General features: G+C 53.6%; 1 protein-coding gene across 1 annotated transcript; it reads left to right on the forward strand.

Moving 5' to 3' along the window:
* The first annotated feature begins 5,827 nt into the window (after positions 1 to 5,827).
* On the forward strand, positions 5,828 to 56,292 carry LOC130024595 (CAP-Gly domain-containing linker protein 1-like). Its single transcript, XM_056115304.1, is given in 14 exon segments — positions 5,828 to 5,912; positions 6,649 to 7,190; positions 8,120 to 8,244; positions 9,371 to 9,593; positions 13,099 to 13,273; positions 13,276 to 13,295; positions 13,650 to 13,753; positions 14,873 to 14,930; positions 15,331 to 15,987; positions 18,249 to 18,464; positions 21,143 to 21,250; positions 25,612 to 25,764; positions 51,723 to 51,838; positions 56,166 to 56,292. Coding segments are annotated over 14 exon segments (2,709 nt in total).
* Positions 56,293 to 66,018: the final 9,726 nt, after the last annotated feature.

The raw sequence follows: 66,018 nt of genomic DNA on the forward strand, positions 1-66,018 counted from the left end.
GGCATGAACTCCACCTTACATTTTTTTCCATAATTTTCTTTCTTTCTTTCTTTCTTTCTTTCTTTCTTTCTTTCTCTCTTTCTTTTTTCTTCTTATATTTATTTATTGAATCATTGTGGGAAAAGTTACAAAGCTTTCAGATTTAAGTCTCGGTCATACAATGATCAAACACCGTCTTCTTCACCCTTCACCAGTACTCATTTTTCACCACCAAGAACCCCAATATACCCCACCTCCCACCCACCCAATGCCTATGAGGCAAATGATTTCTAACTAACTCTTCTCTACATTGATTACATTCATTATTTCGACAAAAGATGCAGCATGATTGCTTAGAATTTACCCCCCAACAATCAGAATGGCTGAAATGGCATTGTGAAATACATTGTTTTCTATATAAGGTTCGGAGTTCCGGGGCTGGAGAGATAGCACAGCGGGTAGGGCGTTTGCCTTTCAGGTGGCCAACCCGGGTTCGAGTCCCAGCATCCATATGGTCCCCTGAGCAATGCCAGGAGTAACTCCTGAGTGCAGAGCCAGGAGTAACCCCTGTGAGTGCAGAGCCAGGAATAACCCTTGTGCATCGCCAGGTGTGACCCAAAAAGCAAAAAAAAAAAAAAAAAGTTTGGAGTTCCTCCCCTCCAAGTTTCGCTCAGCAAGCAGAAGGAAAGCAAAGAGCTTGGGCCCAGTGGTTGATGCAGATTGCTGGGCCAGGCCGTCGATCAAGGGAGATTTGGGGATCTCTGGGACCCATCCTCGGGCCCAGTGCTCTACGGGGCCCCTAGCTTGGTCGTGTCCTACGAGTTGGGTGCGAGCCTGGCCTTTGGGCTCGCGTTGTGTTTGGACGGGCAGGTGGGTTGTTCAGGGCCCAGCTGCTGACACCTGATCCCGCCCTGGCCAGGTGGGAGGACGGAGATTGGCGGCTGGCCCCTGAGATGCCCAAGATAACCAGACAAGGAGATAACCAGAGTCAATCCCAGTCGAGTTGGGTGATAGGCTGAGATGACGCACCGAGCCGCTGAGGCAGATCCTGTCTGGAGACACTCGGGCACCTTGATCGCAGGCAGGCCTGACCTGGCGGGGGGCGGGGGCGAGTGGGCACCAACCTCGGTGTTTCCGTGGCTCAGAGCTTCCGTGCCCTTCGGCTTGCTCTGCTGTAGTTTTGTTTTTGGGTCACACCTGGACGTGCTCCGGGGTCACTCTTGGCTCTGCACTCAGGACTTACTCCTGGAGGTGCTCGGGGGTCCCTATGGGATGCCGGGATTGAACCCGGGTCAGTTGTGTGCAAGGCAAATGCCCTCCCCGCTGTACTAGACTTCTGGCCCCAAGGCCCAAAACTTAAAGAAAAATCCTTGCTGGGGTTTCCCCGTCCCTGGCGTCCTGTCAGCCTCGTGGGTCTGCACACGGCTTGTGCGACTGCCTCGAGTGGCCAGTGACTTGGGCGCCTGCGTGTCCTCCTGCTCCCCAGGGCTGCTCTCTTCCCGGTGCTCCCGGCCCTGCAGCCCTCAACTCCTGCCCTGTGTTCACTCCTCCTTTCTGTGGTGTCCCCCTCCTCTCTCGGTGGCCCTCCCCCTGGGGTCACCCCCCTTCCTGCGTGGTGCTGGGACAGCAGAGCTGCCGGGTTTGTGCCGGCTTTGTGCCAGGTGCACGGTTGACCCCGGGGGCTTGGATTCAGGACCTCCTGCTTGTGAGGCAGTGCTCAAAACCCCCTCTTGTACATTCCTCCCCTCCAAGCTGAAGGAACGGACTTGACCCACGTTCAGGCTCACACTTCTGCTTCCTGCCGAATCACTGCCGGCCGCTAGCAGGCCAGGACCCGTGTGCCACGCCTGTGTGAAGCAGGGACGTTCCAGGGCGTGAGCCTGCTAGCGTCTTTGTCATGGACACAGGTGGTCCCATCACAGGATTTAGGGTCAGGGTCCAAACACAGGAGCATGGGGGTGGGGGTGTGGGGGCTTGTTCAGGCCGGAGACTCTACTAGGCTCACACACAGCATTGAGTGCTCAAGTCTCAGGGAGACAGTGAGGCTAAAACACATTTTCTTTTGCGCTGTTTTTTTCTTTTTTTTTTTTTGGCCTTTTGGGTCACACTCAGTGATGCTCAGTGTTGCCTACTGACCAAGTAAAAGAATGCTTGATTTTTCATTCCCCCTTTGTCCTGCTCAAAGCTGGGCAACTTCCCAGTACAGGAGGTTTCAGTTTGGGGAAAATGCACCCTCGTAAATGATTTGTAAATGGTGTATGAGGAACAGCACAATCTTTGCAGTTATGTCAAAGCTATATCAAAGCAGGTCGTTCTGACCAATAGCATTATGCCGAAAGGGTCACCAGGTGGCTGACCAACAGTGCATGGCTCTGCTCATTGTCCCATCCACTTTCCCACGTCCCATCCCCTTTCCTTCTATTAGGTGGGCTGTGGAAACATACTTAAGTCTGTACTTATGCTCTGAATAAACGCAGGCATTCATGCCATCTCCTAAATGACGAACCCTGTGGGACTCGAGTGCTGATTTCACCCTGAGGGCCCTCCCCTGGCTCTGCCCCGCAGCGCCGGACGTGGCACTCAGGAATTACTCCTGGCAGTGCTCAGGACTGGTGATCGAATCTTGGTCAGCCGTGAGCAAGGCAAACCCCTCCCCACTGTGCTCTCACTCCAGACCCTCCTTTTGCATCTTTTTGTGTTATTTTCAGAATTGATTGATTTCCAAGTAGCGTTTGCTGGCCCTGATGTTCTCTGCAGAGTCCCTTGTTGCACACTGTGTTTCATGGGCACCTTGACATGAAGACTTGGCGCTTGCCTGGTGCATGGCTGACCCCATAGGTCCCCTGAGCACCGCCAGGAGTGATTCCCGAGTGCAGACCCAGGAGTAACCCTGAGCACTGCCGAGTGTCCCAAAAAACAAAAGGAAAGAAAGAAAATACGTATCCTTGCCCGGAAGGGTAGCCCAGGGCCAAAGAGCCTGCCTTGCCTGTGGTTGACCCCACCCCACCCTGTACGTCCCTTCCCACCCAGGTCCTGCCAGGATGAGCTCCCATGACTGGATCAGAGTCAGCCCTGAGCACTGTCAGATGTCCCGTCCTCAGCCCCCAGGTTAGGTCACTCCGCCCTCCCCACCTCCCCCCCACTCCCCGGTTCCCGCTCACTCATCCTCGAGGGGACCCGCACTCATTCAGCTTGTGCTCCCATCCGGAGCAGGCCAGGCCATACTCCTCTGTACAGCTCTCCGGCCTTAGTGGGATGGGCTACTCCCTGGCCACGGTGTGGCCGGTGTTGCTCACAGCACTGGGGTCACAGAGAGCAGGGCTGTCAGGGTCGAGCTCAGGGCCTTTGCCCTGTCGCTCTGGCCCCCCGCCCCCCCCCCCCCCCCCCGGCTCACAGATTTCCTGGCCCGGCTCCTGAGGAGGGCCCTGGGCAGGGTCACTGGGTCCAGGTCCCACTCGGGGGATGCTGAATGACCTCAGTTGGAGATCTGTAACTGACAAACATTTGTCAAAAGTTTTCTGAAACCACTTTCACAGGGCCCGGGGATCCAGAACTGGGCCCCGCAGGGACCAGAGGCTCGTTGGCCATGTAGTGCTGACTTCTGCAAGGGCAGCCCTCCGGAGCCTCAGTCAGACACTGACATCACGAAGGGTGGCGCCTGCCCCTTTAAGAATGGCCCATGATGCCCTCCTCCTTGCTGAATTCTAGTTCTACCTCAGAACATTCTAGACTCCAACTGCCATTTTCAGTCTCTCCACGAGACTGGCACGAGCCTGTTTGGCAGAGCTCAGTACTGAAGCTGCGAGTGCAGTGTGACACAGGTGAATCTGAGTCTCTGGGCTTTCTGCCCGCGTGCGCGTGGCTTTTTTCTCTAACAGTTCTTTAGTGTATGATAGTTTTTAATCTTTAGTTAGTTTAAGTTTTTTTACTAGGTATATATATATATATATATTTGGGTGGTGTGGGGGCGGGGTGGGGTGGGGTGGCCATACCTGGCTGTGCCCAGGGGTGACCCTGGCCGGCTAACGTCCCTGTGCTGACGGAGATCAAGCCCAGGACAACTGGATATAAGGCAAGTGCCCTCCCCACTGTCCTGCCTCTCTGCCCCTTGTGGACTTCTCTATTGAAATATGGAAAGACTCTGAAGTCAGTGGGCCCTCATTGGGGGCTGATGAGAAGCAGAGGAGAAGATATCACTCCCCCGGGACTGGCTGGAGCGCTGGCACTGCTGAGTGCGATGAGCCCCGCCAGCCCCACGACGCCCACTAGGCCTTCCCGGGGTCTTGGGCCAGAGTGAGGGGTTGCCCTTTTCAGGGAAAGGGAGTCGATCCTCGACCTCCTCAGGCCCCTGGGCCTTTGTCCTCCTCGCAGAAAAGCATTTCAGGAGATGAGCATGAAGCAGAAACATTTTATTTGGAGGCCTTTAGGAAGGGGAAGGAGGGAGGGAGTAACACGCTCGAGAGAGAGTGCAGCTTCTCCAGAGGTGCAGAAAGCCACTGAACATGTTATGTTGCTAGGTTGCATTCGGTCTGAAAGTCCACACCTCAGGAGGGGAGAAGCCCGTCACATGACCGACCTCATAGGCAAGAGCAGTACCTGGGCTCGGGCACACATGAGCGCCCTCCCTTTGTTCAAGGTGGCTAATCTAGGGATTTCCCCAGGCTGCCCCTGGTGGGAGTTTCTAGCTACCTAGAGTCTGTTGCTAGGGTGGTTGCCAAGGGGGTAGAGTTGAGTGGTCCATGGTCCTCTTAGAAATTTCTTTCCTGGGCTTTGTTCCTATTCCCTCGGGGGGTCCAGCCTGATCTGGGCCTCCTAATGTGGGTTAATTTTGACCAGACTTTGGGTTCCGTGCCCTCAGGTGGTCTTTTGGTGGCCATGAAGCTTTTGTTGACTTCCTCGGAGTTCCATTGCCATGGGGACGCTTCCCCCATCTACCTGTCTGCCTCAGTCCTGTGGGTTAAGAAATGGAGTTAATACTGCCTTGTGGTTATCCAACTTGGGCAGCATCACAAGGAACGTAGGAAACGCCGAAAACTCCTTCGCTCCCCTTTGGCGCAATTTTTTTTTCTTTTTGGGTCACACCTGGTGATGCACAGGGTTTACTCCTTGGTCTGCACTCGGGAATCACTCCTGGCAGTGCTTAGAGGACCATATGGGATGCTGGGAATCGAACCTGGGTCGGCCGCGTGCAAGGCAAGTGCCCTTCCCACTGTGCTATCGCTCTCCAGCCCCCCATGGCGCAGTCTTGCTGGGCCCTTTTCCCTGGCAGTTCTCAGCCCATAGAAAAAAGTGTGCCTGTTGCTTGCCTTAGCTTCTACGTGTAACCCCGGGCCTCTCGCACATACACATACGCACACACGCACACAGAAGACCAGCCATCACTGCTGAGTCGCCTGCCGGCTCGTCAGTGTCTGGACGGGGAAGTGGTCAGTGACACTCGCGGTGCTCAGGGATGATTTCTGGCTCCTGAATGTGTTTGGTGGTGGGAGTGATGGCAGGGAGGGCGTGATGGTCAGCTGCCCGCAGGGCAAGTACCTGTCCCCTCTGCTCTCTGGCCCTGAATCGGCAGTTGTTTGTTTGTCTGTTTTGGGTTGAGTTTTTGCGCAGAAATGACACTTGGTGGGCTCAGGGGGCTGTGCGGGAGACTGGGGGTCGCACTCGGGGTGGCGAGAGCCAGACTGGCAGCTCTCTGGGCTCCGGAAGCTGCTGTGGTCGCTCCCCTGAGACAGACTCTCTCCTCTGCTCTTCAGAGATTTAGTCCTGAGAACGAGTGTGCCTCAGAAGGCCCCACAGTGGGCTCGATGGTCGGGGCCTGGTAGTGGCCGCGGCAGCGTCTGACCGCCTGACCATGAGTCTGCTGAGGCCCAGCGGGCTGAAGTCCCCCACCAAGATCCTCAAGCATGGGAGCTGGGCCCTGAAGGCACCCTCGGCCGGTAAGTGCGCTCAGTCCAGGCCAAGGGAGACTCATTCCCACCCGGGAACCCCATCCCGAGTCCTCGCCCGGGAAGGGCTCCCTGAGCTGTAGACAAGTCCATGGTTCTGGGGACAGCTCTCACACACGAGTGTCACGTTCTGTGAGTTTAGTGTCACGGCAACTGGTGACAGCTGAGGCGACCAACACGCTCCCTTCTAACTGGTAGCTCCCTTGCCCAGGCTTGGGGACAGGCTTAGGGAGGTGGACTCACCTGGACTAGAGGGCCTCATTGCCGGCCAAAGCCACAGTACAGTGGGGAGGGCAACTGGCACCCCATGTGACTCTCCACCCTCAACCTCACCATGAGTAACACTGAACGGAGAACCAGAAATAGGCCCTGAGCACTGGCTGGGGTGCTCCCCCCCAAAAATAAAAAGAAGATGGGCCAGTGGACACAGCAGAAATAAGACACTGGGTTCGAGCTTTCACCTGGCTTGGTCCGTAGTATCAGGGGGTGTATCCAAAGATTTCCCCTGAGCTGCCCAAAGTATGACTGTGGCCTGGGATGCTGCGGTAGGTGAGCATGTCCGCTTCACGGCAGGCCCAGCCAGGCTTTGCCACAAGCAGCCCCCGTCATTGGCTGGGAGTAATCCCGAGCACTGCTGGGTTTCCCTCCCCCCCAACCACACTTTAACTGGACCTGCACAGGCCCTTCCTGTCCCTTCTGACCCTTCTGACCCTTTCTGCTGTTCCAGCTGCTGCTCCCGTTGAGAAGACCATGCCTGGGGAGAAAACCCCCATCGCCCCCTCCTCGGAGATGCAGGAGGAGTTTGTGGGCGACTTCCAGGTCGGGGAACGAGTCTGGGTGAACGGGAACAAGCCTGGATTCATCCAGTTCCTCGGGGAGACCCAGTTTGCCCCTGGTCAGTGGGCCGGGATTGTCTTGAACGAGCCCATCGGCAAGAACGACGGCTCGGTGGCGGATGTGCGCTACTTCCAGTGCGAGCCGCTGAAGGGCATCTTCACCCGGCCGTCCAAGCTGAGTAGGAGCTTCCAGGCCGATGATGAGACCAACTGCCGGCAGCCAGCGCCTGCCGCCTGGGCCACACCGCCCCTGTCGGCCTCCCCGGCCCCTGCCGGCACCGCGAAGGTGCCCCAGTCCCCCGCGAAGGAGTCACCGGCCACCCCTCACATCAGCAGCCTGACCAGGACGGCCAGAGAGTCCATCTCCAACCTCTCTGAGACCGGCTCCCTCAAGAAAGGGGAGCGGGAGAGGAAGCTCGGGGACCAGGTGCTGGTGAGTGCCGAGGGCAGCGGTCGCGGGTGGCTGTCCATTCGCCTGTCTGGTCCATCAGTTCCTCCAGACTCGCGGTTTGGGTGGAAGCAGGAGCAGCCGGGACGCCTGGTCCTGCAGTTTCCAGCGTGATGGATGCGTGCGGGGATGCTGCCAGTTTTACCAGTTTAGCCAAAACAGGGTGGAGGGGTCATGCCGTGGGGAGGGGTCATGCTTGGCACGCCTCTGACCCGGGGTTTAAGTCTTGGTCCCATGTACAGTCCCCCAAGCACATCCCGGAGGGATCCCTGAGCACCAAGCCAAGAGTAAGCCCTGAGCACTCTGACTGTGACTCAAAAACAAACCAATGAACAAAGTTGGATATCGGTTCTATTTCTCTGGTTTTCTATGTTTTTGTTTGGGGCGTCACAGGGTGGTCGCACACAAAGCCAGTGCCCTTCCCCCTGGAAGGGCACTGTCCAGCGCTTTGATTCTGTTTTGCTCTGTGTCCCGGGAGCCAAGCGTCAAGCCAAGGCATAGTGAAGGAGAACTGGAATATCGAACTCTGCTAAGATACGAGCATAGTCACTTTCCTTTAGCTGGTTTCTGGCTTAATTGTTCTCCAGCGGTGGGGTTGCCACTGCTCCGCTCCCACACCCACGGGGCAGCGACCCCCTCGCCACACCAGGTGGCTGGCCTGGGTCAGAGATTCCCGGGGGTGTGGTCAGCCAGGCCACCAGTGACAGCGAGTGGGTGTGAATGCCGCTGCCTTGCCTGGACACTGAGCAGCAGTGTCTGCTCACCCTGTAGGGGTTACGGGGGGAAATGGCACCTTGACCTTTGGGGTTTCTTCAGGAAATCCCGACTCTGAAGCCAGAATGTTCGTTTGCGGGGGTGGGGGCGCTGTGCGCAGTCCAGGGTGCCTGACCCACGTCCCTCCATCCCTCCGGCAGGTGGGAGGCATGGAGGCCGGTGTGGTGCGCTTCCTCGGGGAGACGGACTTCGCCAAGGGGGATTGGTGCGGCGTAGAGCTGGACAAGCCACTGGGCAAGAACGATGGTGCCGTGGCCGGAACGAGGTGGGTCCCCCTGCCCCCCCAGACAGCCTGGGGCCATGCAGGGTGCCCGGGAGGCGCTGAGGGGACTGCAGGCCACTTCACTTGGTTCTTAGGCGGGACCACTTCCGTTGGCACTCGTGGACCCTGCAGGGATGTGGGGACAGCCTGGGGCCCCCACATGCAGCTGTGCTCGGGCCGCAGGAACCCCCCGGGCGTGCTGTCGCCCTTCAGATGCCAGGGAGGCTGCTTGGAATCGCCCTTGGTTTGCGTGGTGGGGGTGGGCAGCGTGCGAGAGAGTGTGGGTGTCAATGTATGAGGGAGTGTGTATGTGAGCGTGTGAGTGTGGGGCTGTGAGAGTGTTGGTGGGGGCGTGGGCATGAGAGTGTTTGTGGGGGTGTGAGCGTGTTTGTGGGGGAGTGAGAGCGTGTCAGTGTTGGTTTGAGAGCGTGCAAGTGTTGGTTGGGGTGTGCATGTGTGTTACTGTGGGGCTGTGGGTGTGTGGGAGTGTTGGTTGGGGTGTGAGTGTGTGTGGGTGTGGGAGTGTCGGTGCGGTGTGAGTGTGAGTGTGTGTTGGTTTGGGTGTGAGTATGTGTGTTTCTGGGGAGTGAGTGTGTGTGAGTGTGGGGCTGTGGACATGTGGGAGTGTCTTTTGGGGTGTGAGTGTGTGTGTTTGATGGGGTGGGAGTGTGAGAGTATGGGAGTGTTGGTTGGGGTGTGAGTGTGTTTGTTGGGCTGTGAGAGTGTGGAAGTGTGGGAGTGTTGGTTGGGGTGTGAGTGTAAGTGTGTGTTGGTTGTGGTGTTTATGTGTGGGAGTGTTGGTTGGGGTGTGTGTGTGTTTGTTGGGTTGTGAGTGTGTGTGAGTGTGGGCTGGTGGAGGGTATGATGCTTGTTGGGGAGTGAGTGTGAGTGTGTTTGTTGCGGTGTGAGTGTGAGTGTGTTTGTTGGGGTGGGAGTGTGAGAGTGTGGGAGTGTTGTTTGGGGTGCGTGTGTGAGTGTGTTTGTCGGGGTGTGAGTGGGTGGGCATGTGGGGCTGTGGGAGCGTGTTCGTTTGTGGGGGTGTGAGACTGTGGGACTCAGTGGACTTCTGGGTCGGCGCTTGTGTCTCTTGCCGAAGGTGTTTTTGTCCCCCCCTCCTCGTTGTCCGCAGGTACTTCCAGTGTCAGCCCAAGTATGGCTTGTTTGCTCCCATTCACAAAGTCACCAAGATCGGCTTCCCGTCCACGACGCCGGCCAAGGGCAAGGTGGCCGCTGTGAGGCGTGTGATGGCCACCACCCCCGCCAGCCTGAAGCGCAGCCCTTCGGCCTCCTCGCTCAGCTCCGTCAGCTCCGGGGCCTCATCCGTGAGCAGCAGGCCCGGCCGCACAGGACTAGTAAGAAGCCCCCCACCACTGCGGGGTGCTCGGGCCCCCACAGACTCCCACAGCCCCAGGGGCAAGAGGCGGAGCAGGAGCACGTGGGCTGAGCAGCCTCGGGTGGCAGGCGAGTGGCTTCCCAGCCACCACCGGTGACAGGAGCAGGGATGGGCCTTTCCTGGGGTGCTCAGGGCTCCTCTCTGGCCTCAGGCCACCTTAGGGATGAAGTGGGGTAGCTGAAGGGGGTGCCTGAGGGTCAGAGCAGGGCCCAGAGACTCTGGGGAACGCTTGGCCCTTCATCTTGCTTCTTTGCTCTCTCCGTCTCTCCCTGCTCCCTCCTGTCCCTCTGCACCGCTGTCCACATGCAGAGTGGCCTCGACTTCTGTCCATTGCGGTGCCTCAATTCAAAGCTGGGGCCTCGTGGCTTCTCCCCTCACGTCTATCTGAGTCATAAACACTAAAGTGTGTCTGAATATGCAAGGGTGCCCTGAGATATTGTCCACAGGGAAACGGGCCCACGATGGAGAGTGTGTCCCGGGGGGCTGAATTTGCTGGGGGCTGCGCTTCCTGCCACTGCCTCTGCTCAGTGCATTGACTCTCGATGCGGAAGAGGAGGGAGTGAGTGTGTGTGCAACGGAAGATACAAAACAGATGACACGGGAACGGGAGCCAGGAGGCCACGCGCCGTGGGCACAGGCCTGGGGCCAGTCCTGTCTTGCTCGACCACCACCAGGTTTCCCTGCCCCACCTGCATCCTCACGTCCGACTCCTCCTTCCCTTCGCCTCACCATTTAGGAGGGGAGCAGACTCAGAAGCCCCTCTCCTTCCCTCGCGAGCCAGCCCATTTGTGGAATTTGGTTTTGTTTTTCTGCTTGACTGTGGACCACACCCTATAGTGCTTCGAGGGTCCGTTTGCAGTGCTGAGGTTGTGCCGGGGCCTCCCACCTCCAAGCAAGAGCCCTACGCCTGAGACGTATCTCCAGCCTCCCCCCGCTATCTTGTTTTGTTCTGTTTTGGGGTCACACTTGGCAGAGCTCAGGGCTTTCTCCCACCTCTGTGCTCGGGATTATTCCTGGCGGGCCTCCGGGATTGAGCCTGGGCAGCGCTGGGGCTTTGCTCTCCAGCTCTTTGGCCCCTGCCTTGCATATCTTTATGCAGGGTGGAGCTCACTCCTAAACTGAACATCACCGTTAGCGTCTATGACAGGAATATAGAAAGATTCTGTGTGGCTTCACGGAAGTATACCTCGACAACATAATTCCATAAGTGCACACACAAGCGTTCATACACACAGTCACTCATACATGTACACGTAGTGCATACCGTATATACACAGGCTTATGGGTATACACACACAGGCACATACATGCATAAACACAACGTGCGCATGCACACAGGTGCGTGTAGATATGCCCACCAGAACATACATGCATGCATACATACATACACACGGGTCCGTGCGTGCCCTGTGGAGGCCTCCCTGTTCGTCTGTTGGCTGAGTTGCTCTTCTGAGGTACCAGGCTCCCACAGAAGGCCTGGCCTTGCTGGGATGGAGCCTGGGGCCTCACAAACCACGCGCAGGGCAGAGGCTTTGGCATCAGCATCCTGAGTTCAGCTCTTGCCCCGACCTTGCCCAGCCCCTCAGCACGCGCCTCCCCCCATGCTAGGGGTGCTGCTTTCTCCCTGCTCCGGCGCCTGAACCTCACAGTCTCGTCTCCATAGTTGGCTGAAAGAAGCCCATCGCTCCTGTGCTGGTTTCCTCAGGGAGCTGTCTCAGGCCCAGGAAGCGTGTGCGTCTGGCCTGCCCCACCCGCTCAGGCCAGGAGGCTCAGGGAACACCGCCACCCGCCTTTCTTAGTTTTTATTTTTGCTCTTTGGGGTTCACCTGGCAGTGCTCAGGGACTCCAGGCATGGTGCTTGGGGGCTGCTCCCGGTGGAGGGGGGGTTGAGCCCGGGTCTTGGTGTTAGACCCCCAAGGCTGGCAAGCTCTTCCCAGCCACCCCTTGAAATCCGAGTTGACTGCAGTTCCCGGGAGCACTGCACATGGCTGGCCCGAGAGCTCGTGTGCTCCTAGAAATTTTAGTTATTATTTGGTTTGGGGGGCCACACCCAGGGGTGCTCAGGGCTTATTCCTGGCTCTCTGCTTGGGGGGTGGGGTCACTCCTGATGGTGCTGGATCTTGAACCTCTGCAAGCACCTTCCCCCACCCCCCCCAACAGACTCTTTGGCCCTGGGGAGGGCATTTAATCGGACCAGATATACTTTAAGTGTATCGGGAAATCACGGCCAGGTCCTTACGCACAGGCAAGGATGATCCCGCTCTCCGGACAGAACCAGGTGGCTCGAGAGCTCCCAGCAGGCAAAGCAGCATTGTACAGCCTGGGCCATGCTGGGCCAGTCGGTCAGGAGGCGTTTGGCAGCAGCTCAGATGATGCGGGGAAGCGGCAAGAGAACCTGCGGCTGGACCGCAGCAGGGCGATGGAACAGGGATGGCCGGGCAGAAGGAGCGGAAGTCCTGGCCATCGCCGCTGCAGCCCCCGCCACCCTGTGCCCGAAGAATGAAGATCAGGTCCCGCCTTGTCCCCTCCTGCAGGGGCCGTTATGCAGAGAGGGATCTGGGTCTGCAGAGCGACCATGAGCGACCACGAGCCCAGGATAGAACGGACAGGACCCCCGGTCCCCGCAGAGCTTCAGCCCACTCCCCTCCCCTCCTCACTGTCTTTGCCTCTTCTCTCCTTCCCTTTGTGCTTGGTCTTTCCCTGAGCTGCCCTTGCTGTCCTGCTCGCTGGGCGTGAGCCCTCACACATTCGAACCACTTTTTCCTTTTTTTCCCCTGGACTTTGGCCATGCCCCAGCAATACTCAGGACTTACTCTGGACTCTGCACTCAGGAGTCACTCCTGGTGGGCTCGGGACCCTATGGGGTGGGTACCTGTTATCCAGCTCGGGTCAGCGGCGTGCAAGGTCAGCGTCTTTCCCGCAACTTTATCATTCTAGCCTCTCATCTCCCATTTTCGAAAGCAGATGGCACAGGGGTCTTTTATAGGGTCACACCCAGTGACCCCCGGGGGCACGGGGCCATTCCCAGAGACAAGAGTCTCTGGTTACTGCTATTCAGGCATGGGGCGGGTGCCCGGGAGAGCGAGGTGAGCTGGAAGGAAGAGGAAGAGAGAAGGGACAGGCTTCCCAGGGAGACCCTGACGGACCTGCAAGGCTGAAGATGCTGGAGCTGGCCTCAAGCTCAAGCCAAGGGCTCATCCTTAAGGAAGCTCAGGCCAGAGCGGGCTGTGGAGGGGGCTGCCTCCGGCTCTGCAGAAGAGTCTCTGGATTCCCACGACGCCCGAGGTCAGTGGAGCGGCAGGTCCCGTCCAAGGATCTTTGGGAAGGTTTCATGACGTTTCTGCTGAGAGTCGCTGGCCCATATGCAAGGATGCAGCACTGCTCCATGTGCTTTGCCGAGGATCACCGCGAGCATGCCCGTGTCGGCCGGCCCCATCCCCTTCACGTCTCTTTTTCCTTTGCAGTTGCCGGAAACCTCCTCCCGCTACGCCCACAAGATCTCTGGCACCACCGCCCTCCAGGAGGCGCTGAAGGAGAAGCAGCAGCACATTGAGAAGCTGCTGGCCGAGCGGGACCTAGAGCGGGCGGAGGTGGCCAAGGCCACGAGCCACATGGGGGAGATAGAGCAGGAGCTGGCCCTGGCCGGAACGGGCACGACCAGGTGACGTCTGTGCAGACAGCAGTGCCGGGGCCGAGAGACACCTGCGGTAGAGGCTGGGCACGAGTTTGGTGCAGGCGGTGCAGGCAGAGGCCGTGGGTCCCCGTCTGCCGTCGTTGCGGTGGCGTCCGGCGCGTGGTTTGATCGCATGCGCCTTCTGCTCGCCCTGTGGGGGTTTAGGGAGTGCCGAGTTGTCCGCGCCGGTGCTTGCGTGGTGTGGTTCCCCTCTGGCCTTCCAGAACTGCCGTAGCTTAGGTGGGAGATGCATTCAGCTTGCCGTGGTGACAGGTGGCGATGCCAGCCCACAGAGGGCTGTTGGGGGCGGGCGAGGCCACTCACGCGCCGTTGCCTCTACAGCACGTCCTGGAGCTGGAGACCAAGAACGACGAGCTGCGGGCCATGCTGGAAGCGACCGACTGGGAGAAGGTGGAGCTGCTGAACCAGCTGGAGGAGGAGAAGAGGTGAGGCCGTGCCCGGAGCTGGGGGCTCCCTCGGGTGGGGCACTCCTGGCCTTCCAGGGCCGTGAGAACCAGAAACCAACGGGTGCCCAGTCCTGAGCGCGGCCTCAGCGGGAGGGCTGGGAGGGGGGGGAGCTCAGTGGAGCCAAGCCACCCCCGGCCCTCCCTGCTGTGTCCACCTGGCCTGGTATTCAGGAGGCCTGTGCTGGGTGGCAAGGAACTGTCCTAACCCAGTGGGGCCCTGTGGGAGTCCCTGTGGTTAAGTCCCAGGCGGGAGGAAACCCACAGTACTCATGGGGCACGACAGCAGACAGACAGGGCTCAGGCTAGGCTGCAGACAGACGGACGTGGTGCTCAGGCCGGGGTGCAGACAGACAGACATGGGGCTCAGGCCAGGCTGCAGACAGACGGACGCGGGGCTGAGGCCTGGCTGCAGACAGATGGACACGGGGTGCTGGCCGAGACCGCCTTTTCAGATGGGCTCCCGGCAGTGTGGTGCCCAGGGTCACTGCCAGTGCCTGGCTCAGCCCCTCAGCTCCACATGCTGACTCGACAGTCACTGGGAGCCCCTCTCCCCCGCCCCTCCCCTCCCCGCCCCCGAGTTGTTGGCTGCTTCTCCCCCAGGGGCTCAGTTGTTGTCCCAATGTGGAGACAGGCGCTGGCTGGGAGGGACTGGCAGGCGCCGCGGGTCAGTTTTTAACCACCTCTGTTAGCTGCGAGGCAGAAAGGGTTGATATGACACTGCACCTGGCGTTGGCTTGGCCTAGCTTCCTCCTGTAGCCTGCGGGTCCCACCCAGTGCTCGAAGCTGAGGGGACTCGCTGACTTTCTTTTTTTTCTTTTTGGGTCAACCCAGCGATGCTCACGGGTTACTCCTGCCTCGGCACTCAGGAATTACTCCAGGCATTGCTCCGGGGTCCACAGTGGTATGCTGGGAATTGAACCCGGGTCGGCCACGTGCAAGACAAACGCCCTGCCTGCTGTACTCTCGCTCTGGCCCTCCCCGACTCTCTCAGCCCTCCTGTGTGTGGAGCCGGGGGCTGGGTCAGGCGCATCTACAAGATGGTGGCCCTCATGGGGGGCAGCAGTGACGCCCCTCACAACGTCTCCCTCTCCCCCACAGGAAAGTGGAAGACCTCCAGTTCCGAGTCGAGGAGGAGTCCATCACCAAAGGCGACCTGGAGGTAAAGCCCGGGCAGGTCCTGGAGGCTTGCAGGGTGCAGGCAAGGATGCGGGGCGGCCTGGCCGACCCCGCCGGGACCACTTCTGCTGGAGACTCCGAATCAGACAGGGATACCTGGGGTCATGCACCTGGCAGGGCCCGGCTGACACATCTCTGCTCCTTGGGGCTGGAGGCTGCTCTTGATGAGTGTTTTTCTCTCGTTCTGACAGTCGGGTCTATGCCTTTGCCTCAGCTTTGATTTTCAGTCGAGCAGCACAAATCAAATCCTTTAGAACCCCATTTTTGGGAAGCTTTTCCTTAAAACAAGAAGAAGCAAAGAGTCAGTTTGGAAAAGAAAAATTTCTATTTCTGCTTCTTTTCCTTCCTGTTTTAAGTTCATGGAAATTTTGTTTTCCCACCAGAAGGAGGTGAAGTCCCTGCAGGCGGCCTCCGAGAAGCTCGCCAAGGAGAACGAGTGCCTGAGGACCAAGCTGGACCATGCCAACAAGGAGAATGCGGACGTGATCGCCCTGAGGAAGTCCAAGCTGGAGACGGCCATCGCCCCGCACCAACAGGTCATGGGCGAGCCGAAGGCATCCGTGAGCCAGGGCGTGGGCGCCGAGGCGGCCGAGCTGGCCGAGCTCAAGATGCAGATCGAGAGGCTACAGTTCGAGTACCAGCAGGAGGTGGAGAGCCTGAAGGCCCAGCAGGCGGCTGAGCGTGCAGCGCACGCCTCCGAGCTGCAGACGCTCAGGTCGCGGCTGTTCAGGACAGCCCAGGAGCAGAAGAACAGCCTGGAGGCCGCACGGGCCAAGCTCGAGCAGATCGAGGACCAGCACCTGGTGGAGATGGAGGACGCCCTGAACAAGCTGCAGGAGGCGGAGACGAAGGTAAAGCACCTGGACGGGTTGCGGGCCGTGTGTAGTCAGCAAGCCCAGGCCCTGGCCAATGCCACGGCACAGCTGGAGGCCACCCAGCAGAAGCTCTTGCAGCTCGATGGGCTCTGGAAGGCCAGTTCCGAAGGTCAATTGGGAATGGAGAAGCTCAGGCAGCAGCTCCAGGTGGCTGAGCGGCAGATTCAGGAGTTAGAGAATGCAAAGCGGGACGAGAGCTGCAGGTTGGTACTCGGGCGCCCTCGCCCACTTCCACGCTCGCTCCCTGCATGCTGTGTGTCAGTCTGCTCGCCGTGTTCATTCTTGGTGCTGACAGGTCTCCCGGTCACGTCCCGTGCGGTTCCCTCTGAGGGGACTGAGAAGGTGTCGGCACGATTCTGGGGCTGTCATTGGTTCCCAGCACCTGGATGCCGTGCTAGCCTTGGCCCCGGCTAATCGGGCCCGTCTGGGGTCTTTCTGAAACAGAGAATTCTTCATGAGGCCAGTGAGAAAACAAGATAGGAGCCCCCAGAGCAAACTCTGCCCCCGCCCCTTGGGCCCGCTGCATACTCGCCGAGTTCGCCCAGACACTTGGACTCGAGTCAGGCCGCGAGGGTCTTTCCCTGACCTTGCTGACCACCTGCTCGTGTGACGGGCTTTGCCATCCTCTCCCCGGAGCGCCTCAGTTCCCAGCTGGTGCTCGATGCCTCTGAGCCTCTGAGCTCCCTCAGGGCTGGTAACGTGGCCCATCTTGGTATTTCTCATTGCCAGCCCCTCCCTCCCTGCAGCACAAGCCCCCACCCAGCCCTGCAGAGATTTCATCCCTTTCAGCCTCTAAGGGGTGCTTGGGCCAAGTCCGCCTTCCCGCATGGCCCTCTGCTGGCCACGGGCATGGACTCTCATGGTAGCCCTGACCCTGGGGAACGAAGAGACAGTGAGATCTGGGCTAAGCCGAGGAAGCTGCAGTTCTCACCAAGGACCCTCGAGAAATGCCCTTTTCCTCCTATAGGATTGTCGTGGCAGGGACGCTCCCTCACCCCCAGCGCCCCCCGCGCTGGGCACTTTGTTGGAGAAACTTCTCTGTTGGCCAAGATGGAAGGGCTGTGGGCTTTGTAGACAGGACTGACAGACATAACAGAAGGGCCCAGAGATCCCTGGGAGTTCCCTTCAGGACTCAGGACTCCTTGGCTGGCATTCCAGAAATACCGGCTGAAACAAATGGAATCAATTCCTGGGACACAGCAGGGGATAGCTAACCCACTTGTTCGCATCAAGATGTAACAAACGTCAAGTTCTGGTGACTGCTGTCTAGTGGATTAGAGGGTCTTCATTTTAAATTTCATATTGAAACCCCTCAAACTTTTAAAGTCACAGAAAAGAAACTACAAGAAAGTAAATCTTGGGGGCCGGTATGATAGTACAATGGGAAGGGCATTTGCCTTGCACGCGGCCCACGTGGGTTTGATCTCCATCATCCCATAGGGTCACTGTCATTGTCTCTACCCTCCCGTTGTTTATCGATTAGCTCGAGCGGACCCAGTAGCGTCTCCATTGTGACACTTGTTACTGTGTTTGTCATATCGAATACGTCACGGGGAGCTTGGCAGGCTTTGCCGTGCAGGCGAGATACTCTCGGTGAGCTGGCCGGGTTACTGCCAAGGAGAAATTCCTGAGCACTTAGGGTGAGCTAAAAGGACAAAAGAGAATAAAAAAAGATAACCTTTTCTTCCCTTCCTCCCCTCCCTTTCCCTTTCTTCCCTGTTTCCTCCCTCCCTCTTTCCTTTGCTTAGCCTCCCTCCTCCCTTGCTTACTTCCCCCATTGGTGCTGCAGTTCCAACTCGGGCCTGGTGTATACTCCAGCCCTTTGTGCCGTCTCCTCGCCCCTGGAAAGTCAGTCTTTCTCAAAGGCTTTCTTATTTTCTGGCCACTCCAAAGTTAGGTCTAGAAAACGCCTCTGTTTGGGCTGTTTCAATAACCACTAGACAGTCATCACCAGAACTGCCGGCGCCAAGGCCTTGGCTTCACGAGCTTCAGGCAATCACACGCACCTCACGCCTCTGTTCTTCGGGGTTGTGTTGGGTCATGGGCTTCTCATACATGTTTTCTGTTTTGTTTTCCCCTTCCCGTTCCTGTTTGTCTCCTTGGTCCATTCACTCCATCCTTGTGACTCTGGTAGGCCGATAGCCTGGCCGAAGATCTGCAGGGGAAGGGGCTAGCGCTTCGTAGTCTTCAGGAAAACTTGAACGAAAGCGGCCGAGCTGAGGGACCGTGTGTGCGCGCGTGTGTGTGTGCATGTGTGTTTTTTGTGTGCATGCTGGTGAGCAGAGAAGAGGGGCCGTGTGTGTGCGGGTGTGTATGTTTGTGTGTTTGCGTTGTGTCTGTGTGTGTGTGTGCTCGTGTGTGTGCGTGTGTGCTGGGAGCGGGCAGGGAGCCGGCTGCTGACGGTGGCCCCTGGCTCCCCGCAGGAGGAGAAGGTGGACGTGAGCCGCAGCCAGTGCCAGGCTCTGCAGGCCGAGCACACCAAGGCCAGCGTGGAGAGCCAGGGGCAGTACGAGGAGGCGCCGCAGGCCCTGCAGAAGCTGCTGCAGCAGGCGGAGGAGAAGCTGCAGGCAGCGGAGGCGGAGAACGGGAGCCTGCTGCGACAGGTGGCCGAGCTGAAGTCGCAAGCCGATAAGGCCAAGGTGGGTGGGCGCAGGGCAGCGCCGCGGCTGATGGCGGCCGTCTCGGGGTCGGGCTCTGTTGGGGGGCCTCGGCCTGCAGCTGCAGACACCTCCCCCACCCGGCGGCGGCTGTGAGAGCAGGAAGGGGGTTGCTCCCGGGGCGCCCAGCAGATCATGCGGAAGCCCAGGGACCCCAGCTTGGGTTTTCCGTTTTGTTTTGAGCTTGTTCAGTAAGTTCAGGCCTTCGTGTTTTCACTTGATTGCTCAAAGGCATTTTTTAGTGTGTATCAGAGAAATGTTAAGGTTTGAGGCTCAGTGGAGAGAAATAGAGCGGCTGGAACTAGTGCAGCAAGAGGGCACTTGCTGTGCACGTGACCCACCGGGGATCCCCAGCATCCCCCATGGTCCCCCAAGCACCCAGGAGGAAGCCGTGACCTCTTCCGGGTGTGAACCCCAAAACAAAAAGGAAAAGAATGTACACACACATATATGTGTGTACATACATAACATGTACCTATGTGTCCATCTTTATATACATACAACAAGTGCATTTGAATACATATGTACGTATTTGGATACATTTTTAGTTTTACATGCTTTATATCATGTATAGTTTATATATTAATGTGTATGCATATACATATATGTGCTTGTATGTATATGTGTGTATACATATCTATAAGCCAATGGAAAGAAAACGGAAGCGGGGTTACATCAGAGGAAACCAGGGCTGCTGAGTGGCGGCCGTGGCCTGTGTGTGTGTTGGTGCCCGGCCTCTTTCCACCACGCACCGCAGCCAGGGCTACGTCTCCTCTCTGGACCACGTGCACGGCCCAGTTCTGTGGCCAGCAGCGTTGTGTGCATGCTCAGGTCAGTCCCATTCCGGTAACATGGCCGTCAGCGGTCAGCTTCCCAGCACATGCCAGTAGCCTGCTGCGGCTCATGACTGCTGAGCTGGACAGAGAAGATAGCCCTTGCTGCAGAAAGTTCTGGAAAGTACATGGCGGTTCAACTGGGGTGTGCATTGAGACTCAGAACTGAAAACGCACAACCCGTTGCTGCCGGGCAGGGAGAGCAGGTGAGGGAGACCCTGACCCGTGTGCGGCCAGTCCTCCTGGAGCCCCTGGGACCCTCCCAAATGACTGCAAACACTGCCCTCCCATTGCTCATCGATTGGCTCGAGCGGGCCCACTAATGTCTCCATTTTGAGACTTGTTACTGTGTTTGGCAAGAAAAACTTTTGGCTTCAGTCTCCAAAGCTTGGTGGATTCGTCTGGATTTTCTATAAAGTGTATAACTTTTGGGACTAAGTCCATTTCCTGCCTCTGTTTGTCCCTGTGAAAATCGTTTGACAAGCAGTGGTTGCTCTTCCCTTCCCCTCCTGCACAAAGTTCCAAAACAAAATACTTTTTGTAGTTCTTTGAATTGTATTGAAAACTAGTTTTTGAATGCATCCCTTCTAGGACAGAGTGATGGATTTTATAATAGAAGAATTGAAGTAGGGGGAAAAACCTTATGCCCCAATGTCAAGATCCAACTGTACTTACACCTTCCGGGGAGCTGTCAGGAATCATTTCAGACGGCATTTCAAAAATCAAATCGGCTGATAGTAGAATGGGTAGGGTGCTGCCTTGTACTCAGCCAACCCGGGGTTGATCCCCAGCATCCCGTATGGTCCTCCGGCCCTGCCAGCAGTGATCCCTGAGCACAGAACCCTGAGCGAGACCCGAACACCAGCAGGTGTGGGGCCCCCATCCACAAAATAGGCAGGTAGTTATGTTGACGCTAAGAAGCTAACTGTGTTTGAGCCTCTCCATCCTGAGTCTGTGTGTGCGTGTGTGTGTGAGTGTGTGCGCGTGCGCGTATACACGCGTGTGCAGGTAAGACTACTCTGCCATTTTCATTTCTGGTATTTAGGCCACATGAAGTGCTGGGCTTGCGTGTGCCTGCTTGATCTCATTCTTGTTTCCATTCTTCCCCGCTTTTTGTTTCTGCAGTCCTTAACTTGCTTATTAAGCTCGGCCAAAGAAGAGATGGAGCTGATGTCAGAGGATCGCAGGGCCCTGAGGTCAGAGAATGAATTGCTGGCGAAGGAGAAGCTCTGTCTGAAGTCCGAGAGAGGGTGGTTTCAATTGAAACTCAGAGAAGCGGAGGCCAAAAACTCTTCGCTGCGGGAAGAGCAGAGGAAGCTCTGGCTGTTGAACCAAGCGATTCGCTTGGATAAGGAGAAGGTCATCGAGGCGAGGTGGGCAGCCGAGAAGCTCTGCCAGCAGGAGCGGCTGGACCGAGAAGCCCTCGAGGCGGAGAAAGAGAAAGTGCTGGAAGAGGGCAGGGCGGTGCAGGAGGAGCTCCAGAGGGTGGGCGCGGAGAAGGACGCACTGCAGGTGGCCAAGCTGGGGCTGCAGACCCTGGTGGAGGAGCTGGAGATGAGCAAGAGCAGCCTGGTGGCCGAGTGCAAGAAGGGCCTGGAGGAGAGGGGCCAGCTGGAGGAGCATGTCAAGAAGCTAGTTCTGGAGAACCTATCCCTGGCCAAGGACAAGGACAACATCATCCAGAAGCTGCAGTGCTCCTACGAGGAGCTGGCTCGGGAGCAGAAGTCGCTGGTGCAAGAGATCGAGGAGCTCACGGCTGAGAAGGAGGAGGCCGCCCGCGTGGAGTCGGCCCTGCGTGAGCAGCTGAACAGCCTTGGCTCTGAGAAGGAGCTGCTGGGCCAGAAGGCCACTAAGCTCCAGCGGCAGCTGCACTGGCTGCTGAAAGACCAGGCGCTGCTGGAGGCACAGCACACCGAGCTGCTGGCCGAGCGGGAGGCGTCCCTGCAGGCCCTGGCCTCCCTGGAGGACACCAGGAACACCAATGCGATGATGCAGAGTAAGGTGGGTGATGGTAGTGACCAGGGCTGTGTAGGCCCAGCCTCAGCCCTGAGAGAAACCATATCCTGGGCCATAGTGATAGCACAGCGGGGAGGGCGTTTGACTTACACACCGAATTCCCAGGTTCAATCCCCGGCATCCCATATGGTCCCCTGAGCACCGCCAGGAGTAATTCCTGAGTGCAGTTGTAGGTGAGCCAGTGCCCTCTGAACTCACAGCCCCACTTTCCCGGGCTCGAGTGACTGCTGACAGCCTGAGCTGTTCCACCCTAGCCAGGAGTGATCCCTGAGCACAGAGCCAGGGTTTAGTCCCTACCCCACCGGGTGTGGCCCCCAAACAAACCAAACTGACTACCCACAAAGGTTCTAGATAAGCATGTATACATACACAGACATGTATATATGTATATATGCGTGTATGCTTCAAAAGAGTCGGGGAATATCTACCATTTAAAATATCCGAGAATGATGCCGGAGCAATAGCATAGCAGGTAGGGTGTTGGCCTTGCACATGGCCAACCCAGGTTCCATCCCCGGCATCCCATATGGTCCCCGAAGCACCGCCAGGAGTGATTCCTGAGTGCAGAGCCTGGAGTCACTCCTGAGCAACGCCGGATTGTGACCCAAAAAGCCCCCTCCCCAAATTAATTGGTTCATTAAAATAACAGAAGCCAAAAAGAGGGAAGCTGAGGAAGAAGGGGCTGTGCTCCCCTGGCGCCCATGAGAACCAGGGGCCACGCACATGCTGCCGGAACCCCACCCCCACACGCTCCCAGCACAAGAGGTGATGCTTAAGGAGTGAGAGGCCCCATGGACAAGGACACATCCCTTCAGTCAAGGGGTCATGTCCTTGCCAGAGCCCTCCAATGCCCTTCCTCTTGCTGCTCTCCCAGAACCTGGGCTTCGGGCTCCCATCAAATTGGCAAATCTTCACTTTGCCAGAGTTGAACACCACTTTGGAGGGCTTCTTCCCTGCCAGGAAGGTTCAGTCGCAAACGGAAACACCCACCAGCATGTGGCTTTTCCAGCCTCTTTGCGCATGCTCTAGGCCCAGAGCTGGGGGAGTCTGGTCCTCTGGGCCGCCTTCCTGCTTCTTGCTCCTGTCAAGGGAGACAGCTGGGTGGGGTCCTCCGGGGTTTGCACACTTGGCTGCAGTCCAGTGCCCGCACCTACCATCACCAGGCTCGGGTCTGGCCTGCAGCAGGAGTCAGCCTTGGGGCCTCCTTGATGTCTCTCCTTCCCCAACGCCCCTTCCATCCCACCAGGGTCTGCAGCGCTTTATCGTTTGAATCCTCTCCGAGGAAGGGGACCATCTGGGTCCCAGTGCCCTGAGGAGTTCCCGCACACCCTCACTTCCTGCACTTCTGCACTTAACAGTGGGCTGAAGTGAACTTTGCACGTGGGCTGTGCAGGTGGATCCTGTATGGGCTTGTTGGGAACTGAACATTTCCATGTTTTTTTTTTTTTTTCAGCTGGAAGAAGAGAGATCTGTGTTTCTTGGCTGTAGTGTGGGATGGCCTGGGCACTCTCAGAGACTGGCCATCAGAACTTGCCCTGAGGGAGAAAAAGAATCAGTCTGTTTTTCTGGTTTTATTTACACTTTCTTTGGGGGCCACACCTGGCGATACTCCAGGCTTCCTCCTGGCTCTGCACTCATGAATCACTCCTGGCTGCTCTCCGGTGGCCCCTATAGGATGCCAGGGATCAAACCTGGGTTGGCTGCGTGCGAGGCAAGCACCTTTCCCGCTGTGCTATCACTCAGACCCAACTCGCCCGCCAGTTTTCAAGTGAAACATGAATATTTGTGCCTACAGTCATGCTTACTTTTGTAAAGTGGGATTTCCCCCCGCCCCATTCATTTTAAAGAAGTGAGTCTGTCTTTGTCTCCCTGCTCTTAGAGGAACCAAGGGGTACCAGCATCTCCTCCTGGGGTCTTCCCTGGGCACCCGGGAGCTTGCGCTCAGGAAGGGAAAGGGGAGCTCTGGCTGCCTCCAACCCTGGGGCGGGGACTGGAAGCGGGGCCCAGCCTCCTCTGTGGCGGGCTCCCATGGCTCCCGCAGATGGCTCACCGTTTCACGCTCTCCTTGAACACAGATTGATTTCCTGAATTCCGTGATTGTGGACCTCCAAAGAAAGAATCAGGACCTCAACATGAAAGTGCAGATGATGTCCGAGGGGGCTCTCAAAGGGAACGGGGACGACCTCAACAATTACGACAGCAACAACTTCGGCCCGGCCACCTCATTCTCTGCACTGTGCAGAAATCTCCAGCAGTTCCTGGATTAGATAGCAAGCTACTTGTGAAACACCTGAAATAACCAATTTACTGTCTTTACAAAGTTTACTTTTTTTCCACTGTGGTTTTAGATGAATGTATGATGAGAAATTCAACATTAATAATTTTGGATTTTCTTATCAGAAAAAATTAAATGAAGGACCTGAACCATCAGAAGGTGATCATCCAGTCTGAATCTATTTATGTTCATTTGAATGTTTTCTAGTTCTGTAAAACGTTATAAATAATGTACCATCAGGGCTACATGGATTATAAGAACTTCTATAATTGTATATATGCTTTTGATGTATTTTCCTCTGGAGATTATCAAGTGTCTCACCAGTGAAAGATCGTAATCCATTGACATTTTGCGTAATAAACACGATGGAAATTGTTTCACAAACTATGTAAAGCAGTATTAAAATTAGAGCAAACAATGTTCTTTATCTACTTGAATAAAATTATTTCCTTTTTGCCAGTGATAACTGATTATTCTCCGGTTTATTTATAAAAGATTTTTGGCTAGCAATCAAGAACTATAGAGTCAAAGAAGTCAAAGAGTTTCTACAATGGAATTCTGATACACCAATTTCTTTTTGTTTCTTTATGTTTGTGCCACACCTGGTGATGTCTTAGGGCTTATTCATGGCTCTGCACTCAGGAATCACTCCTGACAGTGCTTGGGCAGACTATACGGAACGTCAGGGATTGAAGCCAGATTGGCCAAAGCAAATGCCCTACCAGCTGAACTATTGCTCTGTGCCTGTATACCATTTTCTTAAAAGTGTTTATCTTGGGCTAAAGAGGTAGTACAGTGAGTAGGGTTCTTACCTTGCATGTGGCTGATCTGGGTTCAATCGCAGGAATCTCATCCAGTCATCTGTGCCCTGGTAGGAGCAGTCTCTAAGTGCAGAGGCAAGAGTAAACTGTAAGAAGCACTGGGTTGGGGGTATGGTGCCACCAGCAGGTCAGTCTGTAGCTGTGAGGCGAGTGCATCAGCAGCCTGATGGCGCCTTCAGACTTCCAGGTACCCCCAAATTGCTGCCATGCCTTGGGTCATACCCCAAAAACGTGGGTCAGAGTTTACCAAGAAAGTAAACAGGCAAAAGTTACATACATAGCACAGAGGGTAGGGCGTTTGCCCTGCACGCTTCCTACACGGCCAACTAGAGTTTGATTCTTCCGCCCCTCTCGGAGAGCCTGGCAAGCTACCTAGAGTATGTCACCTGCATGGCAAAGCCTGGCAAGCTACCTGTGATGTATTCGTTATGCCAAATACAGTAACAAGTCTCACAATGTTACTGAGCAAAATTGATAAATTGATGAACAATGAGAGGACATTGACAGTGACATAAAATAAGAAGGGAGCCTGAGGCTAGTCAGGGTCGGATACACAGTATCCCACGGTTTCTTTCCTTTTGTTCCCACCTGCAGTGCTCAGGGCACGACTCTGGGGGTGCTGGGGGCGTGGTTCTGTGGCCTGTGAGGAAGGCTGCGCTCCTGCTCCTCCTGCATCTCTCAGCCTCCTGCCCCCCCTGCCTCCCGCAGCCCTCCTCCCAGTTAAAACTGTGAGTTCCAGGGGCGGGGTGGGTGACTCTGGTGCCTGATCCAGGAGCTTGGAATCAAATCCGTGGACTCAGACCTGCAAGGCCGGTGCTCCGCCGCCCAGTTACACCCCTGCCCCCCACCTTTATCTATTTAGCTTGCCCACTCCTCCAATCTTGTTTTTTTCAAAAATTTTTGTTTGACGTGCACACCCTGGATCTCGGGTCCAACCCCTGGCTCTGCGCTCAGGGTCACTCCCAAGTCCCCTTGGGGCGTCCTTAGGGTGCGGGGGGGGGGGGCGGCGGTGGATCCTGGTGGGCCTCGTGCAAGACAAGCGCCCTCCCCGCCGTAAATCGATTCCAACCCCGATGGACATCGCTTGGATGGAAGATGCCTGGGACCCCACAGGCCTGTTTGGATGCCTCGGGCCCCTACGCAGCGGTTCACCCATTCCCTGCTGGCCGTCTGCGGTATCGCAGTTCGGAGCCCGTGTGGTCTCTTTGCCGCGGTGCGCCCACCCTCTGCTGGCCGTCTGCGGTATTGCAGTCTGGAGCGCGTGTGGCCCCTTTGCCGTGGTGGGCCCGCCCCCTGCTGGCCGTCTGTGGTATCGCAGTATGGAGCATGCGTTCAAGGTGGGAGGTCTGTGAGTTGCGTGTGCGCCTGCAAACCCACCCAGCCTGCCTCCCAAGGGTGCAGTCGCTGAGCCCACCCCTGCTTGCACCTACGGGAACCATAGTGACATTATGAACCTGAAAGGAGACACAGGATGGAAGGACTCTTCCGTGTCTTTGTGCTCATAGACACCAGGAGTAACAGTGACACTCTCTGTGACTGTCCACAGCGCCCCAGCTGCCCAAAGCTCACCGTGGTTGTCGTAGACTCTTTCAACAATCATTTATACTCTTAGAAACATGGGACCGGAACGATAGCACAGTCGGAGGATTTAATCCTGACTCTGCATTCAGAAGTCGCTCCTGGAAGGCTTAGGGCACACCTGTGGGATGATGGGGCTCTAGCTCCAGACAGCCTCGTGCAAGGGAAACCCTCTACCCAATATGCTCTCTCCAGAACCTTCCTACTATGGTTCTTCCTTCCTTAGGAAGGGTTCTTTGGATGTTGTTTTTTTTTTGTATTTTTTTCTTTTTTGGTCAAAACTGGCCAAGCTCGGTGGTTCTTCCTGGCTCTGCACTCAAGAATTACTCCTGGAGGTGCTCAGGGGACCCTATGGATGCTGGAAATCAAACCGGGGTTGGCCGCATGCAAGGCAACCCTCCTCGCTGTACCATGCTCTGGGTCCAGGCTCTGCAGAAGCGCCTTGAAGATTAGGGGTTAAGAGTCAGCTGAAGGGTTGCAGCAGAACCTAGAAAGGGAAGCCGTCTGAGCCCTGCCCTGTTCTGGCTCAGCTACTTTCCATCCTCTCAAGTCTCCATGCGTCCCCCAGCTCAGAGGCTCTCTCAGACCAGACAGTCTGAGTGTTCTGGAGCTTCAGTACATTGGCCCTTGGTGAATTATTGGGTCAAGCCCTGGGCAAATCCAGGGAGGTCTGGAAGATGCAACCTTTGTTTACTTTGGTTTCCCTTGACAAATGACCTTCACAACCTGAGTGATTTAGCGACTTTCCCAAAAGTGCTTCCTTCACAGAACCAAGAAAACTTCCCAGGGCTGGAGAGATAGTATTGGGTGAAGGTGCTTGTCTTGCTGGTGACCCTGAGTACAGAGCCAGAAGTAGCCTTGAGCATGGCTGGTGTGCCCCAAACTCCCTCCCCATGGAAACCAATCAGACAACAAAAAAAGCAAAGATAAATTAGAAAAAGCCCTTGCTGGGGTTCCCTGTGCTAGGAATAAGGGTAAATAAAGAATACGATTTTGTACTATAAATCACGGTATCAGGGAATTAGCTAAACAGGTTGGGGTGCAGGCTTGCTTCCCAGTATTCATGGTCCCGGAGTATAGCCGGAGCAGTGCTTGAGCACTAATTTGGGAGCTGCCACGAAGGACTGCTGGGGGTGGCCACATATTCTGGCCACACCACTGGGAGCTGTGGGGGGGGTGTATGTCAGTATTAGAAAGGAGAGAAAGCACTGGGGCTTAGTTGGTGATTTGGGGGAAGGGTCTGAGGAATTGGAGGCTGTGGTTGGTATCAACCTCAGGGGATTGGACCCATGCCGGTATGTGCTCTACGATGAAGCCACACACCTCCATCTCTCAATACACTTATCTGGTTCTAAGGAGAGGCGAGACTCAGCTATCATTGCAAAGAAGCAGCAGTTTCCGATGTTGGCGGCGATAGAGGGAAAGTGGGCTTTCATCGGTGGCACTAGGCTCCTGTTGGTTTGTTGCTGTTTTCTGCATTTTTTTCAGAGTCTCAGGGAAACATGATCTGGGCTTGGAAGTCTGTGGAACTGTTTATGTCTAAAAGAACAGCATGAGCCAGAGAGAATTACAGAAGGCAGGACTCTTGCTTTGCACGCAGCTGACCTTGGTTCTATCCCCTGCATCATATGTGGTCCCTGATTCCTGCCAGGAGTGATCCCTGAGCACACCCTCCCAAACAAAACAAAACAAAAACAAGACCAAATATGTTTGCTCTGTCAAATAGATTGTTTTCTTTGATAGGTCATTGTAAAAAGTCCAAATCTGGGGTAATTTTTATTCTTGGCTATAGTTGAGGAGTGGTGAAAGTTTCTTCTTTTTTATTGGGGGGGAGGGGAGTGAGCACTCGTGGCAGGGGTCAGAGGATCTGGGGATAGAACCCAATGGGTGTGTTCAAGGCCATCACCTTACTGAATGTACTGTCTCTGTAGCTCCCAAAGATTTTTCAGAACTTCTAGGACCTCAAGTAACTTTTGCACCAAGGAAATCATACGTAGGCTGGAGAGATAGAACAGGGCTTAAGGTTCTTGCCTTATGTGGGCCCAATCCCAGGTTCATCCCCCACGCCTCGTGTAGCCCCCTGGGCATCACCAGGAGCAATCCTTGAGCACAGAATGAAAAATAACTCTTGAGCACTGTGTTGTCAAGTATGGCCCCCTCCGCACCCCAAGTGGAAACAAAATGAAGTAGTAGATAGATTGTCAGCAGGAACCCTGGGCAATGACTTCTTGGGAAGTAATGAAACCAAGATGGGGTTTGAAGAAGTGACTCTTTCTCCAACTCTAAAGTAGAAAAACATATTATGGCTGGACCCACTTTGTGGACACAGGAACTAAGGCCTGATAAGACTCTAACTGGCACCAGCCCAGGTCCAGTAAAGGCTGGACCCCTTTTTGGAAAGAAGATACAGCAGAAGAATGTGATAGGAAATGAAGATGGACCATCGAAAGTTTCAAATGTTGGGGCCCAAGCTATAGCACAGCGCGAGGGCCCTTCCTTGCACAGGGCCGACCCCAGTCCGATCCCAAGTGGTCATCCGAGCCCCACTAGGAAAGATTCCTGAGTGTAGAGTCAGAAGTAAATCCTGAGCACCACTGGGTGTGGTCCCAAAACAAAAACAAGCAAACTGAAAATTAAGCAAAACAAACCAAAACAACATTACCAAGGTTTTTTTTTAATCTAGTGTGAAAATCCCACACATGGCGGTTTGGGAGAAAACCTACATAATCATTCTGCAAGGCAAACAGTGTGCCCCCAATACTGTGTGTGTGTGGTGTGGGGTGGAGTGGGTAATATAGGGTGGCTGACTAAAAAGCCCAAGTTCTCTCTTGAATGCATCTCTCTCTCATTCACTTTCTCTCTCTCTCTCTCTCTCTCTCTCTCTCTCTCATTCACTTTCTCTCTCTCTCTCTCTCTCTCTCTCTCTCTTTCTCTCTCCCCTTTAACTCTAAGTTAAAACTATTTGACTTCACTATTTGTCTCTTTCTGAAATTCTTTTCTGGGAGCGAAGGCAGCATTCCTGGTAAGTCTGGGTCAGACTTAGGCCTGCCTTTCTTTTCCTGCCAAGAGTAACCCCTCTCTCCACTCTGGGCCCCGCAGCTCCCAGAGCTGGGAGGTCGGGCCAAGGACCTTGTAAATTCTTTCCCGCAACACTAATGCTATAGAAAATCAATGGTGATATGTGTGGTGTTGGAATTATGTGTCCGCGAAAGCACCAAGAACAGTGTTGTGAATCATAGAACTATCATCCAAACAAATATATTACAAATAATATAGTTTTGGGCTGGAGTGATAGCACAGTTGGTAGGGCATTTCCTGTGCATGCGGCTCGATTCCCAGCATCCCAGAGAGTCCCCTGAGCACTGCCAGGAGTAATTCTTGAGTGCATGAACCAGCATCGCTGGGTGTGACCCAAAAAGAAAAAAATATTTTTATTTTTATTTTTTGCTTTTTGGGTAACACCTGGCTCTGCTCAGGGATTCCTCCTGCCTTTGCACTCAAGGATTACTCCTGGCAGTGCTTGGGGAACCCGATGGGATGCCTTGGATAGAGCCTGGGTTGGTCGCATGCAAGGCAGCATACCTTTGTACTATTGTTCCACCCCAAAACATAAAATAAAATAATAAAAGAGCATTAGTAAGACGGAAAGAAATTGAAAGGCATTTGAGCACAGAAACACACATCAATGATGTGAAGGAGTGACCTAGCTTTAGAGTCAGTCCCAAGTCAACTACATGGAAAATGCCAGATCCAGACTATGAGTGCCAGACTCAAAATGTGCCTGTCAAAGTGGAGGGCTGGAGGGTGACAGTGAACCTGGGGACCCCAGTGGGGCGATGGTGATTCTGGTAGTGGGATTCGTGGTGTGATGTTGCATGTCTAAAACTCAACAATCCCCTGCCACGGAACTCAACATTGCTTTAATAAGCCGGAGGATGGTTGAAGAAAGTGTGCAAACTGCCTCTTGGATTCAGAAGACGACTGGGGTCCTGACCATTCTGCAAATGTCAGCTTGGTCTTTCCTGTCTCATCCAGGGAGGGTCAGTGGGGACCCCACTACAGTTACCCATAAAATGTGGTTCTGAGATGCCTCTCACCTCTGCCTATGGGGTTTGTTTCTCGCTGCCTCTCTCCAGACTTCTGCCTGACCCTTTTGTCATTTCATTTTCATTTCATCATCCTGTTAATCGTCGATTGCCTCGAGCAGGCCCCAGTAACTTCCCTTTCATCCTAGCCCTGAGATTATATTCACGGCTCTTTAGGAGAATGAGACCCATCATTGTTACTGGTATTTGGCATATTTGGTAGGCCATGGGGAGTTTGCCAGACTCTGCCCTGTGGGCAGGCTACATTTTGTCAAAACACTTCAAACATTTCCTCCTAATCCTGTTTCTTCTAATTGGCTTCCTATGGAATAAAGAATTTTTAAATTTTTGCTTATTTTATGATCCTTAAAACAAAATTGGAAAAAAAACTCAACACAAATACAATTTTGAAAAATAAATCCTTATCTATTAATATCTTTGCAAATCATGGTGCTTTATTAAAAACAAACTGAAATAACTTGGAAATTGCAGGGCAGTGCGTACGCGTATGTGTGTGTATGTTTGTATATGTGTATAGTCATGTATGTTTGTGTGTGTTGTATGTATGCTTGTATGTGTGCATGTGTATGTGTTTGTATTTGCAAGTGCGTGTTTGTATTTGTGCATGTTTATGTGTGTTTGTATATATTAATTTTGTATACTTGTTTGTGTTTGTATGTGTGCATATGCATATATGTGTGGTTTGTAATTATGTGTTTGAACGTTTGTGTATGCTTGTGTTTATGTGCATGCATGTGCATTTGTGTGTTTGCATGTATGTGTATGTGTTTGTAAGTGTGCATTTGTATTTGCATGTATATGTGGTTTGCATGTAGGTGTGTTTGCATGTGTGTGTATGTATGTGTGTGAGAGTGTACGGACAGAGCATGTGAAAAGTTGAGGGTGGAGATCACAGGTCTGGCCTCTCATTAGCAATGTTAGCAGCTCCCTAGCTTTCTGAGGAGCTTGCCAGGAGCTTGTAAGTGCTCAGGGTTCCCTCGGCAGCTCTGAGGCACTCAGAGGCGCCTCACGCCCTGGGGCATCCCTGCTGGCTCATTAACGCTGTAGGCTCTAATAAGCAAACAAGCAAGCAATGCCCCCCCGCCCCCCAGGAGGGCCTGTCACTTCCTGCGCTTGTCCCCACCTGGGAGGACAGCCAAGGGCCCTGGGCACCTTGGGGACATGGGGCTCCCAGGGGCCCCTCTGCAGGCGGAGGAGTAACTGCTGAGCTCCTGAACCTGTTCCACTGGAGGGAGGCATGGCGGAGCTGGCAGCCTCCTACAGGGCCCTCACTCAGTTCTCCACTGCGTGTGCTACTTCTCCTTTTAAAAATATAAACATAATTTTAGGACTTTATTTTTTTATTAAAAATTATCTTGGATAAAAACCATATGATCATATCAATAGATGCAGAGAAAGCATTTGACAAGATCCAGCACCCGTTTATGATGAAAACCCTCGCCAAAATGGGGATAGAGGGGACTTTCCTCAATATAGTTAAAGCCATTTACCACAAGCCTACAGCAAGCATCATCCTCAATGGGGAAAAACTGAGAGCATTCCCCCTAAGATCAGGGACGAGACAAGGATGCCCACACTCTCCACTGCTGTTCAATATAGTACTGCAATAGCGGTTAGGCAAGAAAAAGATATTAAGAGCAGTCAGGTAGGAACGGAAGAAATCAAGCTCTCACTATTCGCAGATGATATGATACTATACTTAGAGAATCCTAAAACCTCTACCAAGAAACTCCTAGAAACAATAGACTTGTATAGTAAAGTTGAAGGCTATAAAATCAATACCCAAAAGTCCATGGCTTTCCTATATGCAAATTGTGAGAGAGAAGAAAGTGACATGAAAAAAACAATCCCATTCACAATTGTGCCCCAGAAAATCAAGTACCTAGGAATCAGCTTAACTAAGGAAGTAAAGAACCTGTACAAAGAAAACTACAAAACTCTACTTCATGAAATAAAAGAGGACATGAGAAAATGGAAAGATATCCCCTGCTCATGAATCGGGAGAATTAACATTGTCAGAATGGCAATACTTCCCAAAGCATTGTACAAATTCAGTGTGATCCCTATAACGATACTCATGACATTTTTCAACTAAAAATGGAGCAAACACTCCTGAAATTCATATGGAACAATAAGCCCCCAAGAATAGCTAAAGCAATTCTTGGGAAAAAGAAAATGGAAGGGATCAACCTCCTTAACTTCAAACTCTACTACAAAGCAGTAATAATTAAAACAGCATGGTACTGGAACAAAGTCAGGGCTGCAGACCAGTGGAACAGAGTTGAATATACTGACATCTTCCCCCAAACATATGATCATCTAATCTTTGAGAAGGTAGCAAGAAATGTGAAGTGGAGCAAGGAAAGCCTCTTTAACAAATTGTGCTGGCAAAACTGGACAGCTACATGCAAAAAAGTGGGCTCAGATCTCTGCCTAACACCATGTACAAAAGTAAGATCAGAATGGATTAAAGACCTCAACATCAGACGGGAATCCATAAGTATTGTCAGAATGGCATAAGGTACATTGAAGACAAGGTTGGCAAAACCCTCCATGACATCGAAGCGAATGGTATCTTCAAAGATGTCATGCCACTGGTCAAGCAAGTGAAAACAGAGATAGATAAATGGGACTACTTTAAACTAAGAAGCTTCTGCACCTCAAAAGAAACAGTAACCAAAGTACAAAGACAGTCTACAGAATGGGAAAGGATATTCACCCAATAGACATCCAACAAAGGGTTGATATCAAGGATATACAAAGTACTGGTTGAACTCCACAAGAAGAAAACATCGAACCACATCAAAAAATGGGACTTTGAAATGAACAGAAACTTTCTCAAAGAAGAAATCTAAGTGACTAAAAGGCACATGAGAAAATGCTCTACATCATTAATCATCAGGGCGATGCAGATCAAAACCACAATGAGATATCATCTCACACCACACAGACTGGCCCACATCCAAAAGAACAAAAGCAACCAGAGTTGGCGCAGATGCGGTGAGAAAGGGACCCTTCTTCACTGCTGGTGGGAATGCCAGCTGGTTCAGCCCTTTTGTAAAACAGTATGGTCGATTCTCAAAAAATTAGAAATTGAGCTCCTATTTGACCCAACAATACCACTCCTGGGAATAAATCCCAGAGAGGCCAAAATGTATACTCGAAGTGACATCTGCACTTGTTTGTTCATTGCAGCACTGTTTACAACAGCCAGAATCTGGAAAAAACCTGAGTGCCTGAGAACAGATGACTGGTTAAAGAAACTTTGGTACATCTACACAATGGAGTACTATGTAGCTGTTAGAAAAGATGAAATCATGAAATTTACATACAAATGGTACTACATGGAAAATATCATGCTAAGCGAAATGAGCCAGAAAGAGAGAGACAGACATAGAAAGATTGCATTCATCTGGGGAACATTAAGTAACAAAATAGGAGACTAACACCCATCCTGATGTCGCCTTCAGACTTCCAGGTACCCCCAAATTGCTGCCGTGCCTTGGGCCAGACCCCAAAAACGTGGGGCAGAGTTTATCAAGAAAGTAAACAGGCAAAAGTTAGGTATGTGGGAGACACACCCACAAAACATCTCCAGTTCAGCTATATATTTGGAGGCATTGCCTCTCTGGTTCCTGATTGAACTGCTTAATGGCCATGATCCCAGACACTCAGAAACAAATCTCAAAACCCAACAGCTTTTGGCAGAAATGTGTCGAGTCCCTGCAGTAAGTTACAGGCGCTGGTCCACTCCAGGTGGGAATAGATTTAGTGCCTTGGCCTGTTCCCCCTGGCAGCCCGCTGGCTGCCATCCTCCAGAGGCCACTGGACAATCAGGTTTGGGCCCACAGTGACGAGACACGTAGGGCCTCATGGGATGGGAGTGGAGCTGGCCCTTTCCTCCCCAATGAGACCCCAAGTCGTCACCCACAAATGGCCTCTCTGGCTTCTGATCAAGCTGTTTAACAGCCATGATCCCAGAGACTCAGAAACAAATCTCGAAACTCAGCAGCTTTTGGCAGAAATGCGTCAGGACCGCACAATAGGTTACTGTTGCCGGGCCACCCGAGGGGAGAAAGGGTGCTCTCCCTGTGCCTGCTCCCCCTTGGCGGCTCAGTGGCCACCATCCGCCAGAGGCCATTGGACAGTCAGGTTTGGGCCCACAGTGACAAGATATGTGGGGCCTCATGGGATGGGGATGGAGCCGGCCTTTTCCTCCCAGTCTCAACAAGACCCCAAGTCACCGCCCACAAATGGCCTCTCTGGCTCCTGATTAAGCTACTTAACGGCCATGATCTCAGAGACTCAGAAACAAATCTCAGAATCCAGTGGCTTTTGGCAGAAATGCATCCAGACCCTGCAGTAGGTTACTGTCGCTGGGCCATTCCAGGGAGGAAAGGGTGCTGTCCCTCCACCTGCTCCCCCTTGGTGGCTCGGTGGCCGCCATCCTCCAGAGGCCATTGGACAGTCAGGTTTGGGCCCTCAGTGATGAGACACGTGAGGCCTCACGGGATGGGGGTGGGACCAGCTCTTTCCTCCCCATCCCAACAAGACACCTAGTCACCACCCACTAACGGCCTTTCTGGCTTTGATCAAGCTGCTTAACGGCCATGATCCCAGAGACTCAGGAACAAATCTCGGAACCCAGCAGGTTTTGGCAAGAAATCCCTCCAGATTTAATTGTTAAAATTTTGGAATTCCAAAATCGCGCAACCACTACTGCAGCCACATGACATCATATGTTATTTAAAACCAGGAATAGAAAACAAATTGTCTACTGTTGCCTTTTCAAGAGATCTGAGTGTTGGGGTAAAATCCAAAATAATAATGGTGGGTCCGGTGTCAAAATTTTGAATGTAATCAAAGTAGAGAGAGAGAGTAATGTGGAAATCATCTCCTCCACAGGTAAGAAGAGGGTGTGGGATGGGGGTATACTAGGGTTTTTGGTGGTGGAGAATGGGTTCTGGTGAAGGTAAGGATGTTTCACTGTATGACCAAGACTTAAACCGGAGAGATTTGTAACTGGTCGCATGGTGATTCAATAAATAAAATTATAAAAAATGAAAAAAAAAAGAACCACTGGTGAGGTTTAACGGTAAAAAAAACCCAAAACAGGGGGCTGGAGAGATAGCACAGCGGGTAGGGCGTTTGCCTTGCACGCAGCAGACCCAGATTCAATTCCCAGCATCCCACATGGTCCCCTGAGTACCGCCAGGAGTAACTCTTGAGTGAAAGCCAGGAGTAACCCCTGTACATCGCCAGGTGTGACTCAAAAAGCAAAAATAAAAAAAAAACCCAAAACAAATAAAACCTTTATTGTATTATTGCAAAGCTTCCTAATCAACGTAGCCTAAAATGAATACCTTCAGTGATTCTCCATAGCTATTTCACGAGATGAAACTGAAAAGACACCATGCAGTACAAACACCATCAATCCATAAAGTCTGGGAAAGAAACTGGAAGTTGCTATATTATTAACCCAAAATTAACAGATCCAAAGATGTTTATAAGCACCAACTCCTGTACGTTTGACGCACGTCTCCTCAGGTTGATTTTTCTAGAGAAAGAGCTTGAGCAAGACCGTTACTTTTAGCCTACATAATACCCAATAGCAGTCTTTGACTTTAGAATCTATGGTAGGGAATTCAAATGGTCTATACGGGAATCATGGTTACTTTGCAGGATATCCAAATATTACATCGTACTGTGAATATTCTGTAATACTAGGTTGTAAGTCAGTAAACTCTAGATTGGAGAGAGAGCCCTGGGGCAAGGCTGATGCCTAGCAAGCAGCAAACCCAGATTCCTTTCCCTGGCACTTCATATGGTCCCCAGTATCCCCTCCAGGAGTGATGCCTGAGCAGAGCTCGGAGGAGCCTCAGCACTGCTGGATATGGTTCCCAAGTCCCTTCACGAATATAAGTAAGCACCCATTTTGTGGAATATAATATATATGGTCACGGTCCTCCCGTTGTTCATCGATTTGCTCGAGCGGGCCCAGTAACGTCTCCATCATGAGATTTGTTGTTACTGTGTTTGGCATATTGAATATGTCACGGGTAGCTTGCCAGACTTTGCCTTGCGGGCGAGATACTCTTGGTAGCATGTCAGGCTCTCCGAGAGGGGCGGAGGAATCGAACTCGGGTCGGCCATGTTGGCTGCATGCAAGGCAAACGCCCTACCAGCTGTGCTATGGCTCCAGCCCATAATATATATATATATATATATATATATATTTATATATACACACAGACACAGACACACACACACATATATTAGATTGATAGCCAAGGCTAGAAAAATGGGGGCCAGGAGGCCTCGTCAATGGTTGGAAAAAACCACACGTGTAGGGGACAGAGGATGCTTAGGATAGAGTAGGGACCAGTATGGCAATAATGGTTGTGATGTAGGCAGGTAGATAGGGAAAGGCCCTTTGCAATGAGACAAAGTTTCATGGAAGAAGAATTCTAGGAATGACCCACCTTGTGGATACAGAAAACAAAGGCCTGATAAGACCATCAGCAGACCCTGAGGATATAGGCCTCCCCATGAAATTCCTCTTTTTGGACCTCCCTGGTAACCTCCTTAGCAACGGACTTTTACCTGGGAAGAAGCTTCCCGTGGGGGCAGGCTGGAGAAACCCTATAAAGGCCACCTTGAAAAAGGAGCCCATGTGCTGCTTGCGCCAACGTGGCCGAGCGCATGTGTCGCCCGCATGTCCCCTCTTGAGATGTGTAGTTTCATGCTTTCGTGTCTAATGCTGGGATGTGTGTAGGGCTCTCTCCACCCTCGGAGAAGCCCGCGTTCTCTCTGGACGCGTTACTCTCTCTCTCTCTCTCTCTCTCTCTCTCTCTCTCTCATACTCTCCATTCCCCCGCTTATCTGCTTATCCCTTTCTCTCCCTCTCCAAAAATCCTCCAAATAAAATCTATTTGTTTCACTGCTTGTGTACTCCTGAAATTCCTTTCTGCGCGGTGAGACAAGAACCCAGTAACCTTGGGTCCCGGGTGGCAGAGGCGGGTGGGGAGAAAGTGACCGTCTTTCTCCTCCCCGCTTCACATAAGTCACCCGTGGGACCCACCGACATCAATATTACAGTGGGAGGGCTCTTGCCTTGTGTTTTGTCTGACTCAGGTTTGATTCCCGCACTCCGTATGGTCCCGAGCACCTCCTGGAGTGCTCTCTGAGCACAGAGCCAGGGGTAAGCCCCGAACACCGCCAAATGTGCCACAAAAAAGAACTGTCTTGTTACAGATTCGTTTTCTGCATGTACTGTTATGACTAAGGAGAACAAAAACTTCAACCAGAGTATCAGGAGAAAAAGACACAATTCAACAGGATGGAAAAAATCTTGAACTGAAGTGGGGCAGATAAGCCCAGAATTTGAACATGCAGCCATCCATGGAAAGTCAATCTTTAAGGGGCCAGGGAAGTCGTAGAACTGGTACTATCTTGTCTTGTACACAGCTGAGCTGGGTTCAATCCCTGGCACCCCATGTGGTTCCCTGAGCCCAGAGCCAGGGTAAACCCTGAGCATGGTCAGGTGTGCACCCATCGACCCCGAAGGAAAAAAACTTTCAGTGAATCTAAGGAACAAATGTTGACTTTATTATTTTTTTTGTGGGAGTAAAAAATTTTAAAACTATTAAAAAATTTTAAAACAAATAATGAACTGATTCTTCTCGTTAATCATGGCAAGTTGTGTCTGATTCAGAAATCTGAAGACAACTAACTCAATTGTAGCTAATCCCAGGATCTTCATCGGCAGGTAGAGATTGTAAAGGATTCAGATGTAGGTCTGAGTGTGATGGTACATAAAGTGCTAAAAGGAATTTGCTCTGCTCTCAGGTTGAAAGCCTAGAAGGGTTTAGGTCCAGTTTCCCTGGGTTCATGCAGAAACCGCTGCCTGCCCCCAAGGGCCTTGTTGGCGTGCAGTCCTGATGGCGGAGGCTCTCTCCATCCTGGGCTCCCACATGGAGGCGCAGAACTGCTGCCTCTGAGAGAGGACGTTGCCTACACTCACCCAGCCCCTGGGTTTGCTGCGGGTTTTCCCCAGACTGTAGTTATCTCCAGCTTAGCTGCACGCGATGTGTGCCAAAGGTGTGTCTCTGCACTTTGTGAAAGTCAGCGTTTCTTTCGGGAGCTTGTCTCCAAGTTAGGTTTTCAGACAGGTTGAAAACAGGTCCAGCTGCGGAAGGCAGGGCCAGTCCTGCCCTGCTCAGACCACTGCTAAAGCCCAGAGAGGATGGCTGGGGGGGGGGGGGGGGAAGTCCTGTTCAGAGTCCCCCACTTCCCTGACGGCCAGGGACAGATACCAGAACCAGAATGTCAGGCTTGGGCTTTGGTCAGGAACTCTGCGGGTCCGGGAGGCAGCCTCCGCGGTCCTGAGCTCACTGTGGGTGCTGATGTCTGGCTGTCTCTGCGCTCACGCGCTGCCGTGCTCACCTCACCCTCTCTTTTTCCTCCCACTCCTGCTTCCTTTGCTCTATCTGTGTGTCTTTGATGGAAAGACTAAAGAAACTCTATCCACGTCATAATAAATTTCATATATTTTTTTAGTAATCCAAGTTGTTGTATATATATTTTTTGGCTGCCTTCGTCCCTCTGTGTCTTGCTTTTGTTTTGTAAAATACTCTCGACAACACACACAACACACATTCACACACACACACACACACACCCTTTTAGATCAAACCACAGCAAAGAACTTCAGTGCCAATTTAATTCTCCTGGCTGTAGTTGCATTTCTCTTCCTGTTTCTAATATTTGGTTCTTGTTATTTGCATTTTGAATGGCTGCCCAGTAACACTTTAAGGTATTTGCATGATGACTGAGATTTATTTCTTATGAAAGTCGTAAGGAAAGAATCTGGATATTGTGATCGCTTGGGAAAGGTTTCTGGCCCCGGACACCTCCCTTCCGGCTCTCCTCCCTCTGCTGTTGCTCATGACACCAAATCTAAAGCGTGTGGCTTTAAAGGGGCCCACGTATTTGTGACTCGGGCATCGGTAAAGAGGCCCAATGTCCTCCAGCCACTTGTGGATTGCACGGTAGAAGTCAAAGCTGAGAAGAGACCAAAGGAATTAGCCGTGAGGATTGGTCAGCAGGAGCAGCTGCCGGGGTCTGTTTGGCCGTGTCCATGTAGGGGTCGCCACACGTGCCCACTCGAGGAAAGGCTGCCAGGTGATTGTGCAATGTTCCAGGCTTGTGTCAGGAACACGCCAAGGAAGCTGCCCTCCCCTCCTGCCTCAGAGCTGATGGCTCAGGCTAGTTGGATAGTCCTGACCAAAGAATGGGAATCTGGGACTGGAGCCACATTCCAGCGTGGAGAGCGTTTGCCTGGCACACGGCCAACTTGGGTTCGATCCTTGGCATCCCATATGGTCCCCCAAGCACTGCCAGGAGCAATTCCTGAGTGCAGAACCGGGAGGATCCCCAGAGATCTCTCGGTATGACCCCTCCCCCCCAAAAAAATCGGAATCTGCTCACGATCACGATCACAACCATCCTGTTGTTCGTCGATTGCCTCGAACAGGCCCCAGTAATGTCTCCTTTGTCCTAGCCCTGAGAATTTTTTTAAAAAGTGCCATATTCAAGGCTCTTTCAGGGTTAGCAGAATGAGCCTCATCATTGTTACTGGTATTTAGCATATTGGGTAAGCCACGGGGAGTTTGCCAGACTCTGCCAAGTGGGCAGGTTACATTCGGTAGCCTGCCAGTTTGTCCAAAGAAAGAATGAGATAGTAAGATGCTTCTGGGAGCTGGGTTTTATAATCTCTGGGTCTTGGCCGTTGATGGGATTACAGGGCACAAGGGGGCCAGTTGGTGGGTGTAACCTCTGCCTACTGGAATATGGAGGATCTGAGTGGAGGATGCTCAGCCCCAATCCGAGTAGGCTTGGAGATCTCAGCCTCAGGACACGCATGCCTTTGTTCCTCTGCCAGTACCTTCATGCCTGTGGAGAGTGGTCTCAGCATGGTGGTGGCTGGTTGTGGAAGTCTTTGGCTGCCGGAGCCCTGGTCGGAGTGGGGAGGGAAACTCAACCCGCTCTCCTCCAAGGGGCCCTGGCGAGGACATCCAGGCGCGGGGGCAGGATACTGTGCTCATCCTCCTTAAACCCCTTCACTTTGAATAAATATTTAAAATCAGATTTTCTAAGTTTGTATTAGATTTAGAGCAAGGATCTCCTAAAATAATCTTATGGTGCGATCAGTTACCAAATAAGTTTGTTTTGTTTTGCTTTTGGGACACAGTGCTCTTCAGTCATTCCTGCCTCCAGAGACCATGCAGTGCTGGGGACCAACCCAGCTCTCCTGTCTGTGAAGCGTAGACCCCAGCCCAGCCCCAAACACATGCCATAGGAAAGTCAAGATTCCTGACCCACAGGGTCGCATCAGAGATTTCCTTTCCACTAAAACGCTCTTATTTCCACCTAAACAAGATCCTATTCCCTAGCGAGGTGTTGCTCATGTAATAGCTTAACTGCACAGAAGTCCACCCTTTCCGGTGTATTTCCAGCCCTTGGGTGTTGAATTCAGGAGATCTCTGTTAGTCTCAGATTCTTTGCTTTCTATTTAATGATCTGGAGTGTAAGTGTGAGCCACACACTGAGAGAAATACACACTTCTCTTTTCATCTCTGTGAGAATTCCTGTTTGCCGTAAACCCATGAGAATTCTGTAATGTGTGTGCGGGTATCTTGGGTCTTACTAACCAGACATACATTCTGCCATTTCTAACGTGGGCCTCAGTCTCCGATTCCTCCTGTCAGTTTTTGGAGGCATCTGACCCTCGGAACATGCTCCTCGTTCACCCACTCACCTGGGGACCAGGGAGACTCGGCTTGTTGTTGTAAGTTACGCCTCATTCGATGTGTCACCTGCCTGCATCACTGGTGCTATGGCCCAGTGCATGTGATCTAAGCATGCATGACCCAGTGCTGCAAGGTGGGATGGAGGGAGTACCCAGTGGCCCTCCTGGCTTCTCCCAGGGGTGCACATTCCCTCCATCCCCAAGGCACACAGATTCGAACCACTGAGTAGGACACGAACATCCACTGCTGTCCTGGACCCCAGACTTTAATGAGATCCCCCACTTCACACGCACCTCTGTCTCTCTCCCAATATGCACCCCAGGAGCCACACTTCTGTCCCCTCTCATGTCCTTTCCAGGCTGTGGCATTGCCCAGTCTTGACTGAACGTCTGTCCCCACCCTGTGCTCCCCCCACACGTCCTTTTGTGTGTGTTTTAATTGTTGTCATTGCTTGGAATAATTTATTCAAGAAATAGCACTTCAACCTGGGATTAGGTGTTTCAAAGAATTCTTTTTTTGGGGGGTGTGGTGGGGATGCAACAAGTCCTTTTTTATTCTTTCTGTTCTCCATCTCCCAAAGTTATTAACTTGTTTCTTTAAATTCAAATGGACACAATGCTGCGGGTTCTGTCATGCACACATAGGCAAACTTTTTCTCCCTCACAGTTAGTAAAATTTCACTAAACTTCTTCAAGCATCAGAGCCTGGGCCCCTCCCCCCCGCAATAGTCCTGGGAGCCCTGGAGCATCAGTTCTAGGGCAGTTGTGCACTGGCCTCTCTCAGGGTTGATTTCGGGCACAGGAAGGGAAGTTGAGGTCCCAGGGGCCTTGAGGACCCGCAGGGCCTGCGACCAGCGGTCCGTGGCCGGCGGGTCCAAGGAGACTCAGTGGGCTAGGGGTTCCCGGGGGTTCTCGCTCAGCCGCAGCAGCAGCAGGGCGCGGTGGGGAGAGGACGGTGCCCCGCCCCCAGACAAGCCCCCGCAACGTGCAGAGGTCGGCCGCTCTGCCGGGAGAAGGGGATGCAGGAGAGACCCCCGACCACGGGGTCAGAAGAAGCCGAGCCCGTCCACGCCTCGCTGGGTACCTTTGAGCCTCAGTTTCCCCACCTGGAGTGGAGGGCGCCCCCGAGCAGGCGTGAGGGTGCGTGGTGAGTCTCGGGCGGGGCGTTGCAGCGGGGACAGCCCCCTGCCGGCTCCTGCGGGCCGCTGCTGACCCCCATCTCCTAGACCGTGCTGAGCTGGGTGCCCCTGAAGAGGGAGATGCGATGCCTGAAGCCTGAGCCCGAAGCTGCGCCTGCCGGACTCGGACCCCGCTCTGCTCGCCAGGGGCCCCCGCCCGCCCTGCCCCACCCGAGGGGCCAGACGCCGAGGCCACCGTCCAGTCCTGCCGCCGCCGCTGCCCGGTCCCCCGCACAGACGCCTCTGGACTGAGACCCCCCACGCCGGGGGGAGGGGGGGGGCGCGCCCGCGCCCCAGGACTCGCGCGCTAAGCGCTCCCGTGGCCCGCCTGCCACTGCCCCCAGGAAAGACGGTCACGTGGCCTCGGTGTGAGCCTCGCTGGGCGCCGGGGGCTTGGGTCCGCCCCGCGTCGGGGACACGGGCGCCGGGGGTCGCCCGCCGGGAGTCGCCGGCCCTGCTCCGGCCCCCGCCAACCAACCTGGCGCCATGGAGCTTGGGCATCCTGCCGGAGGCCCCCCCAGGGACCGCTGCGCGGGCAGCAACCCCTCCTGTGGCTTCGCAGCCGCGGGCTGGCCCCCGAGGAGCAGGCAGGGAACCCCCGGGACGCGAGCCTGAGCGAGGCGCTGCTGGGTGCGGGTGGGTCGGGACCCCCGCGCCAGGCAGGGCCCGGCACCTGTGCAGTTTGCACGGCGGCCAGCAGAGGGCGCCGCGAGCCGCTCACAGCCTGCTGGGGATGCTGGTCGGTCCCTCACTGGGCAGGACCCTGCAATGGCCAGGGGAACCCGAGGACCCCCTGAGACCGCTCCCAGGAGCCGAGGCAAGGGTGGGGGGAACATGTCCTCACAAGACCAGCTGGCAGTGCAGGGGAGATACGCCAGGGCGCCCTCATCCCCCCGCCCCCAGCTTCCCGGGAGGGTCCCTCTGAGGGAGCAGAGGCAGCGCTGTGCCCCGGCTCTTCTGGGGGTCTGGGGGGGTCTGTACAGCCCTCGGGGAGCGCTGAGTCTCGGCGGCCTGTGCCCTGGCTCGGTGGGGCACCCCCGGCTCCCCTAGCGGGACGGTGGGAGATGAGGGGGCTGGGGCCCTGGGGTCAGAGCTGGGGGCTCTTCTGCTTCCGCATGGGGGTCACAGAGACCTTGGTGACCTGGGCCCTCTGGGCTGGGGCCCGCCTGCAGCCCCTGCTGTAGCCTGGGCGGGCGAGTCGCGGGGGCCATCCCAGCTGCAGCAGTGCTTGGGGACCATGTGGCGGAGACCCCTGTGCTGCCTCTCTGCCCCCAAGTTCTTGATTCTTTAAAAGAAGCGTGTGGAAGCCAGAGCCAGAGACACTACAGCAGACAGGGCACTTGCTTGGCGTGCAGAAGACTCGTGGTCGAATCCCAGCACCCCATAAGGTCCCCCTGTATTGTAAACCAAAAGGCGTGTGTCAGAGAGAGGGGGAGAGAGAAAAGAGGGAGAGAGGGAGTGGAGAGAGAGCACTGCAGAAAGGAGGAGGGAGAGAGAGGTGCCTTGCCTGCCTGGGGGAGTAGGGAGACTGGGAACATTGGTGGTGAGCAATGTACACTGGTGAAGGGAAAGGTGTTGGAACATGATATGACTGAAATCCAACCATGATCAACTCTATTTCATTAGGATTTAAAAATTTCACAAAGAAAATAACATTTTTAAAAGAAAAAACAAATTTAAGTCAATCGTGAAATTTTGAGCGAGCAGCAGTGCAGTGGGCTGGTGAGCGATGCTAGCAGAGCCTCACCTGGCAGCTGTGGTGGGAGTCAGCTCCCACGCTCCAGAAGCTTCCGAAGCTTGGCACCTCTCCCTGGTCCAAACGGAGCCTTAATCGTCAGCGTTCTTTGGGGGGCTGCAGGGGCTGAAGCGTATGAAGCATATCCCTCCTGCAGGCAAATGCCTTAATCCCTGTACTATCTCCAGCCCCCGAAGGTGAGACTTTTAAGCGGGACGAAGACCAATTTTATCTTTAGTCATTTTGTTTCTTTTATTTATTTATTTTGCTTTTTGGGTCACATCGATTGATGCTCAGGGCTTACTCCTGGCTCTGCACTCAGGAATTAAGCCTGGCGTTGCTTGGGGGACCCTTTGGCATGCTGGGGATCAAACCTGGGTGGGCCGTGTGCAAGGCAAACGTCCTAACCGCTGTGCGGTCGCTCTGGTCCCTTCTCTTTATTTTATTTCAACCAAAGAAACAAAACCAATATTCTGCACCCCACCGGCGGTGTCCAGGGGCTGCCCGGGCAGGGGTCGCCCCGACATCTTAGCACCAGCGCTGCTGTCTCTGACGCCAGTTCTCGGCTCCCGGGGGCTCGCGGGCCGCGGCGGGGACCTTGCGGGAACCTAAGTCCCAGGGTGGGATGGTCCCGGGCAGGGTGGAACCAAGAGGTGGAGGGCAAGACCAGAAAGAGGCCCGGGGACTCCAGTGGCTTCTAGCTTCAGACGGCGGTGTGATGTCACTCTTTTCACGTGACCGTGGCGTCACGTGGGGGCGGGGCTGGACGGTGCCAAGGCTGTGCAGCTGACCTTAGAGCAGGTGACCTGAACTTGCTGTGCAAGTTCCTGGACAAGTGCAGGGGCAGCAAGCTGAGGGCCTGGGTGGGCATCGGCCTCTGGGGCCGGGGGCACCCACAGTGCCAGATGCCCAGAGAGAGGGGGCGTTGCGCTCCCCGCCCCTGCGGCTCGGCTCTGGGAAGGAAAACTGTGCCGACTCGAGTCGCTCTCCACAGGAAGAGCGCAACAACACGTCCAGGCACTCCCCGCTGTCCCCGTGTGCGGGGTGTCGCGGCATGCTACCCTGGGAACCACTTTTCCAGATGCCTGTTCCTCCACGGTTTCCTTGGCAGTTCACCCATGGGGTTCATGACCCCAGTCTGACCCCAGGACACTGCATACACACTCTTTGTGGATGACAGTGAATGTGCTTCCGTGGCCAGAAGCACCCCTTGCCCTGACGCTGTTTTTCTTCAGGCCACGGAATATGAGTGTGGCCAGCTATTGCTAACTGCAAGTTTTGTTTGTCCAGAGTTTGCAAATGACTGTTGTTTGCTGTTGGCCGTTACTGAAATTGCTTTTACTAAAAGAACGGGATGCTTCTCCCTCCCGCAGGCAATAGTTTGGGATGAGTATCTCACAGGACCGTTTGACTTGATTGCACAGTACTCACTTCTAAAGGTAAAAAGGTTTTGGTTATTATTACTTTTTTTGAAACTGTCATTCTGGACTCTAGCAAGAGTAATATGATGTTCCACTTCTGGAGTAACTGGTGTGCAGAGCTGTCTGGTTTTTAGAATCACTGATGCTGTTATGAGTGGTAAATGTTTTATCTTCTGTGGACCTTTTGTTTATTTATTTGAAGTAAAAAAAAAAACATTTTATTTGGTGACCTTTAGGAAGAGGATGAGCGGAGAGAGAGTAACATTTCAGGAGAGACCGTGGGCTTCTCCAAAGACAGAGAGAGCCCCTACACACATCCCATCATTAGAAAGGAAAGCACAAAAGTCCCCATTTCAAGGAGAGCTGCGGGCACCGCATTTGCTCGGCTACATGGGCACAAGCAGCTCAGGGGCTCGGGCAGCATCGGAGCCTTCAGTGGACCTTTCAAGGGTGGGTGTGCTCCCCCCTCTTCTCCTTGACGGAGCGGCATGTCTTCTGATTGTTACTTCATGTGGCTCAAAGCTTTTCAGACACAGGATCGGTTACTTCAGCTTGAATTTATACAACTGGCTTTGGGGAATCTAAATTTTTATCCTAAAGTGGTTTTGAATTTTATTTGGGGGTTCGTGCCAGGCAGTGCTCAGGACTTACTCCTGGCTTTGCACTCAGGATCACTCCTGGCAGTGCTCAGTGGACAGTATGGGGTGCTGGGGATAGAACCCCGGGACAGCTGAATGCAAAGCAAGCACCTTAACCACTCTACTTTCTCCCTAGCCCCAGGTCTCCTGAGCACTGCCCCTGGGCACCTCCTGGTGGTGAGTCTTAGCAGTTCGATGAGGCTTGGCGCTGTGGTGGCAGGGATATCCCAGGCCACTCCAGTGGCCTCTCTTGGGATGCACATGGCAATGCTTGAGACCCTTGTGGTGCCAGGGGGCGAAGTTGGCAGTCATGTGTCAGGCATGTACCGTAACCCCTGCATTCTCTGACTCAACACTAAAGTCTACTGTGCTTTGGAGTGGGAGTGTTAGAACACCTGAGTTTTTGTTGTTGGTCTGTTTTGTTTGGGCCACCCCAGGCAGTGCTCAGACTTACCCCTAGCTCTGCACTCAGGAATGACTCTTGGTGGTGTTTGGGGACGGAGTGGGAGGCCGGCAATCCAACCCAGGTTGGCTGCCTGCAGTGATGTCTGAGTTTGGGTCGGCTGCTAAGCTTTAGGGGTTCTGTTCACCATTTGTATGTGTGCTTTCCTAGGAATATGAGGTGGAGAAAATGTTTACACTCAAAGGAAGCCGGTGCAAGCAGCGGATGTCAAGAATATCATTTTTTTGTCAGACCCCCGCTAGAACTGATGGATATAATTGCTGAAAATGTACTTAGGTATCTCAGAGCTGATGCTTGGTCCATACGGAATCATTCCTCTGGTGGTTTTAGTGCTCATCAGGACACCTTTGCTTGCCAGCACTTTAGGAAGTGGATCTTTGGACAGATGTGAGAGTGTGTCAGAGGAGAATGGGGGGTCAGGAGTAGGATACTCTGCAGTCAGCCAAGGATAGATCCTCGGAACCCAGTGTGGTCCCCAAGTCTTCCGGGAGTGACTTCTGAGTGCATAGCTGAGCACCTGCATGTGTGGCCCAAAAACTATAAATAGAGAATGGGAAACTTTGTGCATTGGGGCTTGGGGAGGCAGGGCAAACCACAGAAACCCACTCTCTCAGGACAGCAGAAAGCTCCGGCCTGTCGCAGTAGAAGGACCCAAATTTCTTTATAAAAAGAAAAGCAGCTAATGGTTCTTTTTCAAGTACTTAATACCATATACTCAAATTTCATAAGCAAAGTCAGGAGAAGCTGATTAAAATTTAATGCTGCAACATCTATGGAGGAAGTGCACCAGCCCAGTCTGCATTACGTTTGATCGACGTGGCCCCTAAAGACTTAAAAGCATGCGGGGTATTTGCGCAAGATCGGGCACGGTGTGGAGCAACCTTTTATTTTCCTAGAGACACCGCTTGATTAAATAGAAACATTTTTTTTTCTGCAAGAAACAGATGTCCATTCAAGCCTGAGAGGTTTTTGGGTTTTTTTTTCCTCTTTTTGGGTGACACCCGGCAATGCACAGGGATTACTCCTGGCTCTGTACTCAGGAATTACCCCCGGTGGTGCTCAGGGGACCATACAGGATGCTGGGAACTGGGAATCGAATCCGAGTCGGCCGCGTGCAAGGCAAACGCCCTACCCGTTGTGCTGTTGCTCCAGCCCCAACCCTGAGAGTTTTCATGTCCCATCAATGGCCCAAGAGAAAGCAGCACTGCCCCTTGGCAGAACACAGGTCAGCGGTTTCCAGAAAGAGCATCACATCAAGAGAGCAGGAAAACTTGAAACTTGGGCCGAGTCGGTAGTGGGAGGTTAGCTCATAAGCGTCTCTTTAGAGCCCACTGTGTGTCAGGCACAGGTGGGGCCCTGGGGAGCAGTCCTCGCATCTGGGCCTCGGGCCAACGCACGGTCCTTCTCTTGCAGTGAAGACAGACGTGGCCCCACAAGAGATTTCCACATTTTGTTTGTGCCCTGGCGTAGCCTGCTGTGTGAGCAGCGGCTGAAGGACCTGGGCATCCTGGGCTCCTTCATCCGTAGGGAGGAGTACAGCCTGGACCTCATTCCCTTCGATGGGGACCTTCTCTCCATGGAGTCGGAGGGCGCCTTCAGAGTAAGTTCAGTGTTTGCCCTTTGAACTTGACACTCTTTTCTTCCTCGTTTGTGATGGTGACACTCACACTGGCATTTTAGTGATTCCTGGAAGTGTCCAGTTTCTTCCTTTTGGGGAGAGATGGGAGTTGGTCCACACCCAGCAGTGCTCAAGGTTTACTCCTGGTTCTGTGCTCAAGGATCATTCCTGTGCATGCTCGGGGACCATATGTGGTGCTGGGGCTAGAACCCAGATTGGCTGCGTGCAAGACCAGCGCCTTCCCCTGTGCTGTCTCTCCGGCCGCTGCTCCTCTTGCTTATGGAGAACCTCCTGTTCCAACAAATTTGCTTAAAATTGTTGTTGCCCTTACTGAATTCTCAAAAATCAGTTGTCCTTAAATGTGTTGATTTCTGGTGTTTCTCTGCTGCTGTTCGATGTTTGTCCTTGTGCCCGTCCCACCCTGAATTCACTGTGGCTGTGGAGGAAGTTTTGAGAGTGGAAGGCAGGGCTGCTCCAGCCAGAAATAGTCAAGTCTGTCACTGCGTTTTTCCAGTTAGCCCTTTGTGAGTGATTTTGTTTCCATGACTCGCCTTTCCCCTTGATTGAGTCTTCGCAGGATCTGAAGATTTTTATCTTACATTTTCATTTTCTAGAAATAAAATTGCTTACATTTTTCATTCAAACTCGGGGTTCTGCAGTGTGACCTCAGGGCTGGGTGCAGGGTGTGTGGGAAATTCTGTTTCTCCCACACGCCCATCCCAGCCTGTTTCCTACTGGTTATTTTAAGCACATATTTATTTGTTTGCTTTGCTTTGGTTTTTGCTTGGGGCCTCACCTGGTGATGCTCAGGGGTTACTCTTGGGGGTCCTCAGGGGTCCATATTTGACTCTTTGATGCCAGGGAAGCACCTTCCCACTATACTACCTATCTGGCCCCCCGGAGTTTTTCTTTTTTAAATATTGTCTTTTTCTGAAATCTGGATTTTTGTTTGCAAATATGATTTTATGTGTTTTGTTTACTATCTTTATGACAGGGAGCACTTCTGAAAAATTTCTCTTTCAAAGTGTCAGCTTGGCTCTTAGGGGCACCTGGGCCAGAACTCTGGCTCTTTCTTCTGTGGGGTGAGGTTTCTCCATGCTTAGTCCCTTAATGGAATCTGTAGACCCAAAAGCATTGATTTATGTGAGTTTTCAACCAGATGTTTTTCCTATAGCATATTCTTCACTGGAAATAGGGAAAATTGGGCATGGCTGGAGTTCTGGCAGGCCGAGTGGGACCCCTCTCCCCAAAGTGGGTAAACACCACCTAGAGTGTGCGACCCTCAGCCTCAGGGAGAAAGGGAGGGAAAGGGAAAATAAATACCAGAATGAAGGGGAAGATGCAAGGGGGAAACACATCAGCTTGATAATGTCTTCTAAAAACGGCGTACCAGGGCCAGAGAGATAGTAATGTGGGTAGGGCACTTGCCTTGTCCCTTGCAGACCCGGGTTCATTCCCTGGCACCCCATATGGTCCCCAAAGCCCCGCCAGGTATGACCCCCAGTGCCAAGCCAGGGAGTCAGCCTGAACCCGTGCATTGCCCCAACGCTCCCAGTGCCTGTCTGCGCCCTCTGCGCCCTCTATCATTGAAAGCTTGTGCAGGTGTGTTTGAGATGCGACCGCGTTTCCCTGCATTCCTTGGGTGTGTGAGTTAATTTGTGGTACTGCTGCTGCTGGTCTCAAGACACGACCTTTCTAGAATGCAGGTGCATCACCAGATTTCCGCGCACCATTTCCCCTCGGCATGTTGGTCTCAGCAGCACCTTAAGAGAAAGAACCTGGGGCTCGCTTGGGTTCTGGGCTGCTGTCACCCAGCTGCCTGTGGGTTTGCTCACGTCTCTGGGCTTAAGCCTATGGAATCCAGAGCTTTCCTGGGCTCCCCCGATGGTCTCTCCCAACCCCAGTCATGAAGCAGGGAGTGGCTTGCATGCCCTTGTGTGGTGACAGGACACAGGCCTGCATGCCCCTGTGTATTAATAGGATATGGGCCTGCCTGCCCCTGTGTGGTGACAGGACACAGGCCTGCATGCCCCTATGTATTAATAGGATATGGGCCTGCCTGCCCCTGTGTGGTGACAGAACAGGGGCCTGCCTTGCCCTGTGTGGTGACAGGACTAGGGGTTCGCCTTCCATCTGAGCCATTGCAGGTCTGGGAGCGGCCTCTCTGCTCCCTTTTCCAGTCAACAGTGCGGAAGCGTTGAGGAAGCGGCTTGGTCAGCCCAACTGGGGATAGGAGCTGTCTCGGTCACACCCAGGGTTGGTCCTGGCCCTGCGTGGGCGGGGCAAGGCCATCCGAACAGACAGACCTGAGACAGGTCGGAGGCAAGGGCCCCACACGCCCCCGTGGATGCTGCATTCACGCCTTCTCTCCCGCCCTGAGCCCCGAGTTCAGGACAGGAGGGACCCACACACCACCAGATATGACCCTAGGGGCTTTTAAAGAGGAATTGCAAGGGCTGGAGCTATATACATTCGGAAGGCATTTGCCTTGCACGCAGCTGACCCAGGTTCAATCCCCGGCATCCCATATGGTCCCTGAAACACCACCAGAATAATTCCTGAGTGTAGAGCCAGGGGCATCCCCTGAGCCCCGCCCGGTGGGAGTTGTTAGAGGTGTCTCTGTAGTAATACGCCGTTTTTCAAAATGAATGTTTTGTTTGGGTGCTCGGGGCTGGGCAGCGCCGGGCAGGAGCCGGCTTAGCTGTCCGCAAGCAGACACAGTTCCCGCTCTGAACAGTCACCTGGGCCCCTGAGCAATTTGAAAGAGGCCCCCTAATGCTTTCCTTCCACTGAATCTTCCTCTCTGCTCTGCTCCAATGTGGAGTTTCTGGTCCATTTCTGAGGACTCTTTGGACATCCCGACCAGGATGTTTTGGACTGAAGTTTGAGGCTGCACCCCAGACTTGGCAGAGACATCCTACGGGATCTTTGGAGATGTTATGCTCACTCTGGGCCAGGCTCTCTGGGAGGTCTCCCTCTGCAGCCTGCCCTCAGTCTGCATCCCTCGTCCTCACGCCTTTGGGGTGCACGCCTGTTGGCCGCTGCCTTACAAAGGTTCAAAGATTCCACGATGAGGGGCTGGAGCAATAGCACAGCAGGTAGGGCATTTGCTTTGCATGCGGCCGACGCGGATTTGATTCCCAGCATCCCATATGGTCCCCCGAGCACCACTAGGAGTAGTTCCTGAGTGCATGAGCCAGGAGTAACCCCAGTGCATTGCCGGGTGTGACCCAAAAAGAAAAAAATCAAAAAGAGAGTCCTGCGATGGGCACCAGCAGTGCCGCCCCATCAGGTGGAGTGCAGGTGAAGCGCGTTGCGTGATTTCCCTCCTCTGCTCTCTGCACTTGCTGGATGAAGGGATTGAGGCACAGGAGAGATCTTGAGGTCCCGCTGGGGACCGTGTGTGCTCCGTCAGCCCTGCTGAACCGCCCAGCTGTGGGGCGTGTGTGTGCTCTTTGCTCTTTCTGGGCCAAAGATGTTTCTTTTTGTCTGTGTGTTAAATGGACCTTGTGGCCCTTGTCCGAGACCGTGGCTGCCCTCCTGCTGTCCCCTGTGACACTCGCTGCTGTATGTGGGAGAGGCTGCCTGCCCTTCCACAAGCCCAGAGTGTTCTGCTGTGTGGTCACGCGGGCAGGCGGAGGCCAGCCTTTCCTCGCCCGCCCACCAATGCTTGCCCCCAGTCGAGGTGCTGCCTTGGGGCCTCGACGCTGACTCACAGAGCCTGTGCCCGCCTGGCCCTCTACCACAGGAGTGCTACCTGGACAGCGACCAGAGGAGCCTGTACCACGCGGCCAAGGGCCTGATGACGCTGCAGGGCTGTGCGGTACCATCCCCTAGATCTTCTGCAAGGGTGAGTGCGCCAGGGTGAGCCGGGGCGGGGAGGGAGGCCTCTCTCCTGCGGGTGGGGTTTGGGGCTCCACCTCGCAGTGCTCTTGGCTCTGTGCTGGGGCCACCAAACTGAGGCTGTCTGCGTGCAAGGCGTGACCCCTGGCCTCTCTGCTGTCTCCCAGCCCTCTTTCCTTTTCTCTTTTCTGTTCTTTATCTTTTCTTTTCCATCCCTACTCTGCCTCCCTCTCTCGCCCTCTCCCTCCTCCCACCCTCTCTGTACCCAGCAGTGCTCGGGGCTCACTCCTGGCAGGGTTTGAGGGATCGTATGTGGTGCCAGGAATTGAACCTGTGTCAGCCACCTGCAAGGCAAGCATCCTACCCACCATACTGTCTCGGGTCTGTTTTGTTTTATTTTATTGTTCCATTTTTTTCCGTCTTATTTTTAAATTTTGGATTGCCGGGCTCCTTTTAGCTTCATTTTAAAATCTGCCCATTGCTAAAAAGGCTCTCCCTGATTCTGTACTTTGTTCCCAGCAAGTGGCCAATATGATGATGAGGATGAAGAGAGAGTTTACAGAAAGTCAGAATTCAATATTTCCTGTTTTTGATAACCTCTTGTTGCTTGATTGAAATGTGGATTTATTAACGCCCCTTGCGACTCAGCTGACATACGAAGGACTCATCGATGAAATTTATGGCATCCAGAACAGTAAGTGAAGTGACATCATTACTAATAGGTTAGCTGAGTAAAATCAATCTCAAAAGTGTCTGTTTTTAAAAGTGTGGCATTTGTGTATAAGTCAGAATACTTGAAAATGTCAGGCACTGACTTTCAGCCCAAGGTTAAAGCAAGCTCGAGCCAGGACACCATCGGGGAAACTGAGGCGAAGGCCTTGTGCAGAGGGCCATGCGGTGTGCAGCCCCGCTGCTCAGGCCGCCCAGGGAGGCGTGAGGAATAGAGCGTTTCTGAGGGGTGCCTGTGTCCGAGGTCAGGGGGCTTTGGCCCCGGATGTTAGATTCTGTAGCATTTCAGATCTGAGTGGGGGCTAGGAAAGCTCACGGGGCTAGTGCCAGGTTCACAGCCAGCGCTCAGTTCCATCTGTGCTCCTGCCTCATCCAGTGAGCACTGAGCCGGGAGTAGCTCCTGCTGGGATACAGTCTGAGAAGTTTCCCACAGTCTGATTCATGTCTTTTCTTCAGAACAGGGAGCCCCAGGCCGCAAGAGGGGTAACTCCGGCGCCTTCAGGAGTGGCCCTGGCCGGGGGCTGGGGAAACAGCCCTGGGGATAGAGCCCCGGTCTGGAAGGACGGGGATGCAGCTAACTGCATGGGGTCTCTCTGGGGACACAGAGCCCTGCAGCTGCTGAGTGCTGGCCGAGTCCAGACAGTGCTGTCTGTCCAGTGTGCCAAGCTGGTTATCGCAGAGTGGATTGCGATGGCGTGTGGGTGTGTGTGTGTGTCTGTGTGTGTTCGTGTGTGTTAGTGTGTATGTCACTGCAGTGGTGAATGCGTGGCTCAGTGACAGCGGCCACGGAAGCAGAACAGGACCACACATGGAGGCATTTCCACACAACAAAGCGTTTTCCTGCTTTTTAGTGATTATGGGGGTGTTTCCGGTTTGTTTTTTACCAGTTGTTCTGAAGGATAACTTCTTAAGTTGCTTCTTTTTGTGGGGACAGTCGTAAGCAGTGCCCAAGGGACTGTGGGGCTGATCTCTGTGATTTTCTGCTCTGTGGGGCCAGTCTGTGGCCCTGGGGCCACCGGGGCTGTGCCTAGCAGCAGCTGGGGGTGATGCCACACACACAGCCCCTCCCCAGACTCCTGCTACGAACTTTCACTGGCACGGGAGCACCCATTGCGAGGGGTCCCCACCTCCTGGTGCTTCTGCAAGTCCCTCGAGGGATCTGGCAGAGGTGCTGGGGTTGCTGGTGCGGAGGTGTGAGAGATGGGGCTTGTGGGGTGCCTCCGGGGGGAAGGAGTTTCGGGAGCTCATAGTCTCTTCACATCACACACTTACTTCTGATCAAACATTTAATTAAGGGAGAGGGCTGGAGTGATAGCACAGCGGGTAGGGCGTTTGCCTTGCACGCGGCTCAGCCCGGATTCGATTCCCAGCATCCCATATGGTCCCCTGAGCACCGCCAGGAGTAATTCCTGAGTGCAGAGCCAGGAGTGACTCCTGTGCATTGCTGGGTGTGACCCCCCAAAAAAGAAACAATTAAGAGAAATCTGAAAAACAAGGGGAACTTGGGCTTCCTCATAACCCCCCAGCTCTGCGCCTGTGGCTGTACCGAGGGCGATGGCAGGCCCGTGTAGGAGTTGCGTGCAGGTTGCCTGGGCCAGCGGCTGCCCCTCTGCTTTGAGCTGGAATGCGAGGTCTTGCTGACCTCGTGTATCTCAGCATGTGCTCAGGCCCCGGGTCCCGCGGCCACCGTGGTGTGCTGTCTCCAGACGCTGGTGCCCGGGCTGTTCCGAGGGGCTTAGGATTTGGAAAGCATCCGAGAAGTATTTTTCTTCCGTCGGTCACTTTCTCTCCCCACATTCTCCAATGCAGGAGTTCTTGTTGTTGCTTTATGATTCTCAGCACCCACCCCACAGTGCTCAGGGCCCACACGGGGCAGTGCTCAGAGGAACAGACAGCTGGACTTGAGCGTGCGCTGCCCCCGATGACCCGTCTCTCTGGACCCACAGCAGTGGAGCTGATTGTGTGTAGACACGTCGGGATTTGTGTTGAAAGTGGAGGAGATTTTTTTTGAAAGGAATCCACTTGGAGCTAGAAGCAGTGCAGTAGCTAGGGTGAGTTTGGTCCCCAGGACCACATATGGTTCCCCCAGTCACTGCCAAGAATTAGCCCAGAACACAGAGCCAGGAATAAGCCTTGAGCACTGACAGGTTTGGCCCCAAAATCAGAGAAAGGAAACAGAAAGGAAAGAAGCCGTTGGAGCTGTCTCCCGCCCTCAAGCACACTTCCATGCTGAGATGATTTCTGGGATCTTGGTTTTTTTTTGTTGTTGTTGTTGTTGTTTTTCTTTTTTTTTTTTTTTCGGAGAGTATCTTGCCTGCACGACAAAGTCTGGCAAGCTACCCTTGACCTGTTCTATATGGCAAATAAAGTAACAAGTCTCAAAATGGAGACTTTACTGGGCCCACTTGAGAAAAATCGAATAACAATGGGAGGACAGTGACAGGGGTCACACTTGGCAATGCACAGGGGTTACTCCTGGCGCTGCACTCAGGAGTTACTCCTGGCTGGTGGGAAGGCGCTGCCCTTGCAGAAGCCAGGACTGAGAGGGGCTTTTTGGGGGATGCTCTTTGAAAATGGGGGCTGGGGGGTGGGAAGCGGGGGCCCTTGTCCACTTAGGCCTCAGGGCGGGGGAGGCTGGTCTGGACTCAAGGAAGCCTCTGGTCATGGAAAAGGCCAGCCTCAAGTAAGAGGATTGGGGACCAACACAACTGACTCACTGTGGGCAGTTGGGGCTGCTGGACTCAGAGTTACTGTGAGAGATGGGGGGTTTCAGACTGGGGGTGACTGTGATGCTGGGGGCTGTCACTCTCACCCTTGGGAGATTTGGGCTTGGCTGTGCCCTGGGGCCTTGCCCCCTGGAAGAATGCCTGAGAGTAGCTTGGCTGGGCTTAGAGCTCTCCACATTCCCTCCCCCCAGTGGGCCAAGTTTCTATAGGAGAAGTTTCTCACCAAATCGATGAACAGTTTTTCTTCTGTGGGGGTCAGATGGAATCTTTCCCGGGCAGACAGTTGAATGTTCAGATCCAGCGGTGCTGGGGTTTGGCGACGCACCTGCCCTCTGCACGTGCTGCCGGGCACTGGCACCTTCCAGCACACAGGGGCACCAAGCAGCTTTCTGAGATTGGTTTGAGACAGAAGGACTCAGGGCCAGGAGAGGTGAGGGCAGAGCCATGCGTCAGCTCTGCACCACCAGGTCTGATCCATAAAGCTGTAGGGGTAGGGGTGGGGGGGAGAGAGAGAGAGAGAAGGAGACAAGAGAGAGATTGGGAAATTGGGTAGAGGGTGGAGATGGCAGGGCTGAGCAGGTTAGGCTGGAGCACACTGTGTTCCTCCCCAAAGTCAAATCCAGGATGGCAGCGTGGAGGACGTTTGCCTTTAATGCGGCCAACCCAGGTTGTGATCCCTGAGTGCAGCACCAGGAGGGAGCCCTGAGCACCGCAGGGTATGGCCTCCGCAGAAAGAAACAAACAAAAAGAGATCCCATGGCCCATTGGGCAGAGAGGAGTTGGTTGACTCCAGGTGTCCCTCTCGAATCCTCCGCAGAACCCCACGGACATCTCGGCTATGCCTCCCTCAGCATGCGGCTGGCCCAGCTGCTCTCCCGGCCTGGTTGGCGCAGAATCGAAGAATTTGTGCACATACTCCCGGGCCCCCACTTCGAGGAGCGGCACCCGCTGCCCAGGTGCCTGCAGAAGAAACGTAGGTTTGTGAGTGATTTTGCTTTCGTGACCCGCCTTTCACCTTGATCGAGTCTTGGCAAGACCTGAAGACTCTTTTCTTACATTCTCATTTTTAGAAATAAAATTGCTTACATTTTTCATTCAAACACTTGAGGTTCTGCAGTGTGACCTCAGGGCTGTGTGCAGGGTGTGCGGGAAATTCTGTTTCTCCCACACGCCCGTCCCAGCCTGTTTCCTACTGGTTATTTTCAGCACATATTTATTTGTTTGCTTTGCTTTGGTTTTTGCTTGGGGCCTCACCTGGTGATGCTCAGGGGTTACTCTTGGGGGTCCTCAGGGGTCCATATTTGACTCTTTGATGCCTGGGAAGCACCTTCGCACTGAACTATCTGTCGGGTCCCCGGGACATTTTCTTTTTTAAATGTTGTCTTTTTCTGAAAGGTGGATTTTTGTTTACAAATATGATTTTATATGTTTTGTTTACTATCTTTATTACAGGGAGCACTTCTGAAAAATTTCTCTTTCGAAGTGTCAGCTTGGCTCTTAAGGGCGCCCGGGCCAGAACTCTGGCTCTATCTTCTGTGCGGTGAGGTTTCTCCATGCTTAGTCCCTTAAAAGTATCTGTAGACCCAAAAGCATTGATTTATGTGAGTTTTCAACCAGATGTTTTTCCTGTGGCATATTCTTAACTGGAAATAGGGAAAATTGGGCATGGCTGGAGTTCTGACAGGCCAAGTGAGACCCCCCACCCCCAAGTGGGTAACCACCACCTAGAGTGTGCGACCCTCGGCCTCGGCGAGAAAGGGAGGGAAAGGGAAAATAAATACTGGAATGAAGGGGAAGATGCAAGGGGGAAACACGTTGGCTTGATAATGTCTTCTAAAAACAGCGCACCAGGGCCAGAGAGATAGTAAGGTGGGTAGGGCACTTGCCTTGCCCCTGGCAGACCCGGGTTCGTTCCCAAGCACCCAATACGGTCCCCCAAGCCCCACCAAGTGTCACCCCCAGTGCCAAGCCAGGGAGTCAGCCTGAACCCATGCATTTCCCCAACGCTTCCGGTGCCTGTCTGCGCCCTCTGCGCCCTCTGCCATTGGAAGCTTGTGCAGGTGTGTTTGAGATGTGACCGCGTTTCCCTGCATTCCTTGGGCATGTGAGTTGATTTGTGGTACTGCTGCTGCTGATATCAAGACACGACCTTTCTAGAATGCAGGTGCATCACCAGATTTCCGGGCACCCTTTCCCCTCAGCATGTTGGTCTCAGCAGCACCTTAAGAGAAAGAACCCAGGCCTCGCTGTGCCATCGGCCCCTGTGGTTAACGTAAACAAATTTTTTTTAATACGGAATTATGGCTGGAGCGATATTACAGCGGCAGGGCGTTTGCGTTGCACGTAGCCAACATGGCCGACCCGAGTTCGATTCCTCCACCCCTCTCGGAGAGCCCGGCAAGCTACCAAGCGTATCTCGCCCGCCCGGCAGAGCCTGGCAAGCTCCCCGTGACGTATTCGATATGCCAAACTCAGTAACAACAAAGTCTCCAATGGAGACGTTACTGGGCCCGCTCGAGCAAATGGACGAACAATGGGAGGGCCTTTACTTTTTTCACTTTACTTACGGAATTCTGGGTGGTGTGGAGATAGCTTAGAGGGCTAGAGCCCCAGCATCACCTGGGGAGCCCCGGGTTCAGGACAGGAGGGACCCACTCACCACCAGTTATGACCCTAGTAGCTGTTAAAGAGGAATTGCAAGGGCTGGAGCTATATACATTCGGAGGGCATTTGCCTTGCACGCAGCTGACCCAGGTTCAATCCCCGGCATCCCATATGGTCCCCGAAGCACCACCAGAATAATTCCTGAGTGCTGAGCCAGGGGTATCCCCTGAGCCTCGCCGGGTGGGAGTTGTTAGAGGTGTCTCTGTAGTAATACGCCGTTTTTCAAAATGAATGTTTTGTTTGGGTGCTCGGGGTTGGGCAGGGCCGGGCAGGAGCCGGCTTAGCTGTCCGCAGGCAGACACAGTTCCCGCTCTGAACAGTCACCTGGGCCCTTGAGCAGTTCGAAAGATGCCCCCTAATGCTTTCCTTCCTCTGAATCATCCTCTCTACTCTGCTCCAATGCAGAGTTTCTGGTCCTTTTCTGAGGACTCTTTGGACATCCTGACCAGGGTGGCTTAGACTCAAGTGTGAGGCTGCACCCCAGACCTGGCGGACCCATCCTACGGAATCTTTGGGGATATTATGCTCACTCTGGGCCACTCTTTGGGAGGTCTCCCTCTGCACCCCGCCCCCAGTCTGCACATCTCCACGGTGTTATTTTTTTATTGTTAATTTTTTCACCCGGTGATGCACAAGGGTTACTCCTGGCTCTGCACTCAGGATTTCCTCCTGGCGGTGCTCAGGGGACCATGTGGGGTGCTGGGATTCGAACCCAGGTTGGCTGCATGCAAGGCAAATGCCCTCACTGCTGTACTATCGTTCCAGCCCCAACACTAGAAGCTTCGACCTGGAATTCTTGTTCCTTCGGGTCTTTTGCATGGAAGGGCGGGTGTGAGTCAGAACTGAGCAACTGTGGGCGTTGGGGGGATTCTATAGCATGTGGGGTGCCCGTGAGTCTTCCAAGGCATGTGAGGTCGCCCCTGCCGGGTTCTGTAGGGCAGCTGCGGCTAGGACCTGGGTGAGGCCAGAGACCCGCCTCACCTCCAGTCACCTTCTTTCAGTCCTTTTTGCTGGCTTGCTCTTCTCTTCGAGCTCTTGCTAACTCTGAATTTTCCCCCTTACATGTGACAATTTCCTCTATCTGGATATTTTGAAGTTGAATGCCAGCGTGAGGTGGGTGACTGGGCTGGCTGATGACAGTGAATAGATGCCGTTTGCATATGTCCTGTGCCTTCAGACTATATATAGTCTTGAACTGTGTCTGCAGCTCCTGACATTTTGTTTGGACCGGAAGACTGATTTTTATGTAACTTCCTCATAGAACGGTGTGTGGTGCTCCCCATCACGCCACAGTTCCCAGGGCTGGTGTTTCCCTGTCCAGAAGACGCTGGACAGACGTGAGCCAAAGCTCTAGCTGGGAGGAAGCATTTGTACCGCGGGATGAAATAGAACTGCCTTTGAGTCAAGCTGACATTTTCAAGAAATACAAAACAGACTTTTTTCCCCCCATTTTTAGTACCAGAGCAGATAATCCCCTAAGGTTATTTGCTTCCCTGAAAGATATTTAGCTTGCCCTTTCAAAGTTCATTTAGAGCAGATCTTGGCGTTCAATCAGAGTTGGCTGCTAACCGAGGTCAGAGTGTTTGCTTATTTGTGGCCTTCTTTGTCTCTTAAGAGGAACCGTAGTTAGAGGCCACCAGAGAAAACAAAACACAAGCACCTGCTTCCTCCCAGCTTGGTTCCTCTGTTCTCAACCCCCGGCCATTTGTGTATGCATCTTCCCCAGAACAGGCGGGGGACAGAGGTAGAGGGAAGGTCTGAGAAGCCCCTGCATGTTGCTCCCCGAGCAGTGCTCCCCATCTTTGTGGCTTCTGTTGAGGTTCTGCAATGAGTCATCAGGTGCTAGTGACAAATGTGTCATGTATGGCGTGACACAAAGATGGAGTTTGTGCCATCAGTCCCCAGGGTGGGAGGAGGGAGCGTCGGGTTTTGGGGGTCAGTGGCAGGAGTATGTGACCCATAGCGTGTCGGCTTTATTTCGGGTGGGGGAAAACGGATCGTTTGGGGAGAAGTGTGCTTGGGGTACAGATTTGCCGCGTTTTTCTGGATTTCTCTCTCTCTCTCTCTCTCTCTCTCTCTCTCTCTCTCTCTCTCTTTTTATGTAGGAGTACTGCTATTTATCCAGCCACTGATTAGCTGATTGAATTGTGCATGAATTCCACCTTACTTTTTTTTCACTTTTTATGATTTTATTTATTGAATCACCGTGAGAGCAGTTACAAAGCTTTCAGGTCTAACTCTCCGTCATACAATGAAACACCCGTACCTTCACCAGTGCCCATTCTCCACCCCCAACAACCCCAGTATATCCCCATCCCACACCCTCCCCCTACCAGTGGGGCAGATGATTTCCACATTACTCTCTCTCTACTTTGATCACATTCAATATTTTGACACCAGACCCACCATTATTATTTGAGATTTTGCCCCAACACTCAGATCTGCTGAAAAGGCAACAGTAGACAATTTGTTTTCTATTGCTGGTTATGAATAACATATGATGTTTCGTGGCTGCAGTACTGGCCACACGATTTTGAAATTCTGACATTTGAACACTTCAATCTGGAGGGTTTTCTGTCAAAACCTGTTGGGTTCCCGAGAATTGCTCCTGAGTCTCTGGGATGATGGTCGTTAAGCAGCTTGATCAGGAGCCAGAAAGGCCGTTCGTGGGCAATGACTTGGGGTCTCTTGGGGACAGGGAGGACAGGACTGGCTCCACCCCCATCCTGTGAGGCCCAACAAGTTTTGTCACTGAGGTCCCAAGCCTGACTGTCCAGTGGCCTCTAGAGGATGGCGGCCACCGGGCCACCAGAGGGAACAGGCCAAGGCACGAAACCGTGGGCCCAGCACTGCAGGGACCAGACGCATTTCTGCCAAAAGCCACTGGGTTTCGAGATTTGTTTCTGAGTCTCTGGGATCATGGCCATTAAGCAGTTCAATCAGGACCCAGGGAGGCCATGCCTCCAATGATCTAGCTGAGCCGGAGGTGATTTGTGGGTGTGTTTCCCACCTACCTAACTATTGGCCGTTTACTTTCTTGCTAAACTTTGCCCCAAGTTTTTGGGGTCTGGCCAAAGGCACAACAGCAATTTTGGGGTATCTGGAAGTGTGGAGGCGCCATCAGGCTGCTGATGCACTCTCCTCAGAGGTACAGTGATTTTTGTTTGATGGTTTGTGTTTTTATGTAGGAGTACTGCTATTTATTCAGCCACTGATTAGCTGATTGAATTGGGCATGAACTCCACCTTACATTTTTTTCCATAATTTTCTTTCTTTCTTTCTTTCTTTCTTTCTTTCTTTCTTCTTCTTATATTTATTTATTGAATCACTGTGGGAAAAGTTACAAAGCTTTCAGATTTAAGTCTCGATCATACAATGATCAAACACCGTCTTCTTCACCCTTCACCAGTACTCATTTTTCACCACCAAGAACCCCAATATACCCCACCTCCCACCCACCCAATGCCTATGAGGCAAATGATTTCTAACTAACTCTTCTCTACATTGATTACATTCATTATTTTGACAAAAGATGCAGCATGATTGCTTAGAATTTACCCCCCAACAATCAGAATGGCTGAAATGGCATTGTGAAATACATTGTTTTCTATATAAGGTTCGGATTTCCAGGGCTGGAGATATAGCACAGCGGGTAGGGCGTTTGCCTTTCACATGGCCAACCCGGGTTCGAGTCCCAGCATCCATATGTTCCCCTGAGCAATGCCAGGAGTAACTCCTGAGTGCAGAGCCAGGAGTAACTCCTGAGTGCAGAGCCAGGAGTAACCCCTGTGAGTGCAGAGCCAGGAATAACCCTTGTGCATCGCCAGGTGTGACCCAAAAAGCAAAAAAAAAAAAAAAATTTGGAGTTCCTCCCCTCCACGTTTCGCTGAGCAAGCAGAAGGAAAGCAAAGAGTTTGGGCCCGGTGGTTGATGCAGATTGCTGGGCCGGGCCGTCGATCAAGGGAGATTTTGGGATCTCTGGGACCCATCCTCGGGCCCAGTGCTCTCCGGGGCCCCTAGCTTGGTCGTGTCCTACGAGTTGGGGGCGAGCCTGGCCTTTGGGCTCGCGTTGTGTTTGGACGGGCAGGTGGGGTGTTCAGGGCCCAGCTGCTGACACCTGATCCCGCCCTGGCCAGGTGGGAGGACGGAGATTGGCGTCTGGCCCCTGAGATGCCCAAGATAACCAGTCAAGGAGATAACCAGAGTCAATCCCAGTCGAGTTGGGTGATAGGCTGAGATGACGCACCGAGCCGCTGAGGCAGATCCTGTCTGGAGACTCTCGGGCACCTTGATCGCAGGCAGGCCTGGCCTGGCGGGGGGCGGGGGCGAGTGGGCACCAACCTCGGCGTTTCCGTGGCTCGGAGCTTCCGTGCCCTTCGGCTTGCTCTGCTGTAGTTTTGTTTTTGGGTCACACCTGGACGTGCTCCGGGGTCACTCCTGGCTTTGCACTCAGGACTTACTCCTGGAGGTGCTCGGGGGTCCCTATGGAATGCCAGGATTGAACCCGGGTCAGTTGTGTGCAAGGCAAATGCCCTCCCCGCTGTACTAGACTTCTGGCCCCAAGGCCCAAAACTTAAAGAAAAATCCTTGCTGGGGTTTCCCCGTCCCTGGCGCCCTGTAAGCCTCGTGGGTCTGCACACGGCTTGTGCGACTGCCTCGAGTGGCCAGTGAGAAGGGCGCCCGCGTGTCCTCCTGCTCTCCAGGGCTGCTCTCTGCCTGGTGCTCCCGGCCCTGCAGTCCTCAACTCCTGCCCTGAGTTCACTCCTCCTTTCTATGGTGTCCCCCTCCTCTCTCGGTGGCCCTCCCCCTGGGGTCACCCCCTTCCTGCGTGGTGCTGGGACAGTAGAGCTGCCGGGTTTGTGCCAGGTGCACGGTTGACCCCGGGGGCTTGGATTCAGGACCTCATGCTTGTGAGTCAGTGCTCAAAACCCCCTCTCGTACATTCCTCCCCTCCAAGCTGAAGGAATGGACTTGACCCATGTTTAGTCTCACACTTCTGCTTCCTGCCGAATCACTGCCGGCCGCTAGCAGGCCAGGACCCATGTGCCACGCCTGTGTGAAGCAGGGACGTTCCAGGGCATGAGCCTGCTAGCATCTTTGTCAGGGAGGAGTGGGGGCTTGTTCAGGCCGGAGACTCTACTAGGCTCACACACGGCACTGAGTGTTCAAGTCTCAGGGAGACAGTGAGGCTCAAACACATTTTGTTTTGCGCTGTTTTTCTCTCTTCTTTTTTTTTTTTTTGACTTTTTGGGTCACACTCAGTGATGCTCAGTGTTGCCTACTGACCAAGTAAAAGAATGCTTGATTTTTCATTCCCCCTTTGTCCTACTCAAAGCTGGGCAACCTCCCAGTACAGGAGGTTTCAGTTTGGGGAAAATGCACCCTCGTAAATGATTTGTAAATGATGTATGAGGAACAGCACAATCTTTGCAGATATGTCAAAGCTATATCAAAGCAGTTCGTTCTGACCAATAGCATTATGCCGAAAGGGTCACCAGGTGGCTGGCCAACTGTGCATGGCTCTGCTCATTGTCCCATCCACTTTCCCATGTCCCATCCCCTTTCCTTCTTTTGGGTAGGCTGTGGAAACATACTTAAGTCTGTACTTATGCTCTGAATAAACGCACGCATTCATGCCATCTCCTGAATGACGAACCCTGTGTGACTCGAGTGCTGATTTCACCCTGACGGCCCTCCCCTGGCTCTGCCCCGCAGCGCCGGACGTGGCACTCAGGAATTACTCCTGGCAGTGCTCAGGACTAGTGATTGAATCTTGGTCAGCCGTGAGCAAGGCAAACCCCTCCCCACTGTGCTCTCACTCCAGTCCCTCCTTTTGCATCTTTTTGTGTTTTTTCAGAATTGATTGATTGCCACGTAGCGTTTGCTGGCCCTGACGTTCTCTGTAGAGTCCCTTGTTGCACACTGTGTTTCGTGGGCACCTTGACATGAAGACTGGCGCTTGCCTGGTGCATGGCTGACCCCATAGGTCCCCTGAGCAGCGCCAGGAGTGATTCCCGAGTGCAGACGCAGGAGTAATCCTGAGCACTGCCGAGTGTCCCAAAAAACAAAAGGAAAGAAAGAAAATAGGTATCCTTGCCCGGAAGGGTAGCCCAGGGCCAAGGAGCCTGACTTGCCTGTGGCTGACCCCACCCCACCCTGTACATCCCTCCCCACCCAGGTCCTGCCAGGATGAGCTCCCATGACTGGATCAGAGTCAGCCCTGAGCACCATCAGATGTCCCGTCCTCAGGCCCCAGGTTAGGTCACTCCGCACTCCCCACCTCCCCCCCACTCCCCAGTTCCCGCTCACTCATCCTCGAGGGGACCCGCACTCATTCAGCTTGTGCTCCCATCAGGAGCAGGCCAGGCCATACTCCTCTGTACATCTCTCAGGCCTTAGTGGGCTGGGCCACTCCCTGGCCACGGTGCGGCCGGTGTTGCTCACAGCACTGGGGTCACAGAGAGCAGGGCTGTCAGGGTCGGGCTCAGGGCCTCTGCCCTGTTGCTCTGTCCACCCGCCCCCTCACCCCCCCCCACCCCGGCTCACAGATTTCCTGGCCCGGCTCCTGAGGAGGGCCCTGGGCAGTGTCACTGGGTCCAGGTCCCACTCGGGGGATGCTGAATGACCTCAGTTGGAGATCTGTAACTGACAAACATTTGTCAAAAGTTTTCTGAAACCACTTTCACAGGGCCCGGGGATCCAGAACTGGGCCCCGCAGGGACCAGAGGCTCGTTGGCCATGTAGTGCTGACGTCTGCCGGGCAGCCCTCCCGAGCCTCAGCCAGACACTGACATCACGAAGGGTGGCGCCTGCCCCTTTAAGAATGGCCCATGATGCCCTCCTCCTTGCTGAATTCTAGTTCTACCTCAGAACATTCTAGACTCCAACTGCCATTTTCAGTCTCTCCACGAGACTGGCACGAGCCTGTTTGGCAGAGCTCAGTACTGAAGCTGCGAGTGCAGTGTGACACAGGTGAATCTGAGTCTCTGGGCTTTCTGCCCGCGTGCGGGCGGCTTTTTTCTCTAACAGTTCTTTAGTGTATGATAGTTTTTAATCTTTAGTTAGTTTAAGTTTTTTTACTATTTATATATATATTTTTGGGGGTGGGCTGGGGGTGGGGTGGGGTGTGGTGGCCATACGTGGCTGTGCCCAGGGGTGACCCTGGCCGGCTAACGTCCCTGTGCTGACGGAGATCGAGCCCCGGACAACTGGATATAAGGCAAGTGCCCTCCCCACTGTCCTGCCTCTCTGCCCCTTGCGGACTTCTCTATTGAAATATGGAATGACTCTGAAGTCAGTGGGCCCTCATCGGGGGCTGATGAGAAGCAGAGGAGAAGATGTCACTCCCCCGGGACTGGCTGGAGCGCTGGCACTGCTGAGCGCGATGAGCCCCGCCAGCCCCACGACGCTCACTAGGCCTTCCCGGGGTCTTGGGCCGGAGGGAGGGATTGCCCTTTTCAGGGAAAGGCAGTCGATCCTCGACTCCTCAGGCCCCCGGGCCTTTGTCCTACTCGCAGAAAAGCATTTCAGGAGATGAGCATGAAGCAGAAACATTATATTTGGAGGCCTTTAGGAAGGGGAAGGAGGGAGGGAGTAACACGCTCGAGAGAGAGTGCGGCTTCTCCAGAGGTGCAGAAAGCCACTGAACATGTTATGTTGCTAGGTTGCATTCGGTTCGAAAGTCCACACCTCAGGAGGGGAGAAGCCCGTGACATGACCGACCTCATAGGCAAGAGCAGTACATGGGCTCGGGCACACATGCGCGCCTTCCCTTGGTTCAAAGTGGCTAATCTAGGGATTTCCCCAGGCTGCCCCTGGTGGGAGTTTCTAGCTACCTAGAGTCCATTGCTAGGGTGGTTGCCAAGGGGGTAGAGTTGAGTGGTCCATGGTTCTCTTAGAAATTCCTTTCCTGGCCTTTGTTCCTATTCCCTCGGGGGATCCAGCCTGCTCTGGGCTTCCTAATGTGGGTTAATTTTGACCAGAACTTGGGTCCCGTGCCCTCAGGTGGTCTTTTGGTGGCCATGAAGCTTTTGTTGACTTTCTCGGAGTTCCATTGCCATGGGGACGCTTCCCCCATCTACC

The sequence above is a fragment of the Sorex fumeus genome, unplaced genomic scaffold (assembly GCF_029834395.1).
Source record: "Sorex fumeus unplaced genomic scaffold, SorFum_2.1 ptg000029l, whole genome shotgun sequence".
NCBI classification, from domain to species: domain Eukaryota; kingdom Metazoa; phylum Chordata; class Mammalia; order Eulipotyphla; family Soricidae; genus Sorex; species Sorex fumeus.